A 64,767-nucleotide genomic window follows, 5' to 3' on the forward strand; every position below is an offset into this window, starting at 1 on the left:
AAAACGCGTGAACAGGCTGCGAACAAACACGCCAAATATACGTATGCGGGCAATTATTTCTACGGCCAGCTCAGAGTGCCAAATATGAAGAAGCTGATGGACGGAAGGACGCCGGAGTCTCCCGGATAACCGAACAACACCACGGGGTTACGCTGGATGTAATGACGCTCATTAGCTCCGTCTGTCGTTACCGTGGAGATGAAACGAGTCGGAGGTGTCAATCAAAGCGCCGCTCGCGACTGAAATGCACCTTCGGGAGTCACGGCTGACGTCGTCGGCCTCGGCGTTTTCTGAGTTTACACCAAAAAAGAAATAAATATCAGCTATTTTCAACTGTCTTTTTTTTTTTTTTTTTCTTTTCTTTCTTTCTTTCTTTTTTTAACTGACGGTCACCTTCGCGTCCGTGTGTCGGTGACGGAGAGACCGGCGACGTCGCCCTCTACCGTTGGCGACGGTCTCTCCGTGCCGGTTCGACCCACCTCGGGTCTCGGCGCCGGGATGTTTAAAGCCCGGCCAAGTCGCCGGCTGCATTAATTATCCTCGCCCGGGCAGCTGCTGCTGTTATTGGGTGTTTGTCAGGTTAGCCTTCATCTGCCGCTGATGGATGCAGGGGCAGGACACGGTGAAGGCTGTCAGACTCTGAGCATCAACCTGCGTGTGCGTGTGTGTGTGTGCGTGTGCGTGTGCGTGTGCGTGTGTGTGTGTGTGTGTGGTTTATCCTGGTGCCAGCACTCAGCTCGCTGTGTTTATGTGGACTTAATTGCCCGCCGGTGGTATTATTGTAATCTGGAGCTCATTTGGCGCGAGCAGAGTTGCTATGAAATAACGCTCTAAATCAGAGTCTGATGCTTTCCATACGCTCATCTTTCTTATTCCCCCCCCCCTCCCACCCCCCCGTGCAGTCTTACTCAACATCGTTTCAGACTAAATATTTTCATTATCACGGTTTACATTATTCGGGGTTTTATTTGATAATGAGTAATCGGGATAAAAAAAAAAAAAAAAATTATAAAAAAAAAAGCACAATAGAGGAGAATTGAGCATTTTTTTTTGGACATAAAAATGAAAGTACTACGCATATATGTCAAACACAGCGATACGCAGATCAGGCAGGCGTCGGTCCAGTTTTAATTTAGCCCCGTTCTAAATGTAAAACTTGATTAAATTAAATTGAAAGTTCACCGGCTAATTATTTTTCAAGTTAATTATTTTCCCTGCAGACCGGATTGAGTTTTTAAAGGAATCCCTGAGAGCTAATTGAACTGGCGGAGAACTGACCCTCCGAACCCCGGCAACAATACGCGACTATCACGAGTGGATCCGACCGAGTGACTGGAGATGATTAGCACCTCCCCGCTGTTCCTTTACCTCACCGCAGAGACAAAAAGCTGCATTTGTCTGATGGTATATAATCCGGCTCCCTTCCTGATTTTCCTGACTCGCTCGCTTTCTCTTGTTCTCGCTTCCGTTTTTGTGAAGCGCCTCTTTGCTTAATTGTAATTTTGTCCCATTATTCGCTAATCAGGAGCAACGCAAACAGGCAATCAAAATCCTTTTTCTTCTGATTGGTAAAACTTTGGACTTTTCCGCAGCAGATAATTGGATCTGAATAACAAAAGAGCTTTAAACCTGTTTTCAATTCAGATTCCACAGACATTGTTAGATATAAAAAATTTTTAAAAAAAGAAGTATTTTACGGGTTGAGTTTTTAACCTAAACAACAGCCTGAACAGACTTAAAATTATGCAAATGTGACAGGAAACCTCAAAGCAATCGGCTTTTTCTGCTGGATTCTTCACAAAAAGTGGGAAATACTTTAACAACTGACTCCCTTAACAGTCAAGTTTCCCCTTTTTCTTTCCCTTGAGTGCCTTTAAAGTAGTTTAAATGACCTTATTAATCTCTGTCTATCAGTATCTGCTTTTTCCAGCTCTTTATTAAATCAATATGTTGATTACGCTGAGAGAAACGTTGAGGTTTGCATGCACGGCTTGCGATGACCACCAATGGGACGCTGCTTGTTACGCGGTTCCAGGATAATGTGTTTATGATACGTTGTGTTGGATGTAAATATCCTCCTCGATCCGCCTCCGGTCGTCCCCTGACTCCTGGCCGATGACTTTGATGTTGACTGTTTCTGAAGTTAATTTATTCTCCTGTCCAGGATCCTTTCATTTTTTCACTGGTGTTATACTTCCTCAAATCTAAAGGCAAAAAAAAACAAAAAAAAACAAGGCCATAAGGTTTGAGTTGAACTCTAAAAATCTCAATTTATAACCGTATATTTTCTCATTAGTGTCTATTTATAAGTCCAGAAAGTGTGAGGGTCAGATCTCGACTGCACTTCTCTTTCTGGGATGTCATTGACGCGATCTGACAAATATCTGACCGATTTTAAATTCAGACTCGATTGCGGATCCTCGGCAAGATGTTGAACTTCGAATTGTTCGTGTGGAAATTTGGCGACTGAATTTCATCATTTTTGACTTGAGCTGAATTCTTCCATCAGAAAATAACCAACAACAAGTTTAAATAATACATATTGGGCACGATTTTCTATCCGTATTTGTAAAATATAAGCAGGAAACAAGAATATGGTGAAATATGGTTTGATGCCGGTGGGTTTTTTTTTTTCCTCCGTGTTATCAGGCTGAGAAGCAGCAGCAGTAATGCGGTCGCTGCACTGGACTGAGCCGGAGGGCAAAGCTCTCTATTTAGTGTTCGGTCTACATCCGTACCCTCACCGATGGTCATGAACTCTGAGTAATGACTGAAAACACAAGATCCCAGAGCGGCTTAAGAGTCCCGGGATGAGTTGGAGGACGTGGGCAGGAAGACGGGGGAACGTCTGAGCTTAACGGCGTACCGAAAGAATGAAACCAGATTAAAAAAAAAAAAAAAAAGGGGCTGAAGTGAATTTTCTTCGCCGTGTGGCGGGCCTCTCTCTCCACAACAGACCGAGGAGATCAGCCGTCTGGGAGGAGACTCCTCCGCACTGAGAGGAGCCAGTTCAGGTGGTTTAGGCGTGATTAGGATTTCCCGTCCGAGCTCTGCCGGGCACGGCCAAGTGGGACGAGACCCTCTCGGTCGACCCCGGACCGTCTCCCTGTTGGCCCGGGAGCGCATCAGGAGCGTCTGGGCTGCCTCCACAACCCGAATGGGACTAAGAAGATTTCTAGATTTTATTTTACCTTGATGCTACCAGAAAGTCCTGTTGAGCTAAAAAAAAAAATATTTTACAGGAGAAACCCAAGGTAACATCTGTAAAAAAACAGGCAGCAACCAACACTGACATCACCCGTTGGTTATAGGTGATAATATTTGTACCACTGTACTCATGTACTTTTAGTTAAGAAATGTTTTTCATGCTGGTTTTTTTTTTTCGTTGTGGTAATTGAAGATGGTAGAACTGCAGCTGTTTTGGAGCCAGAAGTGACCATATTTAGACGAGCAGGGAACCCGATGACACCAAGCCCCGCCCACCTTTACAAACTTTTTGAGGTCCAAGTTCTAATTAATGATTGGAATATTTTCAATGAACAGCCAGAAAACTAATAAGACGGAATTAATTTAGCGATTGACACCATGATGACTTATTGATTTTGTATTTTATGAGAGAAGTTGAATGGGAGTCTATAGAGCCAGAGCCTTTTTTTCGAGCCAGCCCCTAGTGGCCTTCGGTGGTATTGCACTTTAATGCACTTTCCATTGATCTCATTTTTCAGACCCAGAAGTTGCATGCAATTTTACATCCAATCTGTGGTAAGAACTCACAACATATTAAAAATGCAGATCCAGAAGATGAGATGAGCTTTTGATTCAAAACAGAAACAGGAAGTTGCAGCATTTGGACTACAAGCGGTTTAACTTCAGTCACTTGTTGGCAAACATTCATTCGTAGAACTGTCCAGCCAAAAAGTAAACAAAAAAAATGTGTTCCCCGCTGCCGGTTTCCTCAGACTTAACAATCCTCAATAACAAGCCCCTCTGAACTTCAACACAATGAGTGATGACACTTACAAAAAGGATAAATTGCTTGCACAACTGCACAAAACGCCAAACTAATTCGCAGTCCACCTTCTGGCCTCCAACCGCATCGCGTGTCGGAAAAAGGATTACGAAAACATTCATGAAAATTTTGAATAAAGACAAGTAGTCCTTCGGCGAAGACTTTTTTTTTGTCAAACTACAAAACCACAGGCCGAGGGGGAACTCTAAGTTCAAAAAAAGAAAAGGAAAGAAAAGTTTGTCATTTTGAATTGCCGGCAGCTTCGGCTTAAATGTCAAAAACAAAATAAATTTTAAAAAAAAGTAGGAGGTCTTCGACTCTCGGAGAAAAAGCACTTTCCAAGAAGCAGAGCAGCAGGTTCGAAAGCGAGCGGAGATGTAAACAGGCGGGCAGACGCGGCGAACAGCAGTGCAGTGCAGAGGTTAATACTTCATTAATGTTTGATTAATGTCTTCAAGCTGATTAATTCAATTGAGCCCCTTTATTACACTGCGTGTATTCATAGAAATGAAGGAGTCCCTCAGCAGGAGATGTTGTCTGCCATATGGGGAGCATTATGGCTGCGTTTGGCCGGGCGGGTGCCGCCGGTTTCCGGGGATGCCAACCGCAGCACCGGGAGGGTCGAGAGGGCGCGCTTGGGAGAGAGGCGGGTTTTTTTTTTGGCAAAAACTTGATTTAAAAAAAAAAAAACAAACAAAAACAAAAAACAGTGTTTCTCAGGCTGCACCAGGAGACTGGCTCCGCTGCAGAGCGCCAGCTGGATGCTCACAATGAATAAACCGCAGAGTCAGAGTCATATTTATCTGTTTCTGTTTAGTCGAATACAATTGCATGTAATCATGTCTGGTTTTAGTTATAATATTTTGGAATAACATTACAGAAAGAAAGAGGAAGAACAGGAAGAAATTGTTTAAATAAACTCTTTCGAAAGTCGTTCAACAAACTGTAAAACTTCAGAATGCTGGAAAAGAAAAGTTGGTTCACATTTTACTGACTATCTTTTATGCTTTAAAAAAAAAAACAACAACTAAATGTTTGATTCCACTTGTCGTTACTCAAACAATAAAATCCATATAAAATATTGCAAAGGGCGTTTTGTCATTTGGTGTCTTTTCCACATGGTGATGACAAAATGAGTCTCTGAAGATTATGAGCACACCTTGTTGGTGTATGGATGATAATATATTCCTTATGGGGGAAATTATTATGCAGAATGGGTACTTTACCTTTTTTATATTTTAGGTACATTTAGGTGATAATATTTGTACCACTGCACTCCTGTACTTTTATCTCGGAAAGGTTTTTATTGGAAGGTTATTTTTCTTTCAACATTGTGGTATTGAAGGGTTTAAGTACTTCTTCCACTATTGTAGATACTGTAAATTTAATCAGCACCAGTGTTTTCTCTTCAATTATTAAAGGCATTTTGCATTAGGAGGGAAAAAAAAAGAGGCAAAGTGACTTCACCAAAAAAAAAAAAAAAAAGTAGGTTTTACGTTTGTTTAACGAAAGAAGTTTTAAGACTAATGTATGATTCAAAAATGGTGTTTTGTTTCTGAATGTCAAAGCCCTGTTGAGACTATAGACTGGATATAAAAGTGTTCGTGGCTTCCTGGTCTGAGAAAGGAGACCGATTGCGGAAGTGTCTTAAGCTGCAATGCCACCGAGTGCCACTAGAGGTCGGCTCCAAAAAGCCTCCATAGACTAGTCAATAAAAACAATTTCCACGAGTCATTTAGGCATCATCCGCTCAAGTCGCTCCTTCTTATTAGTTTTCTGGCGGCCTATCTGAAAATAATTCCATCAATAATTCAATATTTGACCTCAAAATATTTTATTTTTGGGGGCGTGTCTGTTTGATTGACAGGTTTCCGTACGGTGTCCTCGAAAATCCTCCCTCCAAAACAACAAGATGGCGACGGCTGAAATGCTCGAACTCGAACTTCCGAATGTCAGTTTCCAAACCGACGGGTGACATCGCCGCTTGGTTGAAACACAAAATAAAGAATACACAACAAAGGTGACGAACTTCTAAGGATTTCCAAGACTCTTTTAAGAGTCTTTTTTTTTTTTTTAAATTCAAACTATCAAAACATTTCCACTTATAATCTGGAGAACCACACAGCAGCAGCTCAGTCACACTCAAACACTAATTGTTGGCATCTTTTCTTGCCAGCAGACAAAATGAGAAACTGGTGAGACGGAACAGTTTTAGATTATCTATCGAAAACATATTTATTTTTTTATTTTTTTATTAATCTGTGGAATTTCTCCTTCTGTCCTGTTCATCTTTCAGTTGGCGCCAGCGTTTCTTCCTTTTACCCCGATGACGTAAACCTCACACACACACACACTCGGATCCAGACTCACTCAGACGCACTACAGCTGTTATAGTTGGCACCCCGTGTCAACTGTGTTTGCCCTGAGAGTTAACAGCAGCCACTCGACATGAGACACCGCCTCGTCCTCGTCCCCCTCTGACCGCGCATGACAAAAGATCTGTTTCTATCTCCGATCCGGCGGCTTAATTGAGTACGATAACCTCGGCGTCACAGTTGTTTATCCAGCCGCGCTCCTTTTCTCTCCCGGAGAGGATTTAAAACAAAAAAAAATAAAAATAAAATACAAACAACGTCCGATCAGAGAACGCGACGGCATTTGATGTCTTTCATTAGTTGAATTATTAAGAGTCTTTCTTTCTCGCTCTGCAGGTTAAATGCTGCAAAACTCAGGTCTTAAAAGATACATGTGACTTTTTTATCTTTTCGTTTAAACCAAAAACGGGTTTCCTTTTTGGGAAACTAGGAAATCTGGCTCAAATACCCAGTTAAGCGTTAAATTTGAAGTAAAAACAACAAAAAACAAAGTATGCGGTTAGGAAAGAGTACGCCCACTTTTAATGCCTCTTCTTATCTTTCTTTCGTTTTGCGGGCGGAGCATCAGCGCCACCGACTGTTCAGTAGCTCGGTCGATGTGACGTCTCTTCAGCTCTGCGTTCCAACATCCATACGACCAAACTATTTAGTGTGACAGAAAAAGATTGAGTACGTCCCCATACTTAGTATGTTAAACTTAGTATGCCGAAAGTACCAGGATGTTCCTACTACATCCGGTCGTATTTTACAGTCTGCAGGCCGGCGTGCTACTTCTGACCCACAATTCTTTGCGTCGCGTCGACTGAACCGCCGAGACAGTTGGTGGCGCTGAAGCTCCGCCCACAAAAAGGAGGCTGAAGAAGAAGAAGAAGAAGAAGAAGAGGCATTAAAAGGACTCGTTCCAAATCGCATCCCGTTTCTTTTTACTACAAACGTATAGAGACGGATACGACAAAGCGGGTCACGGAAATAGTACGCGATGAGGAACGCAGGGCCGACGGTTCTCTGGTTAGTATGTCCCAATACGTACCGCGTCAACCACGGTGTGCCAAAAGTACCAGGATGTAGTAGGAACATCCTGGTACTTTTGGCATACTGCGTTTAACATACTACGTTTTGGGACATGCTAAATCTTTTTCTGGCGTACTAAATAGTACAGTAGTATGAATCCTGGAACGCAGGATTAGTATGTACGTAAGTGTGCCAAAAGTACCAGGATGTTCGACGACATCTGGTCATCGTTTCCTAATTGCACCCTTTTTATTTTTGTATTTCTTTCTTCAAATGTCGCGCGGGTCACGACGGCGGGTCAAAGTTCAAGGTGCTTTTTTTTTTTTTTTCATGTAGTAGTATGTCGCGATTGTAATGCGATCGTCAGTTTCTTTTCCCGCCTGTTTGTTCCTGTTTTTTTTTTTGTTTTTAACTTTGAGCCTCCTTAGTTTTTGTTTTCTCTGATTAATAAATTAATCTATCAACAGCCCTGACAGGACTGTGTGCTCCCTTTTCTTTTTTTTTAAGTTATTGATGTTGGTGTTTTTAAACCTGCTGCTGCAAACCTGTCCCGACAAAAAAAAACAAAAAAAAACCTATTAATTCCTTTTTAATGAATTAATTTTGCTCGTGGAGTCTCTCAGGTGCAGACCGGAGTATTCAGCTGAGGGCCGGCCCTCACCTCTCCGCTGACGACTGAGTCTCAGCGCGGCTGGCCTTCGGTTCAGGGTTGAATCATTTAATTAGCTGCGGTTCTCTTTTTTTTTTCCGTGACAATGTAGGTGCACGGCCTCTTTTAATTGAATGGCCTTTTGTGTAATTACTGTCTTTGTGAGCACCGGGGAGATAACAGGGATCCCCATACACCCACCGGCTCACCTCTGGAACCAGCGAAGGTGAGACGAAAAACACAACCTGGTTTTCCTGCTGAAGATAGTAGACTTTTTTAAAAAAAATAAAAATAATTATGAAGGCATCTAAACTCTCTTTGGTCTCCAATTACAAAGCTGGTTTGTTTATTTGAGGAGAAAAAAAAAACCACAAGACGGTGGAAAATATGAAGCGTCTGCTTTCTGTGTGATGTACACAACTATTCTCAACCTGCAGAAGGTCAAGCTGCCTTTGTTCTCTGACTAATTACATCCCCAGTAATTACTGCAATACACAGGATGTCAGGGAAACTAGATGGAGAGGATCCAGGAGTGATACGGATCTATACGAAGGCAGGCAACATATTTCATCCAGGTTGAGGGGAGATGTTGTTATGACCGTCATCATGGCTGTGATTAGACCGGAGGTTGGTTTTTTGGGTTGTTTTTTTTTACCAGCTCATTCACAAATGCTCAGCTGTGAGGTTCACGAGCAACGGAGCGAACGGGAGCTCAGAGAGCTGAAAAGAGCGTTCCTCATTGTTCTTGTTGCTATGCAACTCACTAATTAGCCTCAGCGAGCTAACCTGAAGAAACAAAGGAGGGGTGAGGCTGTTAAAAATAAAAATGGAGAAGGAAGTGAAGCGATTGGGCTTCTTGTTCCTGACGTAGAGAAGACTTCCCGATAGTCTGAGGTTACTGTTGAAGTCGTTTTTTTTTTTTTTTTTGTTGCATCTGAGTCAGATCTGACCTTCGTTATCTCCTGAAAATGTGATTTTTGACACCGATGCATGGAGGTGTTTTTTTTTCTTCTTTCTGCAGCACAGCCCCAGATAACCATCTGGATTATCATTTCCGAGCTCTGCTCCGCTTTTGATTTGGATTGCTCTTGGTTCGTCCGTTTTGAAGCCTGAGCTTTCAGTTCTCGTCCTGATTCCTCTCATGTCAAACAAAAACCCACTAAATTATTTTGAAGCCGGCTGCTCAGACAAGATTTTACAGTGACATTTGGTCTGCTGACTTCCACATAACGCTGATTTAAACCCACAGTTTTAAAAACAGTTCCTCGTGTTAACGTGTGCAACCAGTAATTTTGTCTTTGAGTCCGACTCCGGAGATTTTAAAGTTCTTTCTTCTGACCGGGAAACAACAAGCTTCCCTCCAAAGGCTTCAAACCTGCAGCACAAGAGGGGATTAAAAGTAAGAATTTGGTGTTATGACTGAATCAAAATTGGCTGAATAAATCAGTTAAGAGGCTCACAATATATGAAACAAAAACAAGGGTGGAGGCTCCCTGAAACCAACCCCCCCCCCCCCTCATCCCCCCGATAAAAGGCTCAAAATGGTTCTTTGAAAGCGGCCGGCAGAACGAAGTGACGGCTGATCCTGGAGCAGACGAGCGTTCGCCGTGCTACCAGTCGTTCAAACCAAACGCAAACATTTCACCCCGCGTCACTCGCGCGAGTACGGACGCTCAAATTCGATGTGTTTTTTTTTTTTTAACTCGCGAATCCTTCGTGAAATGTCGGCGAATTCGCGTTTTTGCATTAAAATTTGTCGTAACCACTTCGCAGAAATACTTGGCTTCGCGTTTGGTCTTAAACACACGGTTCGTGTCTTTTCACCAAAAGACACCAAAAACTGGGGTACCAAACATCAAAAGAAGGAAAGAAAACTAAAGAAAGACGACGACTAAATAAATTCTCTGAAAAGAAAGGTTGGATTTATTATGAGTAAAAACTTTATTTTGTGAAGAGGGCACACAGTCCATCCTACATCATCATTACCACCGTACCACTGTTTTTAATTTAATTACATTTGTTATCTTATTCTATTTCATTTGTATATACTGTGCTTTTTTATATTCATACTTTTACCACCTCTATTTCTATTCTGTTTTTATTTTTTATTGCTTTTGCCGTCTCTTCCACGCTGCTGTAACGAAACGATGTCCCCTCGCGGGCTCAATAAAGTATATCTCTCTACCCCAGACGCTGCTTTTGTTTATTTGCTCTGCTACCTGTAAGACACGGACTCTTTTAATCTGCATTTTCACCTCCTGAGGATTGTCAAAGAAAACCGAAGTCAGCATCCGCCGCGGTGTAAAGTAACATCAGACTGAAAAACCCGACACGGGCGCAGTTCTCGCCGTCACTTCCAGCGCGAAGCTCTCCGGCGGCGGGCGGAGAGGAACGACGCCCAAATCTGTCTGACACTCGGATACTTCGCTGAACTCCCGCCGACTCTGCGTTTACTGCACCGAGCAGCCTCTCTCGCTCTCGCTCTCTCTCTCTCTCTCTGCGCGCTGTCTGGCCTATTTCCATCTATAAAACATCCAAGTTAACGTCGGCAGCAGTGTGTGTGTGTGTGTGTGTGTGTGTGTGTGTGTGTGTGTGTGTGTGTGTGTGTGCGTCTCTGTTCCACTGCATCAGTATAATCGCAGAGACACTCGCGCAGACAGCCACATCTTATTGCGCTGGAGAATCTCACCAAATCTGCATGCGCGAAAAAAAAAAAAAAAATTTCTGTCCCCTGTCAGGATCCGTCAGCTTTTTACGCGACAACCCGTAAAACCCCGGAGGGCGGCTGCGGAGCTCATAATCCTTTTGGATGAGCAGTTTAAAACCGAAAGCTCGTTCTCATTTTTAACTTCGAAAGGATGTGTCCTTGAAGAACGAATGCAGACTAAAAAAAAAAAAAAAGGCAGCTTGATCCCGACGTGTCCGTCTGCGTTGTAAAACCTGCGATTTAAAAAGACCAGAAGGGGCCAACTGACGGCTCTCAGAGTAGTCGGGCAGACGGAGGCGAAGGGATGTGGTGTATGGAAACAACAGAGGTCGAAGGTCGAGGTGTCGCCGCGTCCATCCCGTTCTCATGAACGCATCATCTCAGGAACTCCTTGAGGGAATTTTATTTGAGCAAACAAACACTCAGTTGGACTCGAGGGTGAGCTGATTCAAATTTCGGTGGTCAAAGTTCAAAGGTCGCTGCGGCCTTTAAAAAAAAAAAAAAAAAACACGTTTGTGGCCATAACCCAAGAATTCATACAGTAACTATGACAACATTTCACACAAATCTCCAATCGGCAAGCAGCAGTAACGTCACCCCGTCGGTTTGTGAACGGCCGTGATGAAGCCTCGAGTTCGGAAATTTGGCCGGCGCCATCTTTTCGAGTTTGGAGCGGTTTGGAGCAGGAAGTGACCATATTTGGACGAGCTGAGGAGGGGGGGGGGGGGGGGGGAAGGGGGAGCGGTGGAGCTGACTCGAACTGACAATAGTGTGTCCCGCCCACCGACAGGCCTGTCAATCAAACAGACACGCTCTCAAAAACACAGCTTTTCGAAGCTTATTTTCAAACCAATGACACGTTTATTATCAGATTAACCGCCAGAAAACGAATAAGAAGGAGCGACTTCAGCGAGCAACAACTAAATAACTGAGCGGGAGTCTGTGGAGCCGGAGGCTTTTTGGAGCCGACCTCTAGTGGCACTCGGTGGTATTGCACCTTGAGGCGCTTCTGCATCGGCCTCATTTTTCAGACCCGGCAGCTTCGTCCACTTTCATATTGAGTCTGCGGCCGCTACCCGGAGCAGTGAGACAGCAGGAGGCGAAAACGACGCCGCTCACAAATATCACAAAATAAAGGTAACAGCCGCTTCGAGGCTTATTTGAAGTTGCGCTTGCATGCGACTACATTTGAGGAGTTCTCACCAGCTCACCCTTAAAATCCATTTCAGGCTTTCTTATGTCATTAAGAATGAGGCTCACATGCCCGAGGCCACGCAGACCAATCTGTGATTGGTCGGCGGTCTTTGTTACCCGCAGCGGTCCTTTCCAAGGGCACAAAGGTCAGCCTTGAAAGCTCTCATTGGAAGTAAAAAAAAAAGTAAAAAAAACCAACTGAAATCATGAAAGAAAGGCCACGGGGGGAGAAGCTCCAGATCGACGGTCTCCAGTAAGCAGACAGAGAAGAGGAGTCGTGTCCTGGGGGAGAACGAGACGAATGTTGAAAGAGTTGTTTGTTGCACTGATTGAAAGGATTGTGGAGTTGACAGAACATTTCGGTGCTCGCCGCTTCGTGCCGCCTGCAACCGGTTAGCCGCTTTAATGCCTCATTTTCTGTGTGTATTGATTCAAATTATGTGCAAACACAAAAATATGCGCGCGCGCCGGCAAACACCGGGGCGACCGGATATACACAAGCTGCTCTTCTCCTTGAATTTGACGTGTGTTTTTATTAAAGTAAGCAGCTGCTCGATAGTGCTAAGGAGTAATGGGGATTGACTCTGGCATAATTATACAAACCCTTGCATGAATTTGGTCCTAATGGAAGCTGAACACTTAACCCAGACTAAATGCAGGAGGGCAGATCAATGCTGAGGGGCTTTTTTTTTTTTTTTTTTTATATCCTCTTCGCTTGAACAACATCCAGCTCTCTCCAAAACAGAACATTTACATATGCCATGCATCTCCTTTAAGATAATCACAGCGAGGCAGGAGCCTCGGCGCCTCGGGACCCGTCAGGTGGCGATACCTTACAGGGTTTTTTTTTTTTTTTAAATGAAGATGCATGCTTGAGAGCCCTCCGGTGAGCGAGGGATACTCGTGCGTGCATTCATACTCAAAAAAAAAACATGCAAACACGTGCTCCTGCATGCATAAACACTGCACCATTTCAGACTGTTTCTATGGTAGAGACACAGGAACTCATTGAAACCACATGAAGCAAGAGGCACCATAACGCCTCTTGTTTAAAGGGTGCCCCCCCCCCCCCCCACACACACACACTTACACTCATCTTCAACCGGCAGTCAATATCTTTAATCCCCATCTCGTCCCACACAACCCATATGGCATTGATCACGCTGCAGCGCTCCACACTGTGATGCATGTCCCTGCAATAGTTTAATCTATGACAAACATATGGTGCGTTCAAGTGGCGTCGTATTTACCGTGTGCGTACGAGTGACGGCGGAACTCGAAATGTTCTGGAACCCTCACGAGTTTGCGACGTGTTTGTTGGCGTTTACGGAAACGTCAGCGGTCGTGGAAGTTCCTTTTATTCGTTACACGTTAAACTAATGTATTATAATTTTAGTCACGTAGAGTTTGTCTTCATAACTTAGATTTTCCTGCAAATCGCATGGTTCTACGCATGTAGGTTTAATTTTTGTCCACTACAGGAAAACTCGTAACTTTCATGGCCAAAGCGTGGCTATTTCACGTTTTGCTGCAGTGGACCCGCACGTGTATATTTCACATTCAGACGCTGTCCACGTTGCCTAGCAACACCGTTTTTAAAGCTTAATCACTTGAACGCCAAACATACGGTGTCGCAAGTTCTATTTGAACGCAGCATTTTACATACATTGTCTACAGACGATTTATTATTTTTTTTTTTTATTGATACAGCACTTAAGAAAATCCGCATTTACAAAGCATTTTTGAAAGTGCAGAAAACACAGTAAAGCTAAAAACAAAAGCCAAAAACCTCTGCACAACTTTGCCCAATTAAAGCAGTGAGGTGGTGGCGCAGCTGTTGCCCCAGGCGGCCCGATCAACGAGTATAAAAAAAAACACCAGTGCAAGGACGAGGTCCCTCGTTCGCCTCCCACCTGTTAACTTTACAGATTTTCTATAAGCACAGATGTATTAAGAGAGACTCGGTCCTTGCTGCCATTTTGACCTGCCAGCCGACTGCAGCACTGCAACAACAACAACAACAACAACAAACACACTCCTAAACCCTACTGCTCCTCAGAATCTCTCATATTAGTTCAGCAGCTCTTAAATTTAAAAATAATCATAATCTTTATTCGTACAGTACCTTTTCTACAGGAAATGCAGCTCAAAGTGCTTCACAGCAAGGAAATGACATGCAGTGTTTCACATAAGGAAAGATATAAGGGAAGGAAAAACAAAATCATGTTAAAATGACATAAAAATAGATAAAAGAATAGATCAAATTAAACATTGATGATTTGTGTTTTAAAATTCTTGAATCAGACATTATATTTATTCAGGATGTTTTAATTCAAGAGTTTGTTTCTTTGGTTTCATGTCTGCTCTGATTTCTTTCCTCCATGTTCCACTACCTGGATGAGGGTGATGCTCTCATTAACACCAGCACACCAACACCTCTTTGCGCCACCAGGTGTCTGCAATTTGGACTCTACCAAGTGGTACTGTAGTGGGGAGGGGGGCGGGGAGCAAGTTTCCTTTTTATCTGTTTTGTTTTCCCTTCAAATTTAGTCAAATTAACCAGCCTGAATATTATATTGTAGAGTTTTTAAACAATTTAAAGCTTAACTAAAGAAGCTAATGCCACTAAAATCTTTGCTAGATTTAATTTATTTTGATATTTACCCCCCCCCCTCCTCTCCCCTATTTGCAGGATAGTTTAACCTGTAAGTATTTAAAGCTGCTTTTTGACTCATTTAACCTTTGGCATGACTGCTGTGACACCACCTCTGTTACTCAGTGTTTGTGTTGCTGCTTGTGACACTTTTGCGAAACCACAAGAAAATGCCGATGAAGCTTTATCCTTACCCAAGTGGTTTTTTTGTGTGTGTTTTTTTTAAATATTAATAATCCATTTACAAATCCAGAGACCCAGCGCACACAAAAGCCTCTTTCGTCACCACAAAAGCCACAAATTCAGTGTTACAGCCGCTGTCTTCGGGACACGGCAGCGGGCACACTCTGCCTCGCTTTTGTCTGGCCCATTGACATGTAAATGTCCTCCTGCTATAAGGCATCAGCGGAGAGCAGTGGAAAAAAAAAAAAAAACACTGAATTGAAATGTCAATAGTAATTTTTGGCATGCAAGAGGACATCTGAGAGTCAAGGGCTGCCTCCCGGGAGAAATGTAAAAAAAAAAAAAAAGGGAGGGAAGTACTGAGGATGATGTGTGTGTGTGTGTGTGTGTGTGTGTGTGTGTGTGTGTGTGTGTGTGTGTTTGAGTGAGAGAGAGTGTGAGAGATGGAGAATTGGAGAGGGATGGAAGATGTAATAGAAGGGGCAGATAAAGTGGAAGTCGGTGTGATTGAGGCGAGGAAGAAAGGGGGGGAGGTGGGAGGGGGGAGAGTAATAGCAGTCAGAAGGTGAGCTGTCAGAGGAAGAAGCAGGGAAGGGACATCCGAGGGTGGGGGGGGGAGGAGGAGGAGGAGGGGTGGAGCTGGAGGTGGAGGGGGGGGTGGTGAGGGGGAAGAAAGATGGAGGAAGGACAGCCGAGCTCCGGTTCCTCCTCTGGGAATCTCTCCCCATCCTCCTCCTCCTCCGCTGATGGACAGGCTCAAATACCACAGGAGCCACCTCCCGTAATGACTTGATGAATGAGCTTCTCCGACCGAACGCCCCCCCCCCCCCTCCCCTCCCCCACCCCCACCCCCACCCTCATGCCAGTACCACCTTCACACCTCACCCCCCCCTTCACACTTCGCCCTCTCTCTCTCTCTCTCTCTCTTTTTTTTCCATCCCCCATCAGAACATCACACACCAGGAAAACCGGCACATTTAAAACATATTTACATACAACACAAGTGATGAACCTGTAATTCTGAGCGCTGATGCTGCAGTTTAATTTAGGAAATATATCAGTGATGCCACCATTGACTATATTTATAAAAGTGTTCGTAGCTTCGGAAAAATTGAGGCCGACGCAGAAGTGCTTGAAGCTGCAATACCATCGAGGGCCACTAGAGGTCGGCTCCAAAAACCCTCCGGCGCCATAGACTCCCATTCAACTTCTCCCATGAAATACGAAGTCAATAAACTTTCCCCACGAGTTATTTCGGTGTTGTTCGCGAAAGTCGCTCCTTCTTATTCGTTTTCTGGAGGGCGAGCTGTAAATAATCCATCATTCATTAGAAAATAAGCTTCAAAAAGACCCATTTTTGGGGGCGTGTCAGTCATGTTACGGCTATCGGTGGGCGGGATTACAGTCAGATCGAGTCAGATCCACCGCTCGCTCGTCCAAATATGGTCACTTCCTGCTCCGAACTAGCAAGATGGCGCCGGCCAAAATCCGAACTGGAGGCTTCATAACGGCCGTTCAGAAACCAACGGGTGACGTCGCTGCTGGTTGCCGCTTGGACACCACGACCGGACTATTTCACAGCTAATTTATTGTACTTATGTGCATATTTGATGTATTTAATCGATACTGAAAGGTGCTCAAACCAAACCGTGTTTGCTTTTTGTCTGATTTGAATTCCTCTGGCGATCCTGCAGCAATAACATTGTGTGCTGCGCCGAGCAAAGTCATTAATACTGGATTTTCTAATCAATGGTTCTGTCTTGTTTGTCAAATCAATGGTGCACTCTGATGCAGCTTTTATTTTATCTGACGTGTCCTTTGTGTTCCTTTGAGCCTTCGTGCTGTACTTTTTCTCTTTGTGTGAAAAGAAAAAGCCACAAGAAAAATGTTTCTGAACCTCATTTCATCTAAACATGCAGAGAATTAAAAAAAAAAACTATACAAACATTCATGACATTTTTGTGCCTACTTCGAAAAGCATAAATGATTGTCCTCTAAAAAAAACAACACAATATTTCAATAAATGCCTTAAAATGACTCACTTACAAACCCAGAAACAGTTTTATTTTTTCAGACAGCAGTCGACGACAAAAACATATTTAAAAAAAATCTGATTTTAACTGAAGAACATTCATGCTGTTGCATTAAGAGGGAAATTTGACACATATGGGAAAAACTGAAATTTCATCAATAGTACAAAAGGTCGACTTATATTCCAAACAGTTATGAAATTGGGATGTAAATACTGGCTGTTCGATCGCAGCAGACGTACTGTGGCGGCGCCTCGTCCGCCGAGTATTAAAAAATAAACAACAATCTGTGAATCCATGTGTCCATCACGGTCTATATAAACCAGCTTCCCACATATAGTGTGAAAATACTCCTCTTAAAATCCTGCTGCTGGTCCTAAACAATTTGCAAGAAGAAAAACAGGATCATCGATTTCGCAAATCAAATAATTACCATCTTGTCTGACCTTTTCCGTGAAAGAGGGAGTTGGGGGGGGGGGAGAGAATCCAAAACAGAAAGTTAGAGGTGAAATGAAATGAAATGCTGAGATTTGGCTCTTTAGAATACTTAGTGCAACATGGGATGAATCCAGCGATTGATTTCTCTTCTTTAAACTAGACTAAAACCAAAGGAGAAAGAGGAGAAATGGGGAGAAGAGAAGGTTTTAGTTTTGAAAAAAGACGTACGAAGAATATGGATGTGCACACAAAGGGGGAGGAGCCTAATGACACTTCAGGTTATTTCTTGAAAAATACACTCGACACTAAATCTCCTCCACCGTGGCTGTAGCTCCGGGGGGTTTCTGAAGGTCGTCATGTTCTCCTTCTCTTAAATGACCAAAGAGACCAGAGACCAATGTCATTTTCCTGATTACCAAATGATAACATTTTACCGTTGCTGCAGCTCAGTTAAGTGTTCAGGTAGGAATCTGTTTGTTACGAGTAGTTTTGTGCTTGATTTGTCAGTTGCATTACGGGCTTTTTTTTTTTTTTTTTCCATTTGTTCGTTGTTGCCAAGTGACAACCCACTGTGACGTCACCCGTTGGTTTCTGAACTGATATTCTGAAGCATCCAGTCTGGCATTTTGGGTGTTGCTATCTAGTGACCATATTTGGACATGTTGGGGGAGGAGCGAGGACACTATGCCTCGCCCACGTATACCGGAAACCTGACTGCACCGCAGACATGTCAATCAAACCAGACCCCAAACATGCCTCTCTTTGAGCCCTAATATCTAATTAATGATGAAATTATTTTCAGAAGAACGATCAAAAATCTGATCAGAAGGAAGGAAATTTAGCAAAAGACACCATAATGACTTTTTATCGACTTTGTATTTTAATGAGAGAAGTTGACGCTTTTTGAATGGGAGTCTAAAGAGGCTTTTTGGAAGCCAGCCCCTAGTGGCCCTTTAGTGGTATTACACCTTAAGGCACTTCTGCATTCACTTCTTCTGGTGTCTTAATTCTGTAATTGGATGAATTTGCAGGTGAAACAACCAATAAGAAAACGTTTTCTTGTACAAATTCCAGATACTTCAATTCCTGCAAGAAATTATGACTTTAGATCAAGAGATGAAGCTTTTTCAGTTGAATTAGCGAGCTGACTTTATTATTCTACTGTTACTGCTGCAAGAGTTACAGTGATGCTGCAGCGGGTCACAGTATACAGACGATAAATATTTCATACGGCCGTTAGTGCAGGCTTATAAGAAAAACTAGCTCGCCACACACTCCTCTTACTTGCTCCACTGATGTTACACTCTTACGCACACACACACACACACACACACGCACATGCACACACACACACACACACACTTGCGCACACATATCCTTAACCAGCCCCTGCTATGGACATGGCAATCTCATTATCATGCGCATTAGGAAGATTGGAAATGTTGCTGGAGAGAAAATAAGGAAAAGATAAACGATTAAATGTGTGCTGAAACTAAAAAAAAAAAAAAATGAGGGAAAAAAATTAATTGCAAATCATTTTTTCTTACTTGTTGATGGCAAAAAAAAAAAAATAAAAAAAAAAAAAAGATACCCAACAGAGACATAGTGGGGCATGGATTTATTATTAGCTGGCTGGAAATAATCATTTTTAATTCGGTGAGTTGAACAGCAGCAGATAGCTCCCTCCGAGGCATTAATGCATATGCCTTCAAGAAAACACACGTGCGCGCGCACACACACACACACACACACACACGACCCATGGGGTGAGCAATTTAATCCCAGAGGCTGCACCCTGACAGAGGGCAGGGTAATCTCTAGGACCGGCCACTTCAGGACAAAATACACACACATTATAACGAGAGAACGGAGTCTGTATGGAGCAGCTGGTGCTTTGGCAGGTCGGGGAAAAGACTGGAGTCTGAGAGGAGATGAGTGGAGATGGGGTAGAAAAAAAAAAAAAAAAAAAGGAAATGAGAGCAAGCAAGAAAATATGCAGCCGGGACGGAGGGGAGCGCTTTAGCAAGAGGGAATTACAGAAATAGATATGAATGAAGAGGAGGGGAGGGAAAGGTAAAGGAAAGGTGAGAGTGAGAGGGCTCGTGTGAGCGTTATGCACGGTGTGTTATCTCCCGCTAAAGCAGATGTGCTTTATCTGCCGGGAAACAGGAGGCTGCTTCTACAAAAGCCTCTTTTCACAGGTGAAGCCCCAGTCTTTACTTACAAGACTCTTACTGCCAGTTTGGCCTTTTTGAGATTGAACCTGAAACGGAGATTTCACACACACTCACACACCGTCTCGTTTCTCTGTCCCTGTTGGGACACTCATTGACAAAGTGCATCCGCAAGCCTTTTTACCTGAACCTTAACCATCACAGCTAAATGCATAACCTTAACCCTTATACTTTTACCTGTAACCCTAACACAGCGGTCTTCAACCCGTAGCACGCCACTCGCTTCTGAGTAGGTTCGAATAATATGCAGCGTTTCTCATACATGGACTTACTTGGATTTTTATCTATTTATTTTTGAACCTGTCCGAGAGAGTGACGCTATCAACGCGACCGTGTCAGTGCAGCAGAGGTTGAGCTCCGCCCACAGTGAAACACGCAGAGATCAGAGGACATCAACGCAGACACTCCCACACTGAGCTGGAAACAAACGGCTGCTCATAAATTTGGTAAATTATATCAACGCAATCTGAAGCTGTGAAGAGTGTCTGTCACAAAGTGCTGTGATTTTTCAAATTAAAAGACTTGTCAAAGTAGATAGTAGAAGAAAAAAACAGTTGGAGACCCCTGAATTAAAACCAAGTTATAACCCTCAGAAAGTGGACTCTGCACATGTGGACCTCAAGTTTTGTCCACACACACACACACACACACACACACACACACACACACTGATCCATCAGCTGCCCTCGTACTTCCACCTGACAGACATCATGTCCCACTCTGGTTATTTTTGCACACCGTCCCTTCAGACTTTTTCAAGGCTGCAGCTGAAGACCGAGACACTCTCAGTGATGCAGGGCTGGAAATTTGTCATTTTAAAGCGCGGGTCAAACGGCCTCTCAGGCTATTGATTGGCTTGTCCTCCTCTATTACTCCTGTGTTATGTATTGCACCCTTCGTCAGACACGCGACAGCCACAAACACATTAAACTTGAGCAGCTTCGATCCACCATAAAGTGCCACGGCGTGCCGGCCGCCGCGCCGAGCCGCGCCGCGCCGCGCCAGGTGGAGATGAGCTACCAATCAAGGACACGCTCGTAATGTTCTCGCTGCTCCCGTTGTCTGGAGTTACGATCCAAAGTCACAGAGTCGTGGCCGGAGTGAGAATCTACGGCTCCCCCGACTCCGCCGCAGCCTCAGCTCATCGCACAAGGTCACTCAGTCCTCTTCTGGAGGGGAAAAAAAAAAACTGCCTGCAGATGAGAAAGACGATCTGTGTTTGAGTGTGCTGTGTAGAGCAAAGAATCACAGACCTTCGGTCACAGTACCAAAGGTCATCCATTAATATGGCAGCCGACATAAAGCATGCAAGCATCCAGCTCCGTGCTAAATATTGTCCATTTTTTTCGTAGTTGATTTTTTTTTTTTTTACAAAAATGCAAAACACGCATTTACCCGATGAATAAAAGCACAGCTGTTGTGTTGTTTTTGGACCACAGAGGCAGTTTCACTCCATCAATGACAGACTGTCATTGATGGAGTGACTAACACAAATTTGGAACTGGAAATAAAAGGTCATCCCAAAGGGCCTGCAAACCCAGAGGGCCCAAAAACTCAAGGTCAAGTTGAGTTGTAACCAAAAAGCAGGCAGGTGTTTTTTTTTGTTTTTGTTTACCCTCGTTCATAGCGAGACGCACAGAAAGAAGTATCGTCACCGAAGTTTTTGTCAGTTATTACACGAGCGTAAACATACACACCATAACTTTATTAATAGTTTAGAAACCGCACTTCCATTAAGCGTTATTATCCCATTGATATATGTTTGTCCTTCAGATTATGAGATGGAATTGATTCGTTATAAACTCATTTGATGAAGCTGGAAGATTATAATATGAAGTACATGTACCATGTCTGAATTAAACAATACTACACAATGCGATTACCGTTTCCATGGCAATACACGGGGTATGACTAACAACTGGAAAAGAATCAATCGCGTCAGTAGACCCTTTTGTAACGTATTCAAAGTTTACTACTCCAGGAAGTAGGCCAACCCTTAGCAACGACCCTAGCAACAGAGACGAGATCTAGTCCGTTTTATTTGCTTACTACAGATGGTTTCTCAAACTTAATAAATACAGCACATGGAAACACTAAACTGCTCAGCTAGCTCAGTCTGGTTGTAACCAAGATATCTGCTTAAAAAAAGATATCCATGGACTCATGTATGTTTAAGATTTTAGCACCGTGTCGTGTTAAAACCAAACCGGCCAAGCTAGCCGCCGCTGGGATTTCAAGTGTGTGACTATCCGTTGTGTTACAGTACGGCTGCTCGGAGCGACAAAAAAAAATCTACCAAAAGAGACCTGATTTTGCCAAATGGGTCACATTAATAACCTATAACAAGTAAAACAACTTTATATGAAATTCAATTCTAATTCTATATTCCCACTGAGAAGGCGGAGTGATATTTACTAGTGACGATCAGGGTGTGATGTCATGATGATTTGAGCACGTTCCAAACGTTCAGTTGACCAATCAGATCGCTGGGTTTGGAACTACTACAATATTACTGTAACTGACAGAAGATGGATGAATTAAATGCTTAAAATGAACAAGCCCAGTCATCCTTCTGTTTAAATTAGACAGAAAACAATTCAGATCCACTTGTATTCCGTGCAATAATAACTGGTATTGATGAGAGGATTTTTGAATAACTCACTGAACTGCATCGGTGCACTGCTTTTGTGGCTGAGAGCAGATGGCCACGGCGACCGAGTTCACACAAGCAGATTAAACACAACTTGAATGCCGCCCAGGGAAGACAGTTGCCAACCCTTCACTCTGATCGCTCAGCTAAACATTCCTTCATCTCACCGAGGGTGTTTAAAACCACCGAGTTAAGCTCACCTCACACGTCGGCTCACCGAAATTTACATATCTACAAAAAAAAACGGAAGAAAAATCAAAAAAGGTGTTTTTATGAAGTGAAGTCGTGCAGATGAGCAAGCGATGTGACAACAATTCCACATGACGAAGTGGTTTTTTAATAAAGGTTACCTCAGAAGTTCATCTCCGGCTGCTTCATGTGCTAATGGAGCTCATTTACTTTGCCGAGTGAGTTCATGTCCTCGGGGCTTAATATGAGCTGTTTATCAACACATGAATGAGATGAGCCACAGATTCTTTGAAAAGGGTGAAATTCACTTTCAGAGGCCGTCTGACACTTTCAATTTGGGATGTTTGTTGTGTCCAGCGGATATTTTAAGAGCTGAGTTGTTTGATATTTCTCTCTCTGCTTCTACCCTGCTGATATCCTGCATTAACCACAACATCCTTTATAATTTTAATTGATTGCATTGCACCAACACATAATGGATGTATTTTCCATTTGTGTCATCAAAAAAAAAAAATTATTTTGTGTGTCTATATTATGTTTAAAGTATTTTAGGCCTCAGAGAAAAAAACACATGAATTTCACGTGCAAAAATCACAGGTGATTGTGCACATGTGAAACATGGTATTTTGCACGTGAAACGTTTGCTTTTGGAACATTTTCACGGTGTAATGTTTAAAGCTCATGTAGATTCTCATGTTGAAAACTTTTCCACCCGTCTCAACATATTATAACATGGAGAAAATACGCGGTCACACGTGTCCCGTGTGGAAAACATTGGAAACGTTTTTTTTTGTTTTTTTTTCTGTTTTCCCACTTTGTCTTACAACTTCTTTTTTTTTTTTTTTTTTTTAAATAAAAATGTTATCAAACTCCAGTTATGAATTTATAATCATGTTTATGATCCATTCTATCATTAATTAATTCTAAAGGTATCAATGTTATTTGGGGTTTAAGCTGCTAAAAACTTTCTGAAGTTGTGAGTGTGAATTTATACCTGATGAGATGTGATAATAATCAAAACGTTCTCAGACGGTTCCTGTTGCGTGTGAACTGGGCGCAGCACACTGATGTCCACGGAGCAGAAGGAAGCTATAACCTTCTAGAGTAAATACTCCAAGTTACCACAGTTGACAGAAATCACCACCTGAGTTACAGGCGTTTTTGTGACCAATGGTTGGTGGGAATTCTTGTCCATTTGCCCACGAAACTTTTGCAGAATTGAGGCTCTGCTTCAAATTACATGTTTTTAATAAGCCCACCCAATGTCAGCGTCCTGGGGAAAAGCAGTGGGGGGAAAAAAATAGATTAAAAATAATTCTGGCTGCTCTTATTCCCATTTAAGAAACGGGGACCAACCACAGCTCATTACCTCCCTTTTCCTCCCAATTTCATAAATGAATGCACCTTTCCGTATTCCACCAACTCACCTTCTAGTGGTGGTGCTTTCTTCCCTGTAGTGTTCATGTGAGAGTAGGATTAGTGGAGGTAAATGACGAAGACTATGAAGACAAAGAGAACCTCGACCTGTAAGGGATCAATAATTCTACATTTTGGCCTATATACGCTCCGACTACACCTCAGTCCTCTGCCTGACCCCGGTGTTGTGTCAAAGAGCATCCCGGTCTGTAAGTGTTTCCTGTCCAGACAGCACAGGGCCTGTTACATAATACATGACCTCCGACGACTCGGCGAGCTCTGAGCTCTGCTGCATCAGCGACAGAAAAACCGCCGCCGCCGCTGCTCTGAAACGAACGAGGGCCCCACAGCGGCCGGCTGAAGACAGCCCGCCTTTGCTGTCCCCCACCCCCCACCCCCTCCTCCCCACATACCCCCGCCCCCCCGCCCCTCCCCTGAGAAGAGCACTTGATCACCCAAGTAACCTTTTGCATGAGTGCACTCAATCTGCCACTCACCAGAGAGCCACTGCAGACATGGGGGCAGACAGAGGGCATTAGGTGGGATTATCACCCCCGCTGCCCTTTGTTGTTTGAATGTCCATCTCTCCCCAACTCACCCCTCCTCCAGCATCCCCTCCCCTTCCTCTCTACCACCACTCCCCCGTGCCCCTCCCCTCCCCTCCCTCTCCCACTCTGGCACTGCTTACAGAGAGGCCGTTCACTGGCGGGCTGAACCCAGAAAAACCTCCCCTCAGTAGCCCACTTTCGCATCCGCACTCTCACGCAAACCGAACCGAACACACGGAAAACTCACTCCGACTGTACGGTAGGACGTGGGCTCGCTCTCTTTTTTTTTTTTTTTTAATGAAGGACACGATGGGGTAAATCCAGGTCAAAGCCATTATCGCTCATTGATTTCCGTTATTAAATCGAAAATGTAATCACAGAGGTGAGATGCGGGGAAGATTTCTTAAACTCTGAGATGAGAGATCTGGAGTCTGTATCTATCTTATCTTTTGTTTGCCACAAAGCAGATGTTTTTATCTGTTATCATAAAGTTAGAAAATACAATATTCCCAGCGGACAGCAGCAATATCTTTTATTCTTTAGCAGAATATTTATGAGAAATTCAACCTGAAGAGCAAAAACCTCCAGCAGCTCCCAAATGTGACGAGTCCTGTCACACTGTTTTGTTTTTTTTATCCAAATCTGCAAACATGCTCTCAGGATTTGCAGTCAAGTTTGAATCATTTTACTTCCAGGATTAAATTACAGATGCAAAAATATCAAATTAAGTTCTTGGCAGGAGCCCGATCGGGTTGCTAAATTTGAGATGTTTGAGATGCTCTGCTGCCAGAGACAAACATAACATCATTAGTGGAGTAAAAAAAATGATACAGAGTCATTCTTATTTCTCTAGATAGGGCCCAATGCCCCATCTGATAACGAAAGTGAAAATAATACCAGGATCCAACCCTGTGATCAGATCCTCTCCAAAAATTTTAATGGATTCTTCCCTTGACCCATGATATGCCTTTCCACCAAATGTAATAAAAAACAGGCTGGTAGTTTTTCCATAAACCTGCTGTCAAACCAACAAACAAACTGAAAACATGATCTCCTCGGCGAAGGAATTACTCTTTAAGTCTTTCTTTCAATGCAGTTCCTCCTGATTTAACGGCGATTTCCAAGGTCAAGAATGTGCTTTGAACCTCATGAGTACAGTCACATTTTTCTTTTTGTGTACACGCGTTTTAACGGCCCACATTAGCTGTGATGTGTGTGTTCGTGACACCGACAAAAGTCCGGCTCAACAGCCCATTAAACTGGACTAAAACATGTGTTTTTCTTCTATTAGTTGTAGCCTATGAACCTCTCTGTATATGCTGGTATGTATCTCATTTAACTGTTACATTCCTGTTTTGAATGCAACCCGTAGCCTCCATTGAATGTTGCTCCCTGATCTGTCCAATACCATCGTGTAATGTTGCCGCTCGACTCTGTCCCTGAACTCCGGGAGCAAAACAGCAAAACAAAAGCTCCCTTCAAACCCTGAACTCTAACCGGCACCCTGAATGTCTTTCGCCCCCGTGTCAATCTTAAGTGTCTTGGTTTTTCTAGCTTCATTTATGGACTCTAGACTTCTGAATTTTTTCGCTCCACACAGACATAACTGCCTATATTCACCCTGATTTACCTCCGCGCGTGTCTGTAACTGTCTTTTACAACAGACCCATTTCAAACGTTACACCCCTCCCCGGTCCCGCCGGCCCTCTATTAGTATTACCGTGCGGCGCGCTAAAGGGGTCAAGCGGGGTTTTAGTATGTGACCCCTCGCCCTTATAGTCGGAAGCGTTCGGGGCCGACCTTCGACCCCGCACGCCGCCAGACCTTTCGAGTTCAAATGCAGACCGTGACCCAGCCGATGAACTCCTGAAGGGGGAGGTGGTAGCAGTGAGGAGGAGCAGGATGAAGGGAACAGACTACTGCCGTCTGTTGCTTCTCCTCTCATTTTTCCACCAGAACCTTCTTGAATGGTCATAATTTTGTGTTAAATTTGTGTTTAATTTGAACACCGAGGTCATCCTGAGGTCGTCCTGAGTCCAATAAAGCAAAATGAACCCAACAGAAAAAGAGTCTTCTTTGACTTCTATACTACAAAGATGAAGAAGTCTTTGTCCGCAAGTCCATCCCTCCCTCCCTCCCTCCCTCCATCCATCCCTCCGTCCATCCGTCCGTCCATCCGTCCATCTCTCCCTCCCTCCCTCCCTCCATCCCTCCATCCGTCCCTCCCTCCATCCGTCCCTCCTTCCCTGCCTCCATCCATCCATCCATCTATCCATCCATCCATCCATCCATCCATTCACTCATTTTCTTCCACCTATCCGCGGTCGGGTCGTAGAAGCAGCAGGCCAAGCAAGTTAGCCGAGACTTTCCTCGTGTAATAGAGTAACATTTTTTTGAAAAGTTTTCCAACAATCTCATTTTCTCACAGTCAAAACAAAATGAAATTGGCTCACATTAATTCACATCTTCCTCCTTTGTTATATGAAGCAAACAACAGATACTAAAACAACCACAACCGCCATAGAAGCAACGTTCAGTCCCGCAGGCCACCACACACTTTATTACCATAATTAACTTCCATCAGCCGGGGTCTTCTCACTTTCATATCCGCGAGTATCTCGAGAGAGAGTGAACGCGGCAGGTTGCTCAGCATATTACTCACTTATTTGTTCCCAGTATGACAACTCTGAGAATGATGGTGTCAGCTTCCGGATGAAACGTGTTCTCCAGTAACTGTAATCCATCTTGAAAAATTAAAAATCCTCTCAGTGCTCGTGTCACGAGGCAAAGCAGCATCGAGGGACCCGGGAACGCTTCCAAAAAACATTGTCTGCGCACACATATTTGTTGCTACAGCCAAAAATGCAGGCAACTCTATGTGAAGAAGAAACCATAGATAAACGTGATTTAGAAACGTCACCGCCTTCTCTGGAGCTCTGGAGCTCATTTAAGACGGACTGAGGCGAAGTGGAAAACTGTCCTGTGGTCTGACGACTCAAAATGTGAAATTATTTATGAAAATCATGGATTCGGAGTTCTCCCGGCTTAAGAGGAGAGGGACCATCCAGCTTGCTATCAGTTCAAAAGCCAGCATCCGTGATGGTGTGAGGGTGCATTAGTGCACATGGCATGGGTAGCTCTGGGAAGATGCTTAAAGATATCATCAAATGCAAAACCAGAACATCTTTATTCCTAACTCAAACTCTTCACACTCGCCTGTCCATTTACAGGCCAAGTGAATATTCTGCTGCTGAATGCCAATCTGACTTAAATAAAAAACCATCTTGAGATGTCAAAACCACACCAGCAGCAGCAATAGTTCTTAACTTTGTAATTCATGCACATCAAAACAGTAGTTTCTTATCTTTTCGTTCATCTACAGGGGGGCACATACTTGTTGAATCCTAATGTAGTGCACACTCTTCTCACCATATATTACCAACAAACAAAAGTGCTTCCAAGCTTTTAGTCTTTTTCAGTATATATATATAAAAAAAAAAAGCTTTTAACAACATGCCAAAACAATACAAATGGCCCAAATTCCACAAAGGCTTTAATGGGAGCAAAGTCCCCTCGTGCAGCTCCCCTCTCGCTGCTCTATCAGCAGCCAAACACACATCCTCTACATGTTTTCACTGGAAGGCCCTGCTTCCTTAATCGCTCTCTTTTTAATGACCCCCGTCGTCTCCTCGCTGAAGAATATGAGCTCGCACCAAAGATAAAGAGCTAATGTGTGTCCCTCTTAAAAAGTAAAGTAATTCCTTTTCATTTTGGCTTCTACTCTCACGTCTCATGCAAACTGTGGTCGTCTTGACCTTTTCGTCCTCTTCCCTATTATGACTTCCTCTTGACAGCTCAATTACTTCTGTTCAGTGGCGCCTCCACGCACACACACAGACACAGATTTGGCACCCAAGCTGCTTACCAGTATCTGGGCCTGTACGTAGAAATTTAAACGATATAAATCAACTTTTTTTCCCCTATCAAAATACTTGTGATTGATAAAAATAAAATATATATATATATATATTTGAATAATCAGTGACGGCAATCAAGCTGAAAATGTTTGGTACGTGTACGAATTTGTGTTCCATTAAAATGAAACGGCAGCTTGTACTATAATTAAGAATTAAAAAGGACACCTTTCATCAAGAGCAAGTCTCAGAACACATGAGGGGAGGGAGGGGATTCATTAATTAGCAATCAATCAAATGCTAAATTATAAACAGCCCTTTAAAGATTGATTATCAAAATACTAAAATCAGAGCTCTCTATTGTTATGAGGAAAACTCCCCAGAAAATCTTACCAGTGTCAGCAACACGCTCATTTTTGTATTTTGCACAGACGCTTAACACCGACACAAAATACATGAAAACCGGGAGCTTCATCAGCACTGACAAAACACTCAGGGTCATTTACTGGAGGTCTTTTTTCAGCAAGTCCGGGACGTTTTATCAGATGTAAACATTTCCACTTGTTAACAGTTCGGTCCACTGGCAGGCAGCTGAATCGGGGCGGGGAGGGGAAAGAGTCACAGTTGCATCTACCAAAATAAAGGCACTTAACCCCCAACTGCCCCAGTGGAGTTAAAGTGCTCAGTTCGGTTCAGCTGACAAGACAATACTTGTACTTGTCAGTTCATGTGAGTGAATGTGTGGGAAAAAGAAAAAGAAAAAAAAGGAGTGTTGATGTTCAGGATAACCTCTTGTGATATACAAACTACAGACAGGCCAAATAGGGGAAGGATCACCCACCAAGACGGGTAATAATGCACAGATTCCATCTTAAATTCATTAATATGTTTATTTATTCAATAACGGTTCATTTAAACAACACTCAACTGATAATCATCTTTTTAAAGTGTCCGTGTTGCTCTGGCAGAAATTCAGCACTCAGTCAAAGTAGGTTCTTCTAGATGAATTATTAGTATTTTCTGCATGTTTTACAACAAATCTTATCATTGCATTTTTTTTTCTTCTTTCAAGCACGAGACCCTAAAACATGAGTGATATTAAAATTACAATTCTGAGGTTTAAAACTAAATTAAAACCCAAATCAATCTTGATAACCCTGGAATAGCAACAAATCTTTGACAACACTTTTTAAAGCAAGTTTGATGTTCGTGGTGATCGATCTTTCTCAAGCAAGCCTTGAAGACATTATTCATTTGTTACACCAGCATGATGACTGAAATTAGTTTCAACGTTTTTTTCTAGAGACTGTAAAAAAAAAAAAAAATTCTAATCCTATACAGTAAAAACACAATAGAGAAAGTGATCTTTCTGAATATAAATTGAATGGTGGCACCATCTGCTGTTTCTGACCTGGAGGTACAAGAGGACAAAGTTCTGTGTGGTTCAGGACCGACATTAATGTTAATGGTGACGTTTGTATTGAGTGCAACAAGAAATCGGTTCTCTCTTTCAGGTGTTCCCAGAAACCCCAGAAGTTCAGGAATGAGGTTCTTGAACTGATTTCCAAATAGACCGTTGTTGTTGTTGATTTTGAAGCCTGAACTTTACACACTGATGATCATCTGGGAAAAATCAAGGAAATGCAAAGTTATTTCTGTGTGGTAGACCGACAATCACTTATCACCTTGAAATGGAAGGATATTGAAAGAGCGAATACCAGTTGACAGACTGGGGAGATGTCTCGCAGTTTGACATTCAGAAATAGTCACTTATAAACGGTAAAGTTGAACATTTTGTACAATGTGTAGGCTTGATTAGACGCTTGGAATTTGTATTACAATTGTTCTTTTTCTAATATTCATGTCTTTTCCTCACTGATTTTCTATTAAACAATATGTGGTGTTTCTTTTTATAGTTTCTTCTGGTTATAAAAAAAAAAATCTAGCTGACTTGATTACAAAATATCAGAACTAACATGTGTTTTTAACGACAGCTCTTTCTCCTCATAGAGGCAGAGTCAAACTCATTTTACAATACAGGTAGCTATCTATTTTGCAAGATGACTATAAATGGTTTTGGAAAGCTTTATGTAGAGCCTCCTTAATTGGAAAAGTATAAATTAAGACAAAAAAGTAACCAAACAGACCTTTTCTGTGTTAAAACAGAAGCTAACTTTGAATTTATTGAAAAAAAATTAAAAATGTTTAGATTGGCTTGACGTAATCTCCGTGAAAGCAAAGCTGCTACAGAGATAAATATGGACAAGAGAAAACAGATAAAAAGTGCATGGAAAATATTTGACTGTGATGTTTAGGTTGCCACTACGAGCTCCTGCTTTTAATTGAAGCTCTACGTTTTTAGATTGAGTTAAATATATTCACAACAAAGGCGTCCTTTTATCATAAGGTACTTTTAGAAACTGCGAAATCTTACAAAGAATTAGAAATAAAGTTGGTTTCCGTGTGCATTCATACTGTCTAAGAGGTGAAGAGTTGAGGAGGCTGACTCACTGTTTAGCACCGTGCAGGCACTCCGGTTGGTTTGGTTGCTTATCAGGTAGCTGTTAAACTGATGAATACCTTCTAAGTTTCAGTTTCTAGTTTCCCAACCTGAGACCCAAACAGCTGTCTTCAATTTAAATAAAAAAGTAGAAATACCTGTTTCTTTTTATTTCCTTTCTAGTTTACTCTGGATAAAAGGCACCTTCTTTGTACTGTCACACACTTTTATTTTGACATTTAAGTCAAATATTACACAACCACAACGTTTTTTGTTTTTCTTTTCTATTTTCTCCTTTTTTAAGTTATAAAGACAGCAGAAATGTTTTCATGTTTTTATTCATCCTCATGTTCCACGCTCTAAAGTTAAACATTTTGAGTTCAACGCACCTGAATATGAGGCATATGAAGCATTTAAATGGTGGTTTTCCGAACGGAAACAGAAACTGATTTTCACTTCTTTCACTAATTTCGCTATGTAACATGCAAAGGACTTTTTTTTTTTCAGTGAAATGTTATTTGAAAAAAACCTTTACTGACTCACTGGTTTCTTCATGAGATGCCTTGGATTCTTTACTGAACACGCATTTGTTGATTTTAAGTGCACTTCTATTGGGACGTTTGTTGGTTTTGTTTTCCTCCCGGAGGCTTTGAAACATTCATTATCACTTTTGAATAATGTAGGCAGCCGCAGGAAATGCCTGCAAGAGGGAGTGAAAGAATAGCCCAATGAAAATCGCTGTTGCGTTTCCAGGAACAAGGAAGTAGAAAGAAATTACCAAAAAGAACACTTCTTGATGACCAGGTTGGCCTTCAAAATAAAATGTAACATACGCTGCAATATTAAGTCGAAGAAAAAGGCAAAATGCCATTAAAATTGCATTAAATAAAAATCTGAACTCAACCTTATAGGATAAAAAAAAAAAAAACACACCAGCATCAGATACAAGCCGTGTAAACCCAGTAAATAACCAATTAAGGGGTCACCAGTCAATCAATCTGTCCTGCAAGCTCACTGCATTTGTAGGTAAAAGAAAAACAAAACAAAACAACAAAAAAAACAACGTGTTTTCCTTCTTTTTTTGCGATTTCCTCATTACTTGTTTTCTGTTTTGTAACAGGAACTGTATTCCTACAACGTTGTTCCACTATTCACTGAGTTTATATGTGCCTTTTTTTCCTTCCAGCTTTGACTCGTGGTAATTGTTGAATTATTGGGTCTCTAGATAGATAGATAGATAGATAGATAGATAGATAGATAGATAGATAGATAGATAGATAGAATAATAGGTAGATAGATAGATAATCGATAGATAGATAGATAATAGATAGATAGATAGATAGATAGATAGATAGATAGATAGAATAATAGGTAGATAGATAGATAGATAGATAGATAGATAGATAGATAGATAGATAAGGCTTAACACTTGGAAAAACTATATATACAAAACAAATAAATACAATTTGGGATGAAAAAATAAAAGATGGTGTACCCATTTTTCCCCTTATTGAAAGTTGTTTTTCTTCTTGTCTGAATTGAGGGGTGGTTGTACGCTGTTAGGACTGAAGAAGAGTTTAATTTGTGATGTTGGGCGGCATTAAAAAAAAAGAAAAAAAAATTAAACTCCGCTTTTACTTTGAAAAATCGATCGAGCGGAAGTGGTCCGTTGACTCGCCGCCTGTGTGCAGCAGCGGTGAACTTTCCTTTCGCTTCTCCACAACATGATGGACTGGGACGAAGACGGCAACGTAAGTCGCTTTTATCACGCGTTAGTTGGCTTTTCCCGGTGCTTTAACTGGGTCGGTTGAGGGACTTTTGTTCCGACGTTATTTCTTCTTCTCGGCACGGGTGGAGAAGGAGGTGGAGGAGGGTGGAGGAGGTGGAGGAGGGTGGTAGTAGCATTAACTAGCTAGCTTACCGGAATAACCACGGCGACAATTTCAAACTGTCACCGAGCTCGGTTTCGGTTCTGTCACCGAGACGCCCTCGAACCGGAAGCACCGGAAGCACCGGAGCCGATCGCCTCCTCCTCTCAACCTTCAGCGGCCACGTTCGAGCTGAAGTCCGTCAAAAAGCAGCGAAGGTTCCGGTTGACGTGATGATGATTGATTGACGGATGGATGGATGGGTTGATTGACAGCCGAGACCTCTTCCTCGTTGTTATAATCCTCCGGTCGGAGCTGTTCATCCAAATCCACGTGTTCGTGTAAACATTACATCACACGACATATGTTGGTCAATCGAGCCGTCTTGTCATTTTTTATTTATTTATTTTCTGGTTTGATTTGACATAAACATAAATTATTATTTTTTAAAAAACGCTGTAAAATCTGTATTTTTGTTTTAAATCTGTTGTGAAACTCCAGTTTTATAAAACACATCAAATCAGCTGATTTGATGAGGAAACAAGGTGTGAAGTCATGTTTTATAGTATAAATACATTTTTGTGTTAAACCGACAAAACATTTGCAGAAATTGTAAATTTCATTTTTTTCTGATTTCTTTAAACAAAAAAAAACTAAAAAAAATCAATAAAAATAGAAAAAAAACAAAACTCGTTTTGTTTTAAATCTGATGCTTTTTTTTGTTTGTTTAAAATGCAGCACGACTTTTTTCTTGCAAAGTAAAGCAGTTTGAAAGAAAACGATTTAAAGTTTTAAAACTCATTTAGTTTTAAGTTTCTACATGTTTTGGAGTTTAAAGTCAAACAAACTATTTGATCCCGACGCAAACTGTGAGACGAAAGATTTACAGGTTCACTGCAACCTTACTGTGATTATTTATTAACGCCGACGTGACATTTATATCAATACTTCCCAGCTGTATACATCTTAGTAATAATCAGTTAACGTGATGTGAACACCTGAGCGAGCCTTACGAAGCCCCTCGAGACCTTTTGAACCTCTAATAGTTTTAACTTCTCGTGCCTAGAGGCCCATTTTATCTCCCGTATGAGCATTAACATCCAATTGTAAAGCTCGACTGACAAAAACATCCAGCGGATCCATAAAAAAAAAACATGAAATGTTTGTCGAAGTCACCCAACCGGCTTCTCAGGAGCGGACAGAAGTTATTGAATTCTGTATATCAGTGTTTTTATGGATTATTGTGCTTATCTTTTTTTTTTTTCTCCCAATCTGCAGTCCAGAAATCCAAAATATTCAACTTTCACTATTTTTCACTATTTTTCTATGCTCTCCTTTTTCTCTCTCTGCTCTCCCCTCACCACCAACCAGCAGAGGCTCCGCCCACCTCTGAGCCTGCTTCTATTGGAGGTTTCTTCCTGTTTAAAGATAGTTTTTCCTTCCTTCTGTTGGAGGTTTCTTCCTGTTTAAAGAGAGTTTTTCCTTCCTTCTGTTGGAGGTTTCTTCCTGTTTAAAGGGAGTTTTTCCTTCCTTCTGTTGGAGGTTTCTTCCTGTTTAAAGAGAGTTTTTCCTTCCTTCTGTTGGAGGTTTCTTCCTGTTTAAAGAGAGTTTTTCCTTCCTTCTATTGGAGGTTTCTTCCTGTTTAAAGAGAGTTTTTCTTTCCTTCTGTTGGAGGTTTCTTCCTGTTTAAAGAGGGTTTTTCCTTCCTTCTTTTGGAGGTTTCTTCCTGTTTAAAGGGAGTTTTTCCTTCCTTCTGTTGGAGGTTTCTTCCTGTTTAAAGAGGGTTTTTCCTTCCTTCTTTTGGAGGTTTCTTCCTGTTTAAAGGGAGTTTTTCCTTCCTTCTGTTGGAGGTTTCTTCCTGTTTAAAGAGAGTTTTTCCTTCCTTCTGTTGGAGGTTTCTTCCTGTTTAAAGAGAGTTTTTCCTTCCTTCTGTTGGAGGTTTCTTCCTGTTTAAAGAGAGTTTTTCTTTCCTTCTGTTGGAGGTTTCTTCCTGTTTAAAGAGGGTTTTTCCTTCCTTCTTTTGGAGGTTTCTTCCTGTTTAAAGGGAGTTTTTCCTTCCTTCTGTTGGAGGTTTCTTCCTGTTTAAAGAGAGTTTTTCCTTCCTTCTGTTGGAGGTTTCTTCCTGTTTAAAGAGAGTTTTTCCTTCCTTCTATTGGAGGTTTCTTCCTGTTTAAAGAGAGTTTTTCTTTCCTTCTGTTGGAGGTTTCTTCCTGTTTAAAGAGGGTTTTTCCTTCCTTCTTTTGGAGGTTTCTTCCTGTTTAAAGAGAGTTTTTCCTTCCTTCTGTTGGAGGTTTCTTCCTGTTTAAAGAGAGTTTTTCCTTCCTTCTGTTGGAGGTTTCTTCCTGTTTAAAGAGAGTTTTTCCTTCCTTCTGTTGGAGGTTTCTTCCTGTTTAAAGAGGGTTTTTCCTTCCTTCTGTTGGAGGTTACTTCCTGTTAAAAGGGAGTTTTTCCTTCCTTCTGTCGGAGGTTTCTTCCTGTTTAAAGGGAGTTTTTACTTCCTCTGTTGGAGGTTATTTCCTGTTAAAAGAGAGTTTTTCCTTCCTTCTGTCGGAGGTTTTTCTCCCTTAAAGACGAGTTTTTTTTCCTCCTACCTTATGTGGGAATTGTTGAATTGTTGGTTTTCTCTATAACGTTGTAAAGTTCTGCTGTAAGGACGTTAATGTGTTTAAGTTCCATGAAATAACCTGCGTTGTGATTTGGCGCTATATAACTAAAATTGAATTGATTATACAATGAGATGTCAGTTTGAAGTCTCCGCTTGGTGCGTTTCAGGGTCCCGGCTGCCACCACGGCCACCCGGGCCACTCCCACAGCCATGGGCCGAGGGCGGCGGCATTCGGTGGGGGGGGCGGCGGCGTTCGGCGGGGGGGCGGCGCCCCCCTTCGCGCCGGCTTTCTACAGCCAGTTCGGCAAAAGCGGCGACCAGACGATGGACATCAGCCAGCAGCCGAAGAAGCGCTCGCACATGGACGACAGCAGCAGCTGGGACATCGTCAAGGCAACACAGTGAGTGGGCGGGGCATCAGACGCCTAGTCAGCGTCTCCGTTTTCCATGCAATGCAATTTGTCAGAGAAAGTAAATTAGAGATAATAAACAAAATGTAAGGTTGTTTCTTTCTCGTGTGGGAAGTTTCAAACTTTTAAGAAACTCGTGACGACAGGTGTGAAAAAGCGTTAAATTCAGGCTTTAGAAAAACATCTTCAAATTTAAGTTTATACTTTTTTTTTTTTTTTTTTTTTTGCTTGCTGCAGACACTTGAATTGTCTATTAGGAGAAAATGGGAATAAGAAGTTAAAGGACCCCGAGACTGAAAACAACTATTAGAGGTTCAAAGGGTCACGAGGGGCTTCATAAGGCTCGCTCAGTAATCCATACACGTGTTTACATCACGTTAACTGATTATTACTAAGATGTATACAGCTGGGAAGTATTGATATAAATGTCACGTCGGCGTTAATAAATAATCACGGGGATCATTCGTTGTTTTCTGTCTGGCTTTGACCGGTTTGAGCAATAAAACAGTTCTGGATTACATATAAATTGAATTTTGGAGAACACAGCAAGAAATCCTGGATAGGAAATTATAAAACGGATTATAAAAGCCAAGTTTCAATAAATCGTTTTCTTTATTTTTATGTTTAATATACCTAATAACACTCCAGCCTCTTTCTGATCTGTAAAATAATCATTATTTATGATGCAACCAAACTACGCTGAGTCACACTCACTGTATTTGTAAGGTTGCAGTGAACCTGTAAATCTTTCGTCTTGTCGGGATCAAATAGTTTGTTTGATGTTAAACTCCAAAACATGTAAAAACTTTAATGTCCCTTTAAGACATAATTCAGACGCAGCCGAATACATTTTTGTTTTCTTTTTAAACGGCTTCACGTTGCAAGAAAAAAGGCGGCGTAAGTCGTGCTGCATCTTAAACAACGCAGCGATTTAAAAAGCATCAGATTTAAAACAAATCTAAAAAAAAAAAAAAAAATTCTATTTTTATTGATGGTTTTTTGTGTCAAATCAGATCAGAAAAAAATTGCGCTTTAAAATTTCTGCAAAATGTTTTGTCGCTGTTTTTTTTAAAACATTTTTATAGATTTTTGTTTTTGTTTATCTTCATCTTGAGGCTTGTTCCATATTTACAATGAAGAAATAACATTGCAATTTATTTAAACTATAAAACATGACTTCACACCTTGTTTCCTCATAATCAGCAGATCTGATCTGTTTTGCAAAACTGGAGTTTCGCAACCAAACTGAAGGACACTTTGAGATGTCTGTGTTTAATTAGCAGCCAGAGGTTGATGATTCACTACTTTAGTGTTTTTCTTTTTCTTCAGCAATAATCTAGTTAGAAAGGAAGCTCAGTTCAGATTTGAGAGGAGTGTCGATCGGCGAGTCGAAGGCGCAGCAGAGTGAAGGTCGATCCTCTCGTAATGCGAGCGAATAATCGTAAAGAGCTGCTCCAAGTTTGTCGAGTCGTCCCGCCGGGCGGAAACCTCCTCTACGAGTTACTCACAGTCTGAAACTCTCAATAAAGAAAGCTGCTTCTCGACCTCAGCACAATAAATTGTCTTTATTTTTATTTATTTTTTTACATCGGTGCTGCTTAAAGCGTCGGTCTGGTAGTTCCATGTGATCGCTGAGTGTGCATTTTTTTTATTTTTTATTTTTTATTTTTTGGTTCTTTCAGGTTCGGGATCCTGGAGCGCTGTAAGGAGCTGGTGGAAGCGGGACACGACGTCAGGCAGCCGGACAAAGAGAACGTCACCCTGCTGCACTGGGCGGCCATCAACAACCGCTCGGAGCTGATCAAGTACGAAACCTCAGACACCTTCACCGACCCGGAGAGACACTTGCTGATAACCCACCACATGTACATCCAAAAAAAACACACACACACACACACACACAGCAGACGTAGTCTCTCCTTTCAGTCAGTATTTTTTTTTTTTTTTTTGGGAGGAAGGAATCCACTTCTCTTCACTCTCTTCCAGGCTATGAAATGAATTAAAGGCTGCGGTAGAAAAAAACACATTCAAGTTTTAATTTGATTTTGTGTGTAAACTCAGAAGAAGAATGACAACATTCTTCTGTATTCAGTATACCGTGGGACATTTCTCATTTTAATTTTTTTTATTTCTTTTTTTTTAGATGTATCGGGGCCATTATATTGAACACAATGATATGTAAAACGATATGGGCCGTTTTCAAGTTCAAATGAGACTGTGGTGTTGAAAACAAAGTCGGTCGGGCTTCATCTATTTTCATTTCCAGCGTCAGATTATTTGAGTTTTTGACGTTTTCACCCCAAAAAAAATTGGAGACGACCGCGCAAAAAAACCCTCCAAACGTCCTGACGCCGGTTTCCTGGTTTGTCTCTCAGGTATTTCATCGCTAAAGGGGCGATCGTTGATCAGCTCGGAGGAGACCTCAACTCGACTCCTCTTCACTGGGCGATAAGGTGACCGAGCGTATTTGATGGCTGTTTTATTTTGATTGGAGACTCTGGAAGGAGTTAAAGCTGAACCACTTCACTATTTCACAACTATTAACTTTCGACTTCTTACTTCTCGCTACCTTTTAAATGTTTTTTTTGTTGTTTTGTTTTGTTTTCTTTATCCCTCTTCAGGCAGGGCCACCTCCCCATGGTGATCCAGCTGATGAGGTACGGCGCCGACCCGTCCGTCGCCGACGGAGAGGGTTACCGCGCCCTCCACCTCGCCATCCTCTTCCAACACATGGCCGTCGCGGCTTACCTGATGGCCAAAGGACAGGTGAGACTCCGCCCTCTCTCACCTGGAACACCTGCATTCGTTTTGATGGTCTTTCTGTCCTTGCACTTCAGGGTCTTTTTCTTTATATTTTCTTTGTCCTCCAGGAAGTAGACGGGCCCGACTGCAACGGACAGACGCCACTCATGTTAGCAGCCCAGAAGATTATTGGGTAAGCGGCTCGCTCCTGTTTGACGTCGTCGTGTATTAATAAGCAGCGGTTTATCATCGTTTTGCTTTTCCTCGGACATAACTTTGGATTTCTTATTTTTATTCATAAAGAAAATGACAAAGTTAAAGTTAGTAACTTGTAATTTTCATGATATGTCTAAAAAAAAAAAAAAAAAAAAAAGCTGACACAGCTTTTTTTTTTTTTTTTTTTTAATGATGTGGGGTATTTATTATAAAAACAAAATGTCTAAATTAGCAGTAATCAGTTCCTCAGATGTAAACCCCCCCCCCACGCCGATTACAGCTTTAGTTTGAGATAAAAAGATTCTCTAAAGTAAAGTCCTGTTGTTGTTGTTGTTGTCCCGTCTCAGACCCGAGCCCACGAACTTCCTGATCAAGAACAACGCGTCGGTGAGCGGCGTGGACAAAGTGAACAGGAACACGCCGCTGCACTGCGCCGTGCTGGCAGGAAACGTCGACGCCGCCGGCATCCTGCTGAAGGCCGGCGCCAGCGTGGACGCCGAGAACGTCAACGTGAGCCACGCAAATAACAAACAAAAACATCTGCCGTGAATTCGTCACGCGCTTTTTTTTTTTTTTTTTTTTTTTGCCTCGGTTTATTTGTTTGTCCGCAGCACATCTGACAAACGGAGCAGCTCAGCATGTTCAGTCACCCGCAGGGTGAACAGGAAAACACGCTGTTGGTGCAATGACGATGATGCACATCCTCATGCTGTGTTGTTGTTGTTGTTGTTGTTGTTGTTGTTGTTGTTGTTTTAAATGGCTTCTTCTTCAGGGTCACACGCCCATCGACGTGGCCCACCAGGTGAACAGCCCGCTGCTCGTCCACATGCTCAACCAAGTCAAGCAGGAGAGGATTCGCTCCAACTCACGCTGCCTGAGGATCATCAACAGATACAGGGTACACTGAAGAACACACACACACACACACACACACACACACACAATCTCTCTCTGTCTAGCTCACACACACACACACACAGGCACACATACTCTCTCTCTCTCTCTCTCACTCACTCACTCACTCACACACTCTCTCTCTCTCTCTCACATACACACACACTCTCTCATACACACACACCCTCACATACACACACACTCTCACACACACACACACACACACACACACACACACACACTCTCACACACACACACACACACACACACACACTCACATACACACACACACACGACAGATTTGAAACATTCCCAGACGCACATGAAGAATAATCCACATTAATCTCCATAAACTTCTTGTTGTTTTTTATTTATTTATGTTCCTCAGGTGTTCCTCCAGTTTCTACTCTGCACCGCCTTCCTCGGAAGCGTCGGCGCGATCGTCGACATGAACTCCGAGTCCTGGTTGCTGAAAGCGATCCTGTTGTGCTGCGTGATCGGTCTGATCCATCTGGCCTCCAGGTGAGGACACCTGAGGACACCTGAGGACACCTGAGGACACCGCGTCCGCTGAGCTGATTTAAAATATGAAAAGCACTCCGTCCCGGTTGTTCAGCGATTTCATCTAAAAAGGTTTTGCGTCCGACAGGAACCTGCCCGGTCCGGCCTTTCAGTCTCTCGTGCCGGCGACGGCTCTCATGGCGTCGGTCTTCTGGATGGTCGTCACCTGGTTCCTCTGGTTCCTGCCAGATATCCTTTTCTGAGAAGGAAACAACATCAAAACAACATCTGATTGTTTTTTTCTTTCCCTGTAAATCAGGTTCGGTTCGACCCGTTGTGGGAATTTCTCAAGACCAATTTTCTACATTCAGAGGAGGTTTAAAATAGACCAGAATGCAATGCAGCGACGAGGCAGGTTGCGTTTGAAGAACAACACCTTGTGATCGGCCAGGAAATATTATTTGGATTGACAGTATATCACCAGATTTAATTGAAAAGAAATCAGCCGGCACCATCTTTGCGACAACACCGAGATAACCCGCGGGAAACAAATAGATTGACTTTGTATTTTATGAAAGAAGTTGAATGGCAGTCTATGGAGTCGGAGGCCTTCTGGAGCCGACTTCTAGTGGCCGTCTGCGGTATTGCAGCGAAGCCGGGAAACTCTCGAGTTCCCCTTCAGTTTGATCTTTTTTCTTTTTTTTTTTTTACTGATAATGAACCGAAGCGTTTTCTTAACTTCGAGCCCCCACATGGACCCAGCGCCACAGTTCAGGTCCTGTTCACCCTGAACATCACCGCTCTGCTCTACAACTACCTCCGCGCCTGCAGGACCGACCCGGGCTTCGTCAAAGCCACCGAAGAGGAGAAGAAAATGGTGGGAAGAGTCACAAAAATGATCTCCCGCGGAAAACGTTTTCAGGCCCGACTCGATATTTTTTGTTTTTGTTTGTTGTTTGTCAGAATGTGTTGGTGTTGGCTGAAGCCGGCTGTCTGGACCCCAGAATATTCTGCACCTCTTGTATGGTGAGAAAACCCGCCATTTCTTTTGTTATTTTTTTTTTGTGCCATTATATCACACACGAACATGATAACTACTTCTACTGTTAAATATTGTTTTACTGTTTTTCACAGATAAAGAAACCAATGAGAGCCAATCACTGCTTCAGCTGCGACGCCTGCGTGGCGAAGCAGGACCACCACTCGATGTGGACCAACGGCTGCATCGGTACGACACAGTAGCAACAGTAACAAGTGATTTTAATATCCACAACATATCAAACTGTCAAACTTCCTTTTTTTTTAAATTTTTTTTTTTTTTTTTTTACCAAAAGATTATTGTAATATGTGAAAATGTTAAATTTGCATCAAACTGTGCCAGTATGTACAATATGTCTGATTTTATGCTTAATTTTATGAGAAAAAAGGGATAATATTCACAAATTTGTAACTTAAAAAAAAAAATCCGTTGATAAACGCAGTTTTTTTTTAAATATTCTGCCGAACGTCCGAGAGACTGAAAACGTTTCGGTGAACTCATGAAAGGATCTTTTCTAGTCGATTAAGAGAAGTACTTTTTTTTTTTTTTTTTTTTTTACATAAATAAATGTTTAGAAAATTTAGACAACATAAACATAAAATCTGAAGGAAGTTGAATATTATTTTGAACTAAAATTAAGGCTTAAGCGATGCTGTAAAGCAGTAAGAAAATACTCAAAATCTTTATGAAAATAATGTTTTTCTTCTGAACATGGGCAATAACTCTTGTTATTATATGTTATATATTTTGACTTTGAGTATCTGGAGTCTGATCTGTCGTCCACCACGTTGGTTGTGCAGGTGCGAGGAACCACCACTACTTCATCCTCTTCCTGTTCTCCCTCGTGCTGATGGGCGCCTGGATGTTCTACGGCTGTCTCGTGTGTGAGTGAGCCGTCCGCCGGCGTTACCCGCGGTGACCGAGACATTTTGTGGCTGGTTAGCACCGGAGGCACATGGCTGCTGTGCATTTTGTGTTTCAGACTGGACGACTCACTGCGCGCTGCGCTACCAGGACCAGGGTCTGTGGGGCGTCATGGCAACGCTGGTCAGCTGCTCCCCCTGGCTGCTCTGCATCTTCCTGCTGGCCTTCTACCACGCATGCTGGTCTGGACTCGTCCTGCTGCTGCAGCTCTACCAGGTCACTCTCTCTTTCTCTCTTTCTCTCTTTCTCTCTTTCTCTCTTTCTGTCTTTCTTTCTTTCTTTCTTTCTTTCTTTCTTTCTTTCTTTCTTTCTTTTTTCCATCTGTCTTTTTTCCTGCCTCTCTTTCTCTCTTTTTCTTTCTTTCTTTTTCTTTCTTTCTTTCTTTCTTTCTGTCTTTGTCTGTCTTTCTTTTTTTCTGCCTCTCTTTCTTTCTTTTTCTTTCTTTCTTTTTCTTTCTTTCTTTCTTTCTTTCTTTCTTTCTTTCTTTCTTTCTTTTTTCCATCTGTCTTTCTTTCTTTTTTCTGCCTCTCTTTCTCTCTTTTTCTTTCTTTCTTTCTTTTCTTTCTTTCTTTCTTTCTTTCTTTCTTTCTTTCTTTCTTTCTTTCTTTCTTTCTTTCTTTCTTGTCTCTGTCTGTCTTTGTCTTTCTTTCTTTTTTCCATCTGTCTGTCTTTCTTTCTTTCTCTCTCTCTTACTTTCTCTCTTTCTCTCTTTCTCTCTTTCTTTCTTTTTTCTCTTTCTTTCTTTCTTTCTTTCTTTCTTTCTTTCTTTCTTTCTTTCTTTCTTTCTTGTCTTTCTTTCTCTCTTTCTTTCTTTCTTTCTGTCTTTTTTTTCAGTTTTTCTTTCTTTCTGTCTTTCTGTCTTGTTTTTATCGTCCTCAAAACAAAAGTAAAAACTTTAAACTACATTAATAATCAAAACAATTTCCACAAATTGCTTTTTCTGGGAGTTAAACCAGAAAAAAAAAAATTCAAGGTTTGTTAGTTGTTGTTTTTTTTTATATCAGAAAATAGAAATAAGCTCATTTAGTTTGAAAAGCTTTAGAGTTCGGTGGTTGAAGAGGATGGAGGAGCCAAACCTATCGAGTGCATACGTCTTATTTGTGGTTTTGTAATCTTCTGCTCTTGATGTTTTGTGGGAGCAGATCGCGTTTCTCGGACTGACCTCGGCAGAGCGAATGAGTCTGACGCACCACCAGAGGAAACTCCGACAAACCGCCTCCCTCAGACAGAATCCGTACAAGTCAGTTCTTCTTTACCGTCTTACTTCTTGTCGGCGGCATCCAAATCGTGGCAGAGAAAATACAATAAAACATATTTATTACCAGTGAAAATAAGAACTAAATGCAGAGTTACAGGTTGAGGTTTCACAAGCTCCTTTGTACAGTCGCTTTGAAAAAAAAAAAAAAAAAAAAATGTTTGTTCCACTTTTTGATGCAGCTCTATAATTCTGTCCTTTAATTTCAGCTGGTAAACAATTTTAGATCAATATTTCATGTCTTTAGTTCAAGGCTGTGTTGTGATTAAGACGCTGGAGGAGTTTTATGCTTTTAAGTCAAGGTCTTGTGCAGTAATGAACGTCTCTTTGTGCATTAGCTCTGATTTATCACCGACCGCGCTGTGTCCCAATGGGATATTAATCTTTATGGAAATGTAAAAAGTCAGGCTTTAAATCATGTAGGTGATGTGGAGGCTGATATTATTTATTCACACATGGGGGAAAAAAAGAAAAGAAAAAAACACCCCAAGAATACAAATGTGATCATTTTTTAATGGCAGAAGCTAGTTTCTGGCTGGCAAACAATAATAATAATAATAATAATAATAATAACAATAAGTGTTAGCGGCCCTGATGCATCAGCTGACTGCACCGCCTCCTCTGATTGGTTCCCTCGCCGTGTGTCTCTCTGCAGTCTGGGCGTGGTCAGGAACCTGGCGTCCTTCTTCCACCTGCGTTGCTGCGGCCTCTTCAAACCGGCCGTCATCGACTGGACGCAGCAGTTCCCGCCCGGCCGCGACCAGCACATGTTCGGCCACACCGACATGGTCTGACCCACCCACCCCGTCCCCACCCTCCCTCCGCCACCAACACCACCACAACCACCGCTACCCGCTCCCCCCGCGCTCAGGGCTCAGGGTCAAGGGTCAGACTCTTACAGTGGTTCTGGACCAAAAAAAAAAAAAGAAGCACAGATTGTATTTTATTTATTTTTCTACGTGTCGGCTCCTCGTGAAGAAGAAGCCGCGTTAAAAAAACAAAACAACCACACAATTGTTCCATCGGGTTTGCTCTTTGTACAGACTGCTGCTGCCTTATACTTGACCAATAACAAATGAAAAAGGTTTGAGTTTGGACGAGAACCTCTAAAAGGCCTAAATTGAAGTTTTTTTGTGCCGTTTTTTATGAACCTATTTTTTAATCATCTGTTCTGGGAAAGAAAGAAAAAAAAGGAAAGAATCTTTGTATGTGTAAAACATTTTGGTTTTATGACTTTTTGTAAAAGTTGCATGTTGTTTAATAACGAATGACCACTATAGTACTTCAATAAAGCAATGTTGTGCCTGTCTTTTTAACTGGCTTGGTGTGGGTTCAGAAGGCGCCCCCCCCCCCCCGTGGACAAAATAACAGAAACACCCACACATCAGAAGATACCAACATGAAGGATCAGGTTGTTTTTTTTAATCACAGATTCTCCCTTTTCATTCTGTTAAGTGCAAGTCTGAATTAATGAAAGTCATAAAAAAAGCTTTTAAAAGTAGTTTCATGTATTTATATATATAATATATTTTTTTTTTCTTCAGTGAGACAAGTACTGGCTTTTAACAGCCTGAAAGCGTGTAAGTTTCACGCTTACAAATCGTCTTAAGTTTCACGTTTTACCTCAGCTCTTTTCCACACGTTACAAAAGCGAGATCAGCTTCAAATTTACTGACATTTATTTTTTAGTATTTTCCGCAACTTGTTTTGCATCTGCTTTAAAATGCACAGACATATCTGCCCAGCAGACGTGAGCCGACATTAGCATCCATATCGCGTTTTTTTTGGCAAATGCGATCGTATATCGTGCCGTTAAACCAAAACTACGAGCTAATTTAGTGGCAAAAAAAAAGACTTGGAAAGATTTAATTCCCACTGGGAGTGATCCACATTAAATATTTCATCTGATTTATTAGTGTAAAAACATGTTATTTAATATTCGTCCATTAAATTCAGATGATTTGAAGCTGGTCTACAAGGACCTTTTGTTTGAGTGTTTCTTTGTACTTTGTGACCAGCTGACTGTTCACACTCTCATCATTTGTGGTTGTGACGTGTCCTCGACGCTTGACTGCTGATTGTCTTCTCCCCTCAGGTGTTTCTGGTTTGGTCTGATTGCGTTGGAAACCAATAAAAAAGGAACAGGAAGTTGAGCTCACTTGTTTGTCTCTTCCTGCCGCTGCAGCGGCTTCTTTCTTTTCTGACTAAATGTTTTAGAGTTTGTGTTTTGTTTTTTTTATTATTATTTCTGGTGGGTCCGGCAGTCCTGTTTTTTTGGTGGTTTTATTTCCTGTCAGAGTTTAGTTCTGGTTCAGGGTTCAAGTTTAGAGGGAAGACACCAGATCCGACGGCCCTTTGTGGGTTGGTCTGAGTGGCTTCTCTTTTCTTTTCGTTTTGTTCATTTTGGCCGGCTCATCAACTTTCTGTTGTTTTGTTAGGGAGGGTTGTTTTTGCTGTAACTTGGCTCTTTTGTGTTTTTTGGAGAACCTCTTTTTGAGGTTGTGACAGCTGCAATTTGGGTTATAAAAAGATTTATAAATTTTTTTTTTTTTTTAAATAGCCCCATGTGAGCAAAAAAAAAGGGGTTAGAAGAAGACTGACAGCAGCACTGGCTGAAATATATCTTCATATTCTCTCAATACAACAAACTACATTGTCAGAAATGAATCAGCCTGACTGATATTCTTCTGATTAAAATCTCATTAAAACCTGAATACACTGAGCTTCACCACATTTATAGCAAACCTGTTGTATTTGTAATAATAGGGGTTACATTCAATGAGTGCAAAACCAAACTTTTTTTTTTTTTTTTATTAACAAATAATCATTTTAAAGCAGCCACTGTGAAAATCTGCATATTTTCATATAGCTAACGAGAATAATGCGGTGAACAGATTCCTGTTTTAGAGCTGCTTTTGGGAAACATCTTAATTTAATAGTTTGAGATAACGGCTGGAATTTTTAATTTGATTTTTAAAAACAGCTCATCTTGTCCCGCTCCGCACGGCTGCACACATAATTGTTCAGGGACAATTAACTCCATGCATCTGTTATTCACTTGTTGCTCTGATTTCTTGAATTAGTGGCATTTTTTTTATGTATGCAAATAAGACCTATTAATAATTAAGTTTAAACAGGATGAGGTGATTATAATCGTGCACACAGCAACAGTAAAAGGGGAGGAAATTATTTTAAGCAGGGTTGTGCAAGTTGTCCTGCAGTTGTAAAAATCCAAACTATGATTTTTTTTTTAATACAAACAAAATGATTATCTAAAATCAGTGATCTATTCTAATAAGACAACCCAGTAAAAAAAAGAGGCCTTTGTACTTGGTCTCAAAACCTCTGCTTTCATCACGTGATCCCGCATCACATGACATTTATGTTTTCACGCTTACAAAACGTGTAACTTTCACGCCTACACAGCTCAAAGCGTGGCTATCTCACGTTTTACACTGGGTTGAATTAGTACACCAGCTGTTTATCCGTATGTTACGAAAGATAGAACAAAGTTAAAGACATGAACCCGAGGCGGTGTTTAGATGCTCTCTTTCCCTTTATTTTCATATGAACGTCACGCAATTTTTTTTTTTCACATTTGAAAGTAACAAAACAAGTTTTATTTTGCACTTTGCACAAAGCATCAAAAGTGTTGTGGACGCTTTTCGAGAGAATAGACACGTTAAAATAATGCTGCCGAGGAGTTTTAATGCCCAGCGTTGCATCATCGGCAGTGATGGAGCCTCCGCTCAGATACCTGCCGTGTAATAGAGTTGGAAACGTGTTTACTGTCGTTCCTCCAGCATGGCAGCGTTGCCCAGACCGAATCCTTTGGGGCCGAAGTTTTTGGCGTAGCAGACTGAAGAGAAAAATTTAGAAAACGACGCTGAATTAGTGATATTAATGAATGAATTCATGACCTGTGTGTGTGTGTTTCAATATTAGTGGTCAAAATGTAGCCGGCGAATTGCATTGAAGGCAGAAAGATCCTCACAAGTATTAAAACCTGCGTGTGTGTGTGTGTGTGTGTGTGTGTGTGTGTGTGTGTGCGTGCGTGCGTGCGTGCACACCTTTGCAGTATATTTCTCCGTCCTTGTCCGTCACTGTGGTCGACTCCAGGCTCTTACCACACAGTGCGCAGCGGAAACAGGTTTTGTGCCACGGCTGAAAAATCAAGCCGGAGATACAAAACTCTTTAAAGTCTAAAGTTCGCCCGCGTAACAAGACACGCTACGGAGACCGTGTCAAAGGTCAAAGGTCAAAGGTCAAATCCCGTCGAACTCCGCACAAAAAGCGAAGGAGGTCTCGGTCGGTTCGTGACGAGAGGAAAAAAAAAAAAAAAACACCGCGTGCTCACCTTCCCCGCCCCCATCACCTTCTCCGCCGCGTACACGGCTTTGGAGCAGCGAGCGCAGCGGTCCGAACTCCCGAACTTCTGGGAGAATTTATTGGCGTTTGAAGCGGCTGGTCGCGGTTTAGATCTAGAAAAAAAAACGGAAAAAAAACTTAAACCACAGTTTTCAAGTTACAGACTTGTTCTTGTAGCTTTGTTGGAAAAAAAAAAAAAAAAAAAAAAAAGAACCTCATAATGTGGGAAAGGTGAAACGAACTGTTTTTAATTTTCCAATAATTCGTTCCAATTTATTTACACAGTGCCAAAAACCCAAACATCACAAATCATCTCGGGGCACTTTAAGTCAAGACTTTGTAATAATATGGAGAGAAATCCAACAATTCCCTCCTAAAAACATGACAACAATGTGGAGGAAAATCTTTCTTTTAAGAGGAAGAAACCTTCAGATTCAGGGTGGGCAGTCGGTGAAAAGTGTTAAGTTAAAGGTTTATTTTACCCAAAACACCAAGAATTAATCGGTCTAATGAAAAAGGGGTCCGGCAGCATTTTTTTCAGTGATCTTCAAACTTCCTAAAACCCATAACTACATGCAGTAGATGGCTCTCTGAGCTCATGTGATTTGGGTGAAACGACCCTTTAATGGAGCTGAGATCGTTTATATATTTATGGATGTGTCGGATTTTCCTCTGCGCATGTGATTGTGGATTTAACTAAACCTTTTTAAAACAGTGGTTCTTTGGGATCTAGAAAATCTAATTTTTTGTTTCCAAGGGTTTCCCCTTTGACCAGGTCATGAAACACTGACTACTACAGTGATACGTACTCCTGAGGCCCCAGGTCTGCATCCTGTCCGGCCGGATCCGAGCTCAGCGCTCCGGCTCCTTGCCCGTATCCGTAGCCTTTCGGCCCGTACTTCTTGCCGTAGCAGGACTTGCAGTAAATCTCTGAGTCGTGCGCTGCGACCGTGGTGCTGTCCAGCCCTTTTCTGCAGCTCACTGTGAAAGAAAGATTTTTTTAATTTTTTTGATTTAGTGCCACGAGGCTGAGTTTTTAGTTTGTTCAGACTGAAGAATGTCATGTTGGTGTAACGGGGGTTAAATAAAGCTCCCACCCAGACAGCTTTTATCAGTCAACGGGGGCATTACACACCAGCCAGATGTCTCGTGTTTCTATTTGTAGGACGAGAGGGTGGAGTGTGAGGGGTAAAAAAAGATGAACACTTAGCAGATGGATGAGGTTATCATCACCACCATCATCATCATCATCATCATCATCATCCACGAGGCCTTTCAGAGATCCCACTGGAACAATCCAGCACTCACACGTCCAACCAGCTGCAGAGACTTTGTGTTTGAGAGTAAACTTATATGAGGCGTTCACTGTCTGTGAGTCTGGATTATTATATTGCTCCCGCCTGGCCTTGGAGATCTTTGGCTGCAATGCAACTTAAATTCAAGTCCCAAAAGAAACATTAAAATGAAGAAGTTTTCAGGGACGTCGAAGCATTAAGACATGCCTGAAAAAAAGCATCAAGAGCAGACATTGAGACGACAAGAACACGTTGCAACGAAACAAAGGGAGACTTCCAGGTCTCTGTGCCGGACGAGAATGAAGTGTAGGAAGTGTGAAGGAAGTTATAAAAGTTCCAGAGAAGAAAATTAAAGGAAGGAGGCAATAAAGAAAGAATCAGCATGTGAGAAAGCAAAAAAAAAAAAAAAGCAACGAAGAGAGTAGAAAAACAGAAAATAGAAGACAAATGGAGGAAAGTCGGGGAAGAAGTAATAAAACTGGAACAAACCCACAAAAGCTGAACGGAAAGGTGTCAACAAAAGCAGATGAACGTTATGACGGTAAATGAGGAACAGAAAACGCGGCTGGACTGATAAACAGCTCTCTGTAACGGATCTGTGGGATTCTGCTGGTCGAGCGAGGAGGAAGAAGAAGAACCGGACTCACTGCAGATGAAGCAGGTCTTATGGAAGCTCCTCCCGTTGCACTGGATCTCCTCCGCGTGGTACACCGTCTTCTCACAGGCGGCACACTCGGCACCGCCGCCCCAGTTCGGCATCTTTAGAGGAAAAACAAGAAATAACAGGAATGAAATAAAAAAACCGCTGAATTGTAACTAATCAGACACTGAGGTTTAATCAATCCGTTGATTATCGACTGTTAAATGTCAAAAGGGACATTTCCTGCGTCGAGGCCGAAGAGTAACAATTCTTTGCGCTGACGATCACTTAATTCATCATTTTATGAGCAGTGTGACGTCTCAGATGATTCTAAAGATATTTGATTTATAGTGACACAAAGCAACACAACTTTAACTTTGAAAGTTCAACTGATGCACATTCATTTAAAATAAATAAATCTAATGATAAACTCGTTTCAGGTGATACCTGAGAAATAGTTCAACTATTTATTTAAAATTAATATCATTGATAATGTATTTATTGATCATGTAGGAACTACGGATAGGAATCCTTATCCAGGAACTGCTTGGCTGATTTCTTTTTTCTGCTGTTTGAGCTGACATTTTTAAATAAGTGCTATCTAATATTACTCTAGATACAATCATATCACTGTGGCAAAGGTGTGACCAAATCTTGCAAAACTAAATTATTAAATAATCAAATTAAAGGGTCAATAAATATATATAAAAAAAGATATCAAATATCCTTGCCTGAAACCTAACCACTGTAGTGTCTTAAACTCTCCACATATTCTTCGTCGGTCTTTTTTTTTTTTTAAACGTTAAAATCCTGCATTAAGTGAAACAAACTCCTTCACAGATTTCCTCCTCAGTTCTGATCAGATTTTACTGCCTCATATATGCTTTACTAAAAGCTAAAAGGCCGACCCGGCCCTTCTGTCGGACATCCCAGTTTGGACTGATGTCAGAGGCCGCCCGTCACCTCACAGGACTGGCATGTGATATTCCAGGACCGGAGGCGTTACCGAGACGTCAGGCAGACAAAAGAAAAAACCTCTCCATCAAACACTGACGTCTGAATATTGTTGAGACGAAGCCCAAAAAAAAAAATCGGACTCCTGACGATCATGTTCATCGTAAAAAGACGGACGTCTGAAGAAGTAAATGTACGTCTGCTGATTAAAAAAATGAATATAATTATAGAGCTACATTACCCCCCCGAGGGGTGATATACAAACTCGGTTCATAACAGGAAGTTTTGATTATAAAAGAAACGGGTCCTCACCTTGAATCCAGACCTTGTGTGCTCGGCTCCTGACGTGGCAGCAGAATCCTCCCGGTCGGTTTAAATACCGTCCTTCACCACGGTCCATCGGTGACGCCTCAATGGAACCATCCTCCTAAAAATAACCCGTGACAGAGCAGAGCCCTCTGACCCTCCACCACCGGCCCGAGAGAGGCCCTGAACATCAGCCTCTCAAAACATTTGTTCTGGACTCCCACGCGGACGCAGGAAACGGCGACTGTCACCAAACCCCCGAGTGACAGCTGCACGCTGGGAAGCATCCACGCGGCATGTTGCAGGATTATACACCCAAATGATGGGAACTCAAAAGCACGTAATTAACAGCTGCACATGTGAACGTGAACACATGGTGGAGCTGCACAATACATCTTTACGACCACTGGGATAAAATCTTACGTTTTGGCAACGGGGTTTTCAGTTCAATTTATTTCTGTAGCTCCAAATCACAACACAAAGTTATTTCAGGGCACTTCACATCGTAAAGTCCTTGAAACAGGACTTCACAGCATCATTACAGAAGAACCCAACAATTCATGAGCAGCTCGGAGGGAGAAAAAAAACCTCCCTTTAAACAGGAAGAAACCTCCAACAGAAGGAAGGAAAAACTCTCTTTAAACAGGAAGAAACCTCCGACAGAAGGAAGGAAAAACTCTCTTTAAACAGGAAGAAACCTCCGACAGAAGGAAGGAAAAACTCTCTTTAAACAGGAAGAAACCTCCGACAGAAGGAAGGAAAAACTCTCTTTAAACAGGAAGAAACCTCCAACAGAAGGGAGAGCAGAGAGAGAAAAGAACAGCATAGCAAACCAGGACAATGAACGGTTGGTTGAGCCAGTTGGAGGCCAGAACTCTTCATCATCTTTCCTGACGCCATTTCAGCACACAGAGTAAAAACAGCTTGATCGCCGACCTCTGAATCACCACCCACATCTCAGATTTGTTCACCGATTCATGTAAGAAGTGAAGCAGAAAAGTAGTTCAGTCTGATTATGTCGAGCAAAAAAAAACAAAAAAAACCTTCCTCTTTGAGACAGAAATATGTGAAAGATTAAAAACAACCAAACTTTATTGTCGTTGTGTCCAGTCAGCATCTGAGTGATCAAGAGATAATAAAAAAATATCTCGTGTAAAGGTCGATCAGTAGATTCTGCTTGTAGTTCTCTGTCTTTTAGGCTGGTCGGAAGTGGGCGGAGCTTATCAATTTAAACGAGGAGCCTCAGGTTTGTTTTCCGCCAACCGCCAATTATTCAATAATCAAATTTAACAAAATATGCCAAGAAATGAAAGAAAGATGTTCCAGTAAGATATGTAGCTAGTTAAAAGTGAACCAAATACGTTGAACAGCTTGTTTATATCTCGTTTGTTCATGAACTGCTGACTAACTGAGCTAACTAATTTGGTTAATTATTTGATTAATATATTAGGAAAATGGCAAGTATCTGATTTACTGTTTGTCAGAATGAGAATTTACTGCTTTTAATTCTTTTTAAATGAGTGACTTTCTTTGAATTAATGACAAAATAAGCAATTTGAAAACATCCCAGAGGGTTCGAAAAACTCATGATGTTACTTTTTGACAAGATTTGTGGTATTTCGTAGACTATAAATGATTAATTATGAAAATGATATGATGAACAGGTGATGACAAATGTTAGTTGCAGTTAAAAACCACATGCTTGTCAGATTCCACCGCGATCCATCTGCAACTCGTGGGAATTGAATCACAAATGATGTTCTTACAAAAAAACATATTCAAATTTATTTAACATTTTACATACAGGAGGACATGAGAAACAAAGGTAATCTTATAAATTAAAGTCATTACGATGTCTACTTTGCCTTTTTTTTTTGGAAATAATCACATTCTCAGCAGTTAACATGTACGTGTGTGCAAAGTGATCTCATTCGACTTTCCTATCGCACTGATGTGACTTTTACTAACCTCTGTAATTTAAAGAGAGAGAGAGAGAGAAAAAAAAAAAGGTATTCATATCTTTCACTTTAGCAGAAAAACAAACAACGACATCAACTTAACCCCTAAACAGATTTAAAAATTGGGATAACCGGTTCCCACCAGATGAGGTTGACAATAGTGTTCATGAGTTTCTGGTTTTATAATCTAACTTCCACGTGTCCACCGGGTCACAGAGCCGAAGTCTGCATGGCAGCTACTTTTATAACCGGCTGTGATACGAATGAAGGCGGTGAAACTATGAGGTAATGAATACTGTTAAAAAAAATAAAAAACAACATTGGGGGGGGGGAAGACACCCACCCACAACGCATGCGTAACACCCACATACACACATCGTGCACTCCCGCGGGTTTCCTTCAGGAGTCCTCGGTGGCGACGTCCAGCTTTCTCTGAGGGATGTAAACAGTTCTGGCGGCCGGCGGACCCCCGGCGGTTACCACGGCAGCCAGAGGCGAGAGGGGGCCCGGCGTGTGGAAGAAGCTGTGCTGGGGGAGTCCGGTACCTTTGGGGGTGGTCATCAGAGGCTGGACGACAAATAAACAAACAAACGCTTCGGTTAGACACGACGCTGTTCGACCATAAAACATCTGGAGAAAAAGCCGACCGGAAGCCGATTCCAGAAACAGTTACCATGACAACTGCTTAGAAGAAATTGTAATTTTAACACAAAAAAAAAAACTCAGCCCTGAAAGCTTTTATGATTGACAGAGTGGATACTTGTCCTGTTTGTGAACCAACACTTTAAAAAAAACACAAAATCACCAGCTTCAAGGTCTTCCATTGATATTTTCAATCTTACGTAATTGTTTTTTGTTTTAAGTAAAGCACTTTGTGTCTCAAATAAACAATACTAATACATTTTGACTACATGGCATAAATGTCCCAAATATATTAAGAGTTGTTACTCAACATTAATAGTCTTTTGTCACGATATTTCAATGAACTAACTTGAAGTGTGAATCTTCTGCTCACGTTTTCATAGAAATTTTTGATGATGCAACTCAAAACTGATCGATTCAATAAAAAAAATAAAAAAAAGACGTTTTTGGCTCCAGTTCATTGAGTGTCAAACCTTCCACTCTCACCTTTTTGCACCACTGAACTGCAGATAAAACGTACCTCCCAGTTATGTAAGGGCACCGCTTCTTTTTTCTTCTAAGTTATTTCAGTGAGCTGCATTACTTGAAAAACACGTTCGTCCTCTCTCGTGAAAGTAAGAAGGCCAGAAACTCCAGAAGAACGTGAGCCGACTGGTATGAAATCGTAAACGCGTCGCATCGTTTACCTGCTGTAAACTGATCAGGGCCACCGGGTGCGGCGACACCGTCTGATGAACGGCCACCGGCGACAGCGGTTTGATGAACACCATGCCTCTCTGCTGCAGGGCCAGCGGGCTCGGCAGCGTGTGCGTCCGCTCCGGAGTCTGCGGGGTGACGAAGGGGTTTCCCGGGCCGGAGCTGGAGATCAGACCCAGGTTCTGCAGGGTGAAGTTCAGGATGGCCGGGCTGGGGCTGTGGAGGCGGTGGGCCTGCTGGGCGGCGGCGTGCGGCGAGGAGGAGGAGGAGGCGACGGCGACGGGTCGGTGAACACGAAGGGCGGTGGGGGTGATCTCCTGGGCCGGAGCGAGTCTGGAGCCTGGTGAGAAAGTTTTTAAAAAAAAAAGTCCGGTTTCTTCGTTTAATGGCGTTTATTCAGCGGTGCGGATCAAGTGAACAATTGATGGAAAACAAAATAAACTAAAAAATTCTCTTTAATCGTCTTTCCGATATAAAGTGAATATCTTTTAGGTTTTCGGGCTGTCGGTCAGACAAAACAAGGCAATTTGAAAAAAATGGCAAATTGCACTCGTTCTTTTGTGTTTTTCTGACATCGCGACGACAAATGAACTGATTTCACCAGCAAAAGAAGTGTTCAACAGATGAGCTGATAATGAAAATAAATGGAAGTAATACATTTTCCAAATTGGACTTGAACAAAAGACAAAAACTAGGTGCGGATCGATACTTTAAAAACAGCACGTTTAATCCCAGATTTACCTGCAGTCGGAGTCTGGTAGATGTAAGTGGGAGTCGAGGCCTTGTTGCCTTCTCCTCCCAAACCGTGAACTTCCCTGTAGCTGATGAGGGACTGCTGGGAGATCGGGATCAAGTATCCGGCCGGTACTAAAGTCTGGATGGTGAAAAACAGAAAAGGAAAGAAGAACGAAAGGTGTTAAAGAGACTTTCCTCGCTACCTTCTGGTGTTCGTTAAATCTTAGGAGTTAGACGGCGGCGTCACCTCGGCGTGAAGCTGTCCGGGCGTGAGCGGCACCGCTCTGACCGGCGTCAGCCCTGCCTCGCTGTCCGAGTAGGCCGTCCTGTCCTCTTTGTCCAGGAGGACCTCCAGGCTCTGCTCCAGCGTTTGACTGGCCACGACGCTGCCGGGCGTGTTGACGAACTCCGGGTCCAGGTGGAGGGCGCGCGGCGACGGCCGGCTGGTGAGCTGGCCGCCGCGCCGGGCCTTCAGACGGGCCTGCAGGATCTCACACAGCTTTGGGGAGGTGTCCTACGGGAGGCGGGCGCAGCGGGAATGACGTCAGAGCTGTTTAAATCGGGGAAATATCCGAATATTCCACAAATGCCGCGTGAAGCTCGTTTTACCTTGAAGGCGGGGTCGGGCCTCTTGGTTTTGGAGGGGCTGCTCTCCGAGGCCGAATCTGAACGCAGCCTTTTCAGCGCCGACGGGCTGAAATCGGACGGCCTGGACATCGGCTGGCTCTTTGCCGCCGCCGCCGGGCTCTGCCCGGTCTTATCCTCGAAGGTCATGGAGCGCACGGCGAGGCTGGTGGGCTGCGGCCTGGCCAGAGGGTGGGGCCGGAGGGAGGACGGGTGCAGATACACGGCGTAGGACCCGCCGCCCGGCTGCGGAGGCAACAGGACCGGGATGAGGGGGGAACACTGAGGGATGTAGGCGACCGCGGGCTGAGCCGGCGGCGGGCCGGCGGCGTTGACTCCGGGGTCCTGGGTCGGTAACGGCACCCGAGGTGGGTTCATCGGAGTGGAAGCGGCCGGCTGCAACCTCGCAGCGGCGGCCGAGTCCGACTCGGCGGCGGCTGGCTTTGGGTCTTTGGCTCCGGTCCTGGAAGAGAAGCAGGACTCTCGTGTTAACATTTCAAACAAAAATACAAATCGGAAAAATTGCTCGGAAACGAATCGACCGGCAGCAACGCGTTTATCTTCTACTTATGTTGTTTCATGGCGGCTGGCGGGCAGCCTTTAGGTGCATTACCGCCACCTTCTGACGGGTTTAACGCATTACAACCAGACGCAGGTGAAAACAGGGGAAATAAGGAAGAATGATTTATATTTTAATGACCATTCAAAGATGAATAAATCATGTCCCGCCCCTTTTATCCCGGTGCTGCTCTTAGTCAGTCCAGCTTCGACCTTATGTATGTGGTTGTCTTGTTTTGCCTTTTGTTGGTACTTTTTAAATGACCAGAGTTTCATTTTCCTGTTTTTTCGTATAATGACAATAAAGAAGAATCATCATCATAGTCTAGAAATCTACAGGGAACTTATTATAAAATCAAAAGCAGGAGGCTGAAACCTTTAGCATAGTTGAAGCATTAAATGATTGTAGAAGTAAACTCAGACTGACATCGAACTCATTTTTCTGACGAGCTCCCTCCATTAACAGACAAATACACCAGATTTCCTTTAAAAGAACCGTAATCAAGTTTATGATGAATAACAAGAGTCGGTAGAAAAGAACTCACGTTGACTCCTGGTCAAGTTTGATCTTACAAATAGCAGCAAGTTGGGCCATTTTGTTCGGGAAGTCCGAATCACCTGGAGACAGAAGAGGGAAAAGATCGCGTCATAAACTTCTTTTACATAAAAAAAAAAAGAAGAACCTTGTCTTACAGAGACGTATTCTGCGCTCACTGATTGAACCCTTGACGGGACTGCTGGGGGCCGAGTTGATCTTGCGTCGGTCGTCCTGGATGCTCTTGGCGAGCTTTATGAGGGAGGGGTGTCGGGTGAAGCCGCGTTTGACCCCCGGCGACGAGAAGAGGTTTTTGGCGCAGTTGTCCACGGACGCACGAGACTCCAGCACGCTCGTCGTCGTCTTCTTCGCCTTCTTCGTCTTCTTGGACGGGCACTCGGACGTGAAGCTCTCCAGGTCTGAAAAATAAAAATAAACAAAAACGAGCGCAGTGAGATGGTCGTCGTTCAAGAGAAACGGCACACAAAATATAACGAGGAAAGAGAGTCGCGGCGGGACCTTTGACTTGCGGGAATTCTTCGGGGCCGACCCACTCGAAGGCCGGTTTCCTGCCCCTCTCCTCCGTCACGTGGACTTTCTCGATGAGCTTCAGGCTTCGCAGCACGTTCGCTATGTCGTACAGCCGCCGCACTTTAGCTGCAAAAACACAAAAGATGATCTACCGTGAATACACAGTAACTTTCCATGAAATCAAGTCGATTTTTACAATCACATTTATTTATTTGTGTGTGTGTGTGTGTGTGTGTGTGTGTGTACTCACTCTTGAACTTGTTCTTGTCTTGATCCGGAACCTGGTCCTCTCCGATCAGGATCTTGGCGGCCACGTCCAGGCTGACCACCCGGGGGTTGGACACCAGGAAGAGCATGACGAACTTCTGGCTCATCACCCGCAGAGATTTGTCCTTCCTGCTGTTCACCGAGGCTTCAAGAAATAGACATAACGTCTTCAACATCACTGGACGCATCGCACCATTGTTTAGGTATATATATGTATATATTTGTTTCTTAACTGTATATATGTCTATTTATGTCTTATATGTCTATTTATGTCTGTCTGTTTTAGTTTTTTGCACGCTGAGAGTGAAGCTACAACCGGAGTCGAATTCCTTCTATGTGTAAACATACCTGGCCGATAAAGCTGATTCTGAAAATAGAAACTCTGTATGAATATCAAAAATACTGATCCAGCAGGATTCTGTGTTTTATTGTTTTTTTTTTTTTTTTTTTTTTAAATGAGGCACTTTTGTCTCGTATTGTTTCATGAGAGTTAAATGCCGCCAATTGAATGCATTTTTAAACAGCGGAGCGGATGTCAGTTTGATGGTGTTATTAGAATCAAGTCATTTTTTTTAATAAAAAGAGAAGCACTTGGAAAGTCCATTCTTTGTGCTCTATATTAACATCACAGGAGTTTCCTCTCACCCGCTTTGAACTCGACTCCCGGCAGTTCAACGAAGAAGAGCTCCCTCTGTCCCGGCTCGCCGCCCTCCAGCTCCTCCACCGCCGCCGCCGCCACCTCGTTCTCCTTCTCCTCGCCCCCGTCGAAGTCGAACTCCCTGTCCAGGAGCCGCTGGCGGATCTGCTGCATCTGCTGGCCGTAGCGGTGCTCCTCGCCCACCTGCTTCAGGATGGCCAGCGTCTGGGCCAGCTTGGTGCGGCCGTGCCAGGTGTAGCGGTTCTTGGCCGAGCGGCTCACCATGTGGAGGCTCTCCAGCACGTTCATGATGTCGTAGATGCGCCGGCGCTCCACGTCTGTGCGGGCGGGAAAACGCATTGCATTGAAATAACAAATAAACAAATTCAAAACCAACTCCAAGAGGTTATATTATTGCATTAACGGCGAATTTGTCGATCGATAACGTTTGTTTTAATCTAAGTATAATTGTTTTTGGGGTTTTTTCGGTGTAGAAAGAGTGGAGACAGAAGACATACTGAGCTCGGTGGCCACGTCGTCCAGGCAGATGTCTTTGAGGGCCGGGTTCGGGTAGTCCGGGTAGCGGGCGAGGAACTTGTGACACAGCAATCCCAGACTCTTCTCTTTCCTGCTGATGATTTTCTCCGACTCGTCTCCGTTTTCAGTTTCCTGAAAGGACAAGGACAGATAAGAGAAAACATTCCCTTTGAACACGTCGAGTCATCAGAAGGTGATCGTCGTGTTTAATGCTGGTGGTTTTATTTATTTATTTTTACCTGTGAAGGGTCGAGACCGTCCCGTCCGTCACTGTCCATGCACAGCTCCTTTTCTCGGTTCCTGATCTCGGGACTAGCAGCATTGATGAGCATCTTGAGGTTGGAGGTTGGAGTCCAGGGATCGACGGAGCCCGCTTCCCTTCCTTTTTTGGGCGTGGTGAGGGGACCCATGGCCGGTCGCTTCTCCACCACCGACGAAGCAGGTAATTTCTTCGTAGTGTTTACAAGAACCTGAGGTGCAACAAAACCATCGTCCTGGTTCAGCAAAAGGAAGAAAACAGAAGACAGACTTAGAAAAACAAGTGAATGAGCTATATCTGAGGTTCATTTGTGTTCCTCTGTACTTACTGACCTTTGAATGAGATTTCCGAGTCAGGTTTTCAGGTTCAAAATGATCTACCTGACCCTGTCCACCTCAGAGTTTAAGATATTAACAGCAATACACTTTTTTTTTTTTGATAGTAAACATACAACTATGAAACGTCGTTATGTGTTATGATATGCGTAAAAACCGCGGATTAATTTGATTTAAAGCTCTGTAAAATTAGCGCTATTTCACTCGCCGCTTTCTGAGTGCAACATATCCGTCGTACGCGAACATTTTTTTTTTTATACAGCGTACCAAAACTGTACAAAGACGCTCTCTGAATCTCCTGGACGGTAATATTTATCCAAACAAATCCGGTTTAAGAAAAATAATCAAAACACCGGGCTGATGTTGGCGGTTACTGACGTACGTTCCGTCGAATCGCAGGGCCCAACGGACGCAGCGGTGCCGCCCTTTTCTGTGTCAGTCGACCAATGAGAGCGCGGCGCGAGGCGACGAAGAGGAAGTGAAGAGCGTCCCGCGCAGGTGACCTGTTTTTGAAATCCTTGGCGCGGAACAATCCGGGACGGCGACACCGGCGGCTTCGCTTTAAATCCTTTTAACACGGTGTTTTTTTTTTAGTGGGGGGGGGGAGAAAAAAAAAAAAGACCGAACCAACCACAACCTTACGGTCAAAGCTGTATTCAAAGGCCGATAAACGGCGGAAAACGTCCCGCAGTCGCTGCTTGTTGTCACGGAGATGGTCGCGAGCGCAGTCTGACGAGGAAATGCCGTAAAACCGAAAGATCCAGAAAAACGAATAATTAAACGAATAATTAATTAAAGAAAGAAATGATAACGACTTCCGGTTGATGGGATTAAATCACTTTACATACGAGGAGGTGGCGGTAAACCCAAAACAACACAGAAACCTCCAGCTTTCACGTAAACGAAACATCCTGATCTGGTTCCGTTTTTTTTTTTATTTTTATTAAAAAGTCCAAACGTTAAGCTGACAAAATAAACTTAACTTACCTAAAATCCGCGAGAAAAAAGAAGCCTCAGAAAGAACTTCCCATCCTGGATTAAAAAAAAAAAGCAGGTTATTTCCAATAGATCCGACTGCTGTGGATTTTTTTTTTTTCCCACAGAAAATCCTCGTTTTTTTTTTTCCCCCACGAACCAAAATAAACACAAAACAAATTATATAAAAATAAAAATGTGAAGAAGAGGGAAACGTTTGCAGCTCTATCGTCCCGGTTTTCTCCCCCAGCCGGCCTCTTGGTCAACTTTACTACAGCTTTGAAAAAGTTTCTCCCACCGCCAGCGATCTGGCCCGCCCAGTTCGAGCATGCGCGCTCGGATGACGTCACCCGCACGCACGTCCTCTTACCGGGAAGGAGGGAGGGGGGTGGGGGGGTGGGGTGTCAATCACACAATCACACACTTTGAACATGAACATCATCATTTTGTGTTCATTATACATTTATTAATTCTCCATGACGAATTTAAACTTCACCTTATTTTTTAATTGAATTAAAAAAAAAAAAAATGATGTTAAAGACTCTCAAACAGATTAACACCGAGAGAAGTAACAAAACTGTCCAAGCTATTTTTATGTATATTTATTTTTCCCCTATGATATTTTTGCATCAAGAGAATTTATGTATTTAAATCCATCTGTATTTATTTTATTTTATTTATTTGTTACTTTTGTAATTTGTTATTCTACTGTCCTATTATTTCCACATTGCTGCCTTTTCTGTACGAAGTAATGAGTACTTGTCTACACTGTTTGTAAATGTACATCTTGTTGAATAAAGTTCTTATTCTTAAAATAAAAGGCTCTTCATCTCTACATTTCATCCGCCTCATGAGCAGTGGTGGTACTCAAAAGTATTCTTATGTAAAAGTACTAATACAACGCTGAAACTTTTTCCACTACACGTTAAAGTCCTGATTTCAAAACCGTATTCGGTGAAAGTATCTTAAGTATCAGCGAAAATGGACTCAAAGTATCAAAAGTAAAAGTACACACTGTGCAGTAAATGCTCCATGTTAGTGTTTTGCTGTTAAAAATGATGTTTTTGACTGTTGTTACTATTCAATTAATGTGCATTTTACTATATTTGCTGATTGTGGACAGAAAGGGAATAAAACAAAAATCAATCTTAAAAGCAACTAAAGCTGTCGGACAAATATCGTGGAGTAAATCAGTAAGTACAATATTTGAGATTCAGTAGAGTAGAGGGATAAAGTTGCATAAAATGAAAGTACTCAAATGAAATATGAATACATCAAATGTGTACTTAAGCACATTTTAGTGTGAAGCAAAACATACCAATAACACTTCTAAATATCGGTCCTGTTCAGGCTTTTTCCTTTAATGAAATATCTGTTTTTGTCTCTGACGGTGAGACATTTGGGGTGAATAGAATAAACATGATCATTAGATTTTAACATGAAAACACCTGAGTCAACTGTTTTTTTATTTGTTTGTTTTTTTGTATTACAACAATTCTCATTTCAGCTGAGAAGTGAATGTCCGGCTCTTCAGTTTAGGATCATTACATGCATGGACGCACGCTGGTAACCTGATTATACAGTTGATAATCAAATTAACATAATTGTCTGATTAAAAAGCTTTTGCACGGTTTGCAGTAAAACTTGGATTTTTTACTTGATTTGATTATTGGCTAATTTCTGCAATTATGTTTACCTGCTTGTAGGAAACAGAAGAAAAAAAAGAAAAAAGAAGGGAAGTTAACTGACCCTGAACACCGGGGTTTCTTCTCAGTGGTTTTTTTTTTGGTGTTTTGAATAATTGGAAATGTGGGTGGGAATTCATACCACTTATCTATAACTCATGCAGCTTCTGCTTTATTAGTTCATTTTGTGATTCTGTTTTGGGTGTTGGAGGTGCACCAGTCAGTCTTTGGATTACTGGACAAATAAGAATAGTATTTTGTGTTCACCGGTGCATATACTGTAAAATGCATAGAGAGTGGTAGGTGTTGGGGGGTGTGGAGCTCAGCAGGGGCCTGAGTGTGAATTAAAAAAAAAAAAAAAAAAACGTAATATCCCCCCGCTGTGCTGTATTTATGCAGAGAAAAGCTGGTTTTTTTTTGTCAGTCATACATTAAATGAGATTAACTGACCAAATGATTGCGCAGTATGTTCAGCTCTATGATCGTCATGTGAACAGGAAATTAAAATTACTGTCACGGGAGTCTGTGTACAAGATTTATCCAGTGTATAATCTGATTTTAGATCGGTTGGTTTGTTAAGTGTTCATTTCAGGAGTTGAGAAAAGTATACAAATCTTTCCCTGAAGTAAAAGTGGCAGTACTGCAGTGTAGAAGTACTTTGTTATAAGTAAAAGTCAGGCATACAATATATAATCCAAGTAAAAGCACAAAAGTGCAAAATATGCTTTATGTAGCCCACCAAAAGTAAAGGTATTTATTTGTTTATTATATTGCAATTCCTAATACATTAATGAGCATATCACTTAAATGTCTCACTTATTAAATATGGGGATAATTGGGATCTTGGGAATTGATTAATAAAGTCTTATTACCCTATAATTATGCATCATAATGTATGTATTCATTTCACTTTTTCGTATATTATCAATCTAAATGTGCAAAGTGACCAGTAACTAAAGCTCAATCCATTAAATAAATGTTCAATGTTTGCCAGCTGTTGTGGCTCCGCATCTTTACGTTTGACGCGTCTCTGTTTTTTGGCGCTAGGTGGCGGTAGCGCACTGCTCACCGGGAGTCGCCATGGAAACCGACAGGCGCCGTCGAGGATGCTGGGTGAAAAAACATCGGAGCCCGTGACGTAATGTTACGGCTGTGAGAGAGAGAGAGAGAGAGCGAGAGAGCTAGTGGGACCCTAATGCTGCCTTCAGGGACTCTTCGTACATTAAACCAATCAGCTCCGACTGGGTAAGTACAGCAATTTACAGGCTTTATGTTTAAAAAAACAACAACAACCTTCTTTTTTTTTTTTTAGGCCTACATCACATCAGAAAAAGTCAGTAGACTGCTATAGTGAAATAACAGGCAGAGATCTCCAAAGAGTGATGGTTGATAAAGATCAGCTTTGCATGGGATATAAAAATGTGTAGCTATAGAATTTATAATTAATGGTCCACTGACAGATCCAGAGTATATTTGCCATAGTTTAAAATTTGGTTGACAAAGTAGTTAAAAGGTTTTTCCTTTTCTCAATCCCAAAATAATAATAACAATGAATAAAAACAGCAAGTCTTATCTATATATCACGTTGCCAGACAGGGTCACGATGTGCTTTCCAAAATATATAAACGCACTGGTATCTAAAGAAAATAGCCTCGTTTACCTAGAAACACTAAAAAAAAAAAAAAGACCAATATCTAAAACTATCAAATCAATAAAAGAGTCACTTAAAAGTCCATTTATTTAAAAAAAAGAAAGAAAAAAAAGTGGGTTTTAAAAGAGATTTGAAAATCGATGGTGCTGTGAAAAAAAAAAAAAAAAAAAAAAAAAAAAAAAAAAAAAGTGAGAACATAACGTCAGCATCGAGGCTCTCGACATTTCCGACCGTTCGTGAACGCAGCAGCGGGCTTGCTCCGCTTTGCGAGTCAGAGGAGCGGCCGGCGCTGAACGCACCGCACCGCACCGCACGAGGCAGGGACCGTCTCCGACCCGGTGGGGGAAAAAGGGGGCAGGTGAAAAAAAACCAAGAGAAGAGCGAGGTGACTATGGTTTCTCACCGCAGACACACTTCTTTCATGTTTAATTTCTCCTCGTAGTTCATTTATTGTTGGCGCATTTACGACGAGTTTCCCGGAGAGCTCGAGAGCAGCAAGCCGGTCTGACAGGCAAAAAAAAAAAAAAAAAAAAAAAAAAACAGCCTTGCGAGGCTCCGGCGGATCCTGCAGAGATGCTGCAGTAGCTTCAAACCTTTCGGCGAAGCAATTTCTTCCAGCTTCTAAACTCGATGGGGTTTAATTGTTTTTCCAAGTCAAGCAATAATTAATACACCTGACAAAAACAACAACAACAAAAACAACTTCATATCTCGATAGAAAGTTTGTAGCCAGTAAAAAAAGAAAAAGTTGTGTTTGAATGTGTTTGTTTTTTCGCGGTGTGAGCAGTGAAGTGTTGCACCTGCTGCTACTCGGTTTTGTTTAAGGCTTTATACTCTGCTTTTCGACGTTTTACTTCCACAAAATAAACGACTCTCTTTAATGAAATGGATGTAAGTGGTACGTTAAATACTTTACAAAGGCAAAGAGGAGCTTTTCAATTATTCACGTTTGATTAGATGGCGGTTGCGTTTAGTTCGGACATGTACTTTCCTAATTTAACTCGTGTTTTTCTTCCTCAACAGAAGAATTACTGTCAGTGACCATTTTGCTGAGTGACACCTACTTTACTGCTTTTTTTTTTTATGGGTTGTTTTTTCTGTTCCTATTTTTTTTTAATTTTTTTTTTTTACCCCTGGTAAAACTGAGATGTACTCACTAAAAAAAAACCTGCCCAGATTTGTTTATTTTTATTTTTTTTCCTTTCCAGTGGCAGACAGACTGAATCTCGCAGCACGATGACGATCACACCTTCCTTTTGAGCTCAAACGTCCACGACGGCGGCGGTGATGTTTTCTGCAGGGAGAACCGTCCCGGTCGTCTCCGGTTCCCGCTCTCTGCCCTGATGCTCGCTTCGGGCTCAGCCCCTCGGGACCAGGAACCGCGAAGAGGAACCGCCGGGAAACATTATGACGGAGACACAGCGT

General features: G+C 42.2%; 3 protein-coding genes across 3 annotated transcripts; 1 reads left to right on the plus strand and 2 right to left on the minus strand.

Annotated features, from left to right (window-relative positions):
- The first annotated feature begins 32,368 nt into the window (after positions 1-32,368).
- On the plus strand, positions 32,369-45,307 carry zdhhc13 (zinc finger DHHC-type palmitoyltransferase 13). Its single transcript, XM_069165712.1, has 17 exons — positions 32,369-32,451; positions 35,341-35,574; positions 37,266-37,388; positions 37,959-38,036; positions 38,205-38,349; positions 38,454-38,518; positions 38,889-39,051; positions 39,314-39,439; positions 39,824-39,957; positions 40,085-40,185; positions 40,689-40,813; positions 40,900-40,962; positions 41,071-41,164; positions 41,776-41,859; positions 41,958-42,115; positions 43,042-43,139; positions 43,810-45,307. Exons 2-17 carry the CDS (start codon positions 35,384-35,386, stop codon positions 43,946-43,948), a joined length of 1,887 nt encoding a protein of 628 aa, XP_069021813.1. The 5' UTR covers positions 32,369-32,451; positions 35,341-35,383; the 3' UTR covers positions 43,949-45,307.
- A 1,428-nt stretch (positions 45,308-46,735) lies between these two features.
- On the minus strand, positions 46,736-50,762 carry csrp3 (cysteine and glycine-rich protein 3 (cardiac LIM protein)). Its single transcript, XM_069165639.1, has 6 exons — positions 50,724-50,762; positions 49,465-49,576; positions 48,332-48,503; positions 47,512-47,635; positions 47,225-47,318; positions 46,736-47,013 (listed from the first exon to the last, which is right to left on the minus strand). Exons 2-6 carry the CDS (start codon positions 49,574-49,576, stop codon positions 46,940-46,942), a joined length of 576 nt encoding a protein of 191 aa, XP_069021740.1. The 5' UTR covers positions 50,724-50,762; the 3' UTR covers positions 46,736-46,939.
- Positions 50,763-52,489: 1,727 nt separating this feature from the next.
- On the minus strand, positions 52,490-60,272 carry e2f8 (E2F transcription factor 8). The gene is made up of 13 exons (XM_069165640.1): positions 60,019-60,272; positions 58,677-58,931; positions 58,419-58,569; positions 57,909-58,238; positions 57,247-57,408; positions 56,985-57,122; positions 56,645-56,884; positions 56,476-56,548; positions 55,358-55,835; positions 54,996-55,262; positions 54,755-54,887; positions 54,004-54,353; positions 52,490-53,242 (listed from the first exon to the last, which is right to left on the minus strand). Exons 2-13 carry the CDS (start codon positions 58,845-58,847, stop codon positions 53,075-53,077), a joined length of 2,661 nt encoding a protein of 886 aa, XP_069021741.1. The 5' UTR covers positions 58,848-58,931; positions 60,019-60,272; the 3' UTR covers positions 52,490-53,074.
- Positions 60,273-64,767: the final 4,495 nt, after the last annotated feature.

This window comes from Embiotoca jacksoni, unplaced genomic scaffold (assembly GCF_022577435.1).
Source record: "Embiotoca jacksoni isolate LCO1_2020_lvr unplaced genomic scaffold, fEmbJac1.0.p SCAF_35, whole genome shotgun sequence".
Lineage (NCBI taxonomy): Eukaryota > Metazoa > Chordata > Actinopteri > Embiotocidae > Embiotoca > Embiotoca jacksoni.

What these genes read in the sequence shown, in the direction of transcription:
- zdhhc13 (XM_069165712.1), top strand. Translation starts at nt 35,384, where the DNA reads ATGGGCCGAGGGCGGCGGCATTCGGTGGGGGGGGCGGCGGCGTTCGGC. An exon ending in GCAGCCCAGAAGATTATTGG is followed by an intron (nt 38,519 to 38,888) that starts GTAAGCGGCTCG and finishes GTCCCGTCTCAG; the next exon opens with ACCCGAGCCCACGAACTTCC. An exon ending in GTTCCTCTGGTTCCTGCCAG is followed by an intron (nt 40,186 to 40,688) that starts ATATCCTTTTCT and finishes TCGAGCCCCCAC; the next exon opens with ATGGACCCAGCGCCACAGTT.
- csrp3 (XM_069165639.1), bottom strand. Translation starts at nt 49,576, where the DNA reads ATGCCGAACTGGGGCGGCGGTGCCGAGTGTGCCGCCTGTGAGAAGACG. An exon ending in GCAGACCTGGGGCCTCAGGA is followed by an intron (nt 47,636 to 48,331) that starts GTACGTATCACT and finishes TTTTTTTTCTAG; the next exon opens with ATCTAAACCGCGACCAGCCG. An exon ending in AGGTGATGGGGGCGGGGAAG is followed by an intron (nt 47,319 to 47,511) that starts GTGAGCACGCGG and finishes TTGATTTTTCAG; the next exon opens with CCGTGGCACAAAACCTGTTT.
- e2f8 (XM_069165640.1), bottom strand. Translation starts at nt 58,847, where the DNA reads ATGGGTCCCCTCACCACGCCCAAAAAAGGAAGGGAAGCGGGCTCCGTC. An exon ending in AGACAAGAACAAGTTCAAGA is followed by an intron (nt 57,123 to 57,246) that starts GTGAGTACACAC and finishes GTGTTTTTGCAG; the next exon opens with CTAAAGTGCGGCGGCTGTAC. An exon ending in CCGGACAGCTTCACGCCGAG is followed by an intron (nt 54,888 to 54,995) that starts GTGACGCCGCCG and finishes TTCACCATCCAG; the next exon opens with ACTTTAGTACCGGCCGGATA.